At 41.8% G+C, this 72,089-nt stretch overlaps 1 long non-coding RNA gene across 1 annotated transcript; it reads right to left on the reverse strand.

Annotated features, from left to right (window-relative positions):
- Positions 1–2,027: 2,027 nt before the first annotated feature.
- Positions 2,028–36,949, reverse strand: LOC118956029. Its single transcript, XR_005045714.1, has 3 exons — positions 36,734–36,949; positions 4,084–4,164; positions 2,028–3,523 (listed from the first exon to the last, which is right to left on the reverse strand). It is a non-coding gene; the product is annotated as an uncharacterized LOC118956029 (long non-coding RNA).
- Between the last annotated feature and the right edge of the window lie 35,140 nt (positions 36,950–72,089).

Genomic DNA, 72,089 nt, shown 5'->3' on the forward strand with positions numbered 1-72,089 from the left:
AATGAACAGACTTTTAAAAAATATTTCATGTAGCTAAAATGATGTCAGTTCCACTTTAAATGCAACAATGTTTCACACACATACGTTATTTGCAAAGAGATGACGAACAACGACAAGTGTGCTGCAATAAAAAACACAGTTCCACTCACCAGATAATTTGAAACATAACTTCTTCTTGAAAGGTATTCTTGAAAAGGGAGAAGCTAACAAATGATCAACAACATCCTCTTTGATAACACCTGCTGCAGCCGCTGAAAACTAGCCGACAACAAAAGCTAACTAGCTAGACCGTGGGAAAACTACTGCTCGCTTTTGCGCAGTGACCTGTTGGCCTTCAAGAAGGCAGAGGTTTCCATACGTTTTTTTTGTATAAAAACAGTCCCACCTATTAAGTCAAAATGTGATTGGTTGATTCCACTGTCACTCTTGCCCTAATACAGTTGAATGCCAGATGTCTTTATCTACTGTAGCTTCTGATGGCCTAGCCAATAGCTGACTTAGCTAGCTAGATTTACCTCCTTAGAGACCAGCAAAGAACAATCCTGATTGAATATTTTTTTATCTTCAGTGTTAACCCTTTCCAACACAAACTGAAGAGATTAAATCAGAACATCATTGAAAATAATAATATAATTATATTATTATAATAATTATTTTATAAATCCTTAGCCCTTCTCTGAAGGCGTAGAAGGTCCATTGTTCCCCACTGTGTTTGAGTTAGTAATAATTTGTAGAGTGGCTCTATTTTCCCTCTTTTCACTACTCTGAATGTCTAAAGAATCCATGTGTAGTTTTGAAATATGAACACAAAAATACTGGGTTTTGTTTTATTATGGAGATGATTTCACAAAATGTTCTGGTCTCGGTCTCGGACCACTTGTACCCCTCCCAGTCCCGGTCTTGACTCAGTCTTGCCACCCCTCCGGTCTTGGTCTTGACTCAGACTCATTTTGCTTCGGTCTTGTCTTGAATCGGTCTCGCTTTAGGTGGTCTCGAACACAACACTGATAAGTAGCCTACTATTTCTGTGGTAGCTTGAGGTCTTGCCAACAGAAGCGGATATCCCATGACCTGTGTCTGGCCAGACACTAAGGCCAGGGTTGCGTACTGAAAGACCAGTTGAAAAAATGTATAATGGTGACCTAGAGGGCACTTACTATATGGTGTGCTGCACAAGGTTTGCAATTTCAGAGGGTCACACGAACTGGAATTGATCAATCCACACTTTGCCACAACCACCAAACCTGAGCAAACGGTGTGCACCATTTGGGGAAATGTGCCATTCAGTACAAACCGTCACACATCGTAGCAAACGTTAAAGTGAAGTGAATGCACGCCTAATGCTAAACAGGGCTATTTAAAGGTTAGGCTACGCACTGGAACTCAACTTAAGCAAAAAAGGAACTACATTCACATGATTTATACAGTAGATCAGCATTGTGATGCATTGTGATGGAGCACCGCAGCTCATTCAGAGTTGTGCTAGACAGTGAAGAGAGCACAGTGCCTTCTTCAATGATTAATAGTCTGAGTCCCATGCTTTATCTGTCAGTTGATTCTCATTCCCATAGTACTGGGTGGTCGAGTCCCTCTGGCTGATTTGTGTGTCTAATTACGACGTCAGTGTTTGATTGATCATCTAATCGGGGACCTTTTAAGAGAGCTATCAGTCACATACCTTAACGGAGAAGTCATGTGACTGCAGTGGAATATTGGCCAATACAGCTGGCCATGAGAAATAAACGCTGAGAAATCTGGGTATCACTTGTTAAGGTCTATAGTGTGGTACAGGACCAAAGAAAATCACTTACAAAGATTGTCAAGATGATTGCTGTAGATATATCAAAGGGGCTGTCCCACTGTGCACAATCTGGTTAAATCTACGTTGTTTCAACGTATTGTGATGTGGAATCTACGTGGAAAATACATTGGATTGGAAAAAAGTCATCAACTGTTGTTTTGAGGGTGAAATGTATGTCATCATGGTAACCAATTTTCAACATAGACAAACCTTGTATAAAACATGTTTATTTGTAACGTCAAAAAACGTCATATCTTCAATGTAATATCCACTATAACAAAAAAAACAATAGGTTGGGTAGCACCTCCTACTGGAAAGTTGATCTACCTACAGCTGTGCCTTTGGTCTCTCATCCATGGTTTTCACAAAGACCAAGCTTGCTTAGCTGTGATATTTCTCACTGACCGTTACCAATGTGCAACCGTGACAATTATTGTTGAGAAATCTCCACTTAGATTCACTGTTGCTATTGAAGTCATTCCAAAGGATAAGTTTAACAGAGCAAATGAAATGTAACCACATTTTATCACTCATATATCATAAATTATGCTATTCAGGCCAATGTTGCATTTGGGAAGTCATCAAAAGCAATTTTTTTAATTGAACACAGGATTCAACAAAAATAGACAATACATATCTTCACTCTTAGAAAAAAGGTGCTTACTAGAACCTTAAAAGGGTTATTCTGCTATCCCCATAGGAGAACCCTTTTTGGTTGCAAGTAGAAACCTTTTGGTTCCAGGTAGAACCCTTTAGGGTTCCATGTAGAACCCTTTCTACAGAGGGTTCTACATGGAACCCAAAAGGGTTCTCCTATGGGGAGCCGAATAACCCTTTTGGAAACCTTTTTTCTTAGAGTGTAGGGTTTCAAGCTTTAATTTGATTTTAAATGGAATTAACATTTGTTAATAAAAACTTAGATTTTTGGTTTAAATGGAGATGTGATTCCAACATATCAGATATAAATGTGTAGACAAACTATAATTAAAGCCAGACTCAGTGGCACAGATGGAACTATCCAAGCAGAAAATACATATCCTTCAAATGTTAATACAGTATGCAGCGTTTACCGTGAATGCAGTCTCCACGACCGCATGAACATTGCCTTTAATTATCAACCGCACTATAAAGCGGATCTTCAACACTGCGGATTGAATAGAGCCCTAAGCTATCAGCGTATTCAAATAAAAAATCTACGCAAGGCAACTCTAAGTGATGCAAGCCCAAAATAGTCCCTCACATGTAAGCCAACCAGCCATTGCTCATTTAGAATCGACACAGTTGGAGAGGTGAATGAGTTTCACAATGGGTGCCACAGATGTCACTGAAATGTGGTCTAAGTTCTCCATATTTAGAGCAACTGCTAAAGTAGCTCCCTCTGGCCAAATACTGTTTAAAATGCAAGGCTGGTTGAATGGAAGGGTAAAAAAATAAAAATTGCATGCACACTTTTACACACTCACACACACATCCCTATGGCTTTGTTCCCTCGAGCATGCTCTGCTCTTCAAAGCTGTTTCAGAGACTGCGTGTGAATCCTTCAGAGAGCGTCTTTGGAGTGTGGGAGATTATTGTAATGAGGCAGATGGCTGTGCAACACAAAATGGATGGTTACTACAGCTTCTCCCCCTGCTGGATCTCACAGCTCAGATCTTGTCTTTGACTTCGGGGTAGGACGACTTCCAGTGCCTCCATGGCCCTCCCCATTGGTGGTCCAGTTGTCTTGGAAGATGAGAAGAAGCAAAAGGACAAGAACAAGACGAGCAGCATAAGGATTGAGATTGTCTGTACACTGTTGGGCTCTGTATAACATCTGCAACCAAGAAATGAGAGGGACTAGATCAAGATTGTCAGTAGAAGGGTGTGATGAAGGACCCCAGAGTGTTAATCCATAGAGGAGGTTTAGGGAATTGTTTGTATGTGAGGCGGAGACAGAGCTGTTCATGTTGTTAAATAAACTGGATCAATATTGTTTGCTAGAAGGTGAAACCAAGTGTGTGCGAAGAAGAGTGAAATAAACAGATGAGTATGGGCCAGCCCTGGCCTGTAAGAACCAGCCTGCAGTGAGTAAGCTGCGCGAGTGCCACACCGGAACAAACCTCTTCAGATCAGATTCCCAAGCAGTGGACTCAAACACCTGTCCATCGGTTTTCCCAGCAAAACATAGTGATGAACCTTCCTCTCCCCACCATGATACAAGTCTCACTTTTCAGTACAAGTGCCCAAAATATAGACAAAACCAAGGAAAATGCTTTTTTTCCCCCTTCTCTCAGCTCCCTCACCTCTTTTTAGAAGCCCCTCCGATTATGAGTTTCTATGGAAGCTAGCGGCCCCGTTCCACAATCGCACAAAGGGCCAGGATTCTGGGAAAGCATCAATGTCAGCACAATCACTATTTACAGGTGTTCAGAAAGCACCATCTGTGCTGCTTGAAGGCTTATTCTAATGTATCCATCACTGAACAAAATAGAATAATACAAAAGGAAGGAGTTGTCTTCGGAAATGACAAATGGCTCCTTTCTAGTCTGTATCCTGCCAGTGCATGTGATGTGATTTTGAGAGAGGGAGGGTTCACACTACACAATATCTGTGCCAACCCTGGATGGTTACGCAGTATGAAGATTGGATGCAAGAGAGGTATGCTACAGTAGAGGACACGGGAGATGTTTTAATATTTAGTTACGAGCTGCATGCCTTTAGATGTAGGGCATGAATGGGTTACTGAGAGACTTTGTTGTTAGCAGAAACTGCATCAACAGAGAATGATTTTTGACATTTGACCTTTGATTCTGCATCACGAACACTAAATATTTCACAAACGGGAAATGCAAAGCTAAGCCGTTCAATAGCACATAGCAAAAACCAAAGGGGTTTGAATTAAATTCTCTGTCTGTTAGCTGGCTTAAGTCCCATCTGCTTCTCCTAATGCATTGATCCTCACTTAATTTACTTAAATAGAGCTGCTGAATGGTTTATCTATGTTCTACCATTTGTGGCATGACCGAATATTAACTTCAAAAATGTGTGGATGATTACACAGAACAATTACAATTTAGGTCCTCTGGGATATAAACTCAGCAAAAAAGAAAAGTTCTCTCACTGTCAACTGCATTTATTTTCAGCAAACTTAGCACGTGTAAATATTTGTATGAACATAACAAGATTCAACAACTGAGAGACAACCTGAACAAGTTCCACTAACATAAATAGAATAATGTGTCCATGAACAAAGGGGGGTCACAATCAAAAGTAACAGTCAGTATCTGGTGTGGCCACCAGCTGCATTAAGTACTGCAGTGCATCTCCTCCTCATGGACTGCACCAGATTTGCCAGTTCTTCCTGCGGTTTTGTCTCACCAGGGGTGATGGTTGGATTCACGTTAATCCAGAGGTGCTCAATGGGATTGGTCCCAGACGTGCACAATGGGCTGAGATCTCGGCTCTTCGCTGGCCATGGCAGAACACTGACATTCCTGTCTTGCAGGAAATCACGCACAGAACGAGCAGTATGGCTGGTGGCATTGTCATGCTGGAGGGTCATGTCAGGATGAGCCTGCAGGAAGGGTACCACATGAGGGAGGAGGATGTCTTTCCTGTAACGCACAGCGTTGAGATTGCCTGCAATGACAACAAGCCCAGTCCGATGATGCTGTGACACACCGCCCCAGAGCATGACGGACCCTCCACCTCCAAATCGATCCCACTCTAGAGTACAGGCCTCGGTGTAACGCTCATTCCTTCGACGATTAACACGAATCCGACCATCACCCCTGGTGAGACAAAACTGTAACTCGTCTGTGAAGAGCACAGTCCTGTCTGGTCCAGCAATGGTGGGTTTGTGCCCATAGGCGATGTTGTTGCCGGTGATTTATGACGAGGACCTGCCTTACAACAGGCTTACAAGCCTCTCTCAGTCTATTGCGGACAGTCTGAGCACTGATGGAGGGATTGTGCATTCCTGGTGTAACTCGGGCAGTTGTTGTTGCCATCCTGTATCTGTCCCGCATGTGTAATGTTTGGATGTACCGATCCTGTGCAGGTGTTGTTACACATGGTCTGCCACTGCGAGGGCGATCAGCTGTCCATCCTGTCTCCCTGTAACGCTGTCTTAGGCATCTCACAGTACGGACATTTCAATTTATTGCCCTGGCCACATCTGCAGTCCTCATGCCTCCTTGCAGCATGCCTAAGGCACATTCATGCAGATGAGCATGGACCCTGGGCATCTTTCTTTTGGTGTTTTTCAGAGTCAGTAAGTAGAAAGGCCTCTTTTATGTCCTACATTTTCATAACTGTGACCTTAATTGCCTACTGTCTCTAAGCTGTTAGTGTCTTAATGACCTTTCCACGGTTGCATGCTCATTAATTGTTTATGGTTCATTGAATAAGTATGGGAAACTGTGTTTAAACCCTTTACAATGAAGATCTGTGAAGTTATTTGGATTGAGTTTAGGTTAAACACCTCACAGAAGAAATGTATGTTTTGTAAAAAACAAAACGGTCATTTTCATGAATTTAAATAATGCCTACCAATTTGAAAAATACATAGCAAAGTGTGCTTGATGCCCATGGTACTATCCAGTACAGCACTGACACATTTAAAAATGTAATGTAAATGGTTAAATGACAAAGTCTTTATTCTGATTGCCATTTCATTTCCATGTTGTGATAGCATGAATTGTGACAAAAACAAACATCTCTTTGGCTGTCAAAATTCAAATGATCAATAAAATTTGATAAATCAATCGCAATGCTTCGTTTTGCTATAGAGTGGTGAGGAGGAGGGACTCTACAGTGTCCGGAAACGACTTCAATCATTTTCTGTATTCAGGGTTCACTCAAACATAGTTTTAAGCTTTGTTTTATTGACAGTTACAGCTGATTTCTATTGACAGTTATATTGATCCCCTTTCCTTAAGTGTAAGTCATCTGATTTATTCGTTTCAGTCTCTGAATTGCTTAATCAAACATTTCACTCTTGATATCAGGGCATAAAAACGACAATCTGTTTCCTGAATTAGCCTAGTGCGCATGTGCGCCCATGCACACTAGGCCCAAGCTCGTTTCCCCCGGTTTTCTCTTGCTAATCTAGCTTGCTAGTTTATACTATGCTAGTTTTCATCCTCATTGCCAAACTTAATAACTTCACTACACTCTCAACTTCAAAATGTATTTGCCAGTTATACAGATATGTAACTAAGAAATTCACTGGAAAGAAACATAAAAATGATTTATAGTTTTATTGAATAGTCATGACTGGTTCGATATACTGTATCTGTTGTAATACGACGGTGGCAAAGGATATCATTGCTACCTAAAACAGATCCAAGTTCAGTTTTGAGATCCACCGGCGTCATTGGTGTATGGTTAGCTGGACGTTTCAGGCTGGTCTTGGAATTGTGAAAAAGGGTAGCCTCTCCTCGCTTGGCTCGATGGGATATGTAGGGATTTTGCCAACCCAGCCAGATATGTACACAGTCTTGTACCATTAACCTTTTTTAAACTGACTATAGTATTTTTTTATTAAATCAAACTTTCTTCATATAATGAGTAATCCAGGAATGTCATGAGTTAATTGACACGAGAAAACAGCAACTCTACAATGATTATAGTGAATGGCTAAATTACTTCTGGGACACAAAGATTCTAAGAAGTTCTTCCTCCTCACCACTCCATTTAGTTTCCTCATTGCTCCTTTACATTATAATTTTTTAAGTGTGTTAGACATGTCCATCAATTTAAAATGAATTAAATTGAGATTTTGTGTAACTGGCCTTGCTGAGTTGCGTCGTGATTCTCCTCCCTTCTCCCGAAGTGTACACTTGCATACTTGCATACGTAAAATGATGAGGAGATTGCCAGTGCACACCATAAGAGAAGGGTGGAGAATTGGGACGAATGACCTCATGTGCTCTCTCCACCAACTATACGCCTATTCCTGTAGCTGAGGGCTACAGTGATATTACAATGAGTGGATTCGATTAAGCTGGCCTGAGTGGACAGAGATTGTACCAGGTGAAAAGTGATTGTATTCGTTTTGAAACCGGGCTGCCTCCTGGGCGTGAGCTGAGTGCCCTGTTCAAAGCCCACGGCGAAGTCGTCTCAAAGGTAGTTTCATGTCATTTCAGAAAGCCATGACACCCACCATCTCAGATTGTTCTGAAACCATTTCTGTAGTTAGAAACAGATGAGATTAGCATTCCTGTAACATTATTTTGTTTAATTTTTTTTTTTTTTTTTAATCAAACAATGAGTAAGACATGAGGAATCAAAATAAATTGTAAAAAGCCCCCCCATGGACCCCCCACACCCCACACCAATCCTACCCCAATAACCAGTGCAGTATCAGTTCTCTATGTCTGACAAGTAGTATGGAGCTGCAGCTCGGAGTATTGTGTAATGTAATGTATGAATTTGGTCATGTTTTTTTCCCCAAGAGACAATAAAAATACTATTTACACACTTCATATGTATTAATATTCTGGTATACAATTATAGTTAAATGTTTAGAAAGATGTTTAAAGCTAAACTTGCTTTTTGCCTGAGTAACCTCTGATGGCAGAGCATTCCACGATGACATGGCTCCATACATAACTGAACGACTGACTGAATCTGTTTTTGGTTGGTGTACAGTGAAGAAACCCATAGTGGCATGTCTGGTGGGGTATGTCTGTTTGAAGTGTATGAAAACAGATTATACAAGTAGTTAGGCATTTTCAACACACAAATGTTTCTTAAAAAAGACTAGAAGAGAAGTAGTCAATTTCTCCTCAACCCTCAACCATGAAAGACTATCATTCATGTTCTTGGTGTTAGTTCTGTGTGTGCAGTGAAGACAAGGCGTGCTGCTTTGTTTTGAGCCAGTCACAGCTTTGCTAGGTCTTTCTTTGCTGGCCTTGGCCATATTACCGGACAGCAATCAAGATGGGACACGATCAGAGCCTGAACAACTTGTACTGTTGATCTTTGTGTCAAAAATGCAGAACATCTCATTACAACAGACATACCTCTCCCCATCTTCACTTCAACAATATGTGACCAGAATGATAAAAATCTTTTTTTGGCAGAAATGCCTTCTGGAACATGTTAACTTTCATGTGCCTTAATAACAAACGTGCATGCCATCTGTAAATATGAGTACAATTGTTCAATTACGAGCCTAGTTAGTTAAGCCACGGAAAAAAACAGGAATCTTCCCGTTAGCCATGATTGGCTGAGATAATGGATTCGCTGGACTTGCCAAGAGATGAATTTGGATTGGTCTGCCATGTAGCATTCTTCTGTCTATACTTCTGTCTACATGTTTGACGAGCAGGTGTCCACATAATTTTGATCAAGTAGTGTATGTCATAACCTGTCATAATATGGTCATAACACTGTGATGATAGATAGACCTTTTGTGACATATACTGCATTATTTTATGGCAGGTTATGACACCTCCATAAGAGTGTAAAACCCTACAGAACCTACCACAGTAGTCATTTTATGGCTGGTTATGACACCTACATAAGAGTGTCAAAACCCACAAAACCTACCACACAAGGTAACACAAGAAAATTCATTACACCATAGGCTATGTGTCAACCAGTGGCGGTTCTACCTTGTATGGCTCCCAGGGCGAACTGTACAAAGTTAGAGGTGCGCTATTTGATAGATTCCTCCGCTCCCCCTACCTCGGGCTTCCAATGGGGAGACCTAAGGTCAACCTATTCCCGCCCCATCTCATACTTCTGAGTGGGAGACCTTCCCAGGCAGTGGCCTGCCTAGCTCACAAACTAGAATTAGGGCGCCCACTCCGACATGGTTAATTGACCCACAGTCCTACACGGTGACATGATATCATTGACGTGACGTGAAAATGAGCAAAAGAAAACCGATCGCGCAAATGTCACCATTCGAAATATTATTATGTTTTATTTATTATAATTTTTTGTTTTTTTGTGTGGGCGCCCCATGCCATCCCTGGCAAGATGCCGCCCTGGGCGGCTGCCCATGTCGCCTATGCCTAAACCACTTTCCTGTCCTACTATGCATTCAAAATGTAACAAGTACTTTTGAGTGTCAGGGAAAATGTAAAAAGTAAAAAGTACATTTTATTTAGTAATGTAGTGACGTAAAAGTAAAAGTTGTCAAAAATAGAAATAGTAAAGTACAGATACCCCCCAAAACTACTTAAGTACTACTTTAAAGTATTTTAACTTATATGGTCAATTACTGGAAATTGACCATACTAAATTATCATTGTAATTATGCACACATTGACATCCGACATGCACCTCCCCCTATGCTCTGTTGGTGATAACTGGGATGAATGCAGAAGCAGATTTCAGGAGCAGGACAAGACTCCCTCTTTTTAACTGATGACTGATATAAGGGCAAGTATGTGATAGGCCTATATGGTTTATATGATTATGATGGTCATAATGCTTCTTGACAGTGTCATAAAGTGTACTTTCATAGTCCAAGTAAAGTTACACAGGTTGAGCATAATGCTTCATGACAGTTTCAAAGTGTATTTTCTAAAAGTTATTTAAAATATGATGAAGAAAACATGACTGTAAAGAATTCATTACAACAACAAAGGCTTTAAGAAACACATTTTCAAATGAAAGGAAACTTCTTGGCAGAGAAAAAACAGAAAATAAATTGGAGATTTGACATTCTTCTGTAGATGTCATAACCGGCCATAACAGGTGTAAATATGTGTAATGATGGTGTTATGAACATATTATGACAGGTTATGGCAAGTTATGTCAGCTGTTATGACATATTATGACATAGTTATGACCGTGTCATAACGTGTTATGACAGTTGGTGTCAAGTAAAGTGTTACCCAATATGGTAATACCTATGGCTTTAATAACAAACTCAGTGCCCTCAAGGTTAGTGTCCTCCCTGAAATTTGAAGGTTACACAGTTCGATCACTGGCCGAGTCATACCAAAGACTGTAAAAATGGGACCAGATGCGTCTCCACTTGGCACCCAGCATTAAGGAGATTGGGCCCAGGTAAGGCCCTGTACTTGCTGGGGGTAGGGATGTATTTATACGTCAAGCTGCCTCACACAACAGAAACTGTCTCACACTAGAGAAACAGGATCCTGCTCCTATGAGCCGTTCCGGCTCGCACAAGCCAAGGCTCGTGCAAAGCTACCCTTTCACTTACTTTGGCTTGCAGCTTTAAAATCAGCAGATGAAACAATAACAAAGCATTTTCCCTGCCCCTGTTTCGGTAAAAAGCTACGGGATGGGGCTGGAGAAAATTCATAGACAAAGCTATGGATGAAAGGACTACGCTATTTTAATAATAGTTTTACCCATGTTTTGAGGGTATAGAGAATTTATTTACATTTACTTTGTTTGCAAACAAGCTTATATTTTGGGTTCTGATGGGGTAAAAAAAAGTTGAATTAAGTTCATTAAGCATTTATAAACTATATTCTTCAAGATCAAAGGGTGCATATGAATTTATGAATCCAAAAATGGATGTACCAACTGCAGATTTCCCCTTTAACAGTATTGAGTCAAGGAACAGCTTTACTGCTCAAGAAAATGGTGTCACAGTACTTAAAGGGGCAGCAAAGGCTGGTGGGGTTCCAATCTCTTGTGAGGATACCGTGATGGTGCCATGACAGATATGACAACCAGCAGTTTTTGTAAATACTGTCCCTGTCACGCAGGGACACCTGTTCACCTGTTTTTGTGATTGTCTCCACCCACCTCCAGGTGTCACCTGTTTTCCTCATTAGCTCCTTGGTACTTATTCTTGTGTTCCCTGCTTGTCTGTTGCCAGTTCGTCTTGTCAAGTCAAGTCAACCAGCGTGTTTTTCCGTGCTCCTGTTTTTTCCCCCTTTTCTCTGTTTTTGCTAGTCCTCCCGGTTCTGACCCTTGCCTGCCTCTACTGACCATACTGCCTGTCTTGACCTCGAGCCTGCCTGCCACCCTGCACCTCCGGGACTCTGACCTTGTTATGATCTTTTGCCCGTCCACGACCATTCTCATGCCTGCCCTTTGGATTATAATAAATATCAGAGACTCGAACCACCCGTGTCTGCATCTGGGTCTTGCCCTGTGCCCTTATAGACCCACCAAGGGCTAACTCACAGACTAATGGCCAAAGCCAAAGGGGTCCTTCCCCCTCTCACACACACAGTCACTATGTCAATATACTGTATACAGTGCATTCCGAAAGTATTCAGACTCCTTGACTTTTTCCACACTTTGTTACGTTATAGCCATATTCTAAAATGTATTATTTTTTTTGTTTTTTTCTCATCAATTGACTCAAAATACCCCATAATGACAAAGAAAAAAATGGTTTTTAGATTTTTGGCAAAATTTATAAATAAAATAAAAAAATAAAAAATGTATTCAGACCCTTTACTCAGTACTTTGTTGAAGCACCTTTGGCAGCGATTACATCCTTAAGTCTTCTTGGGTATGATGCTACAAGCTTGGCACACCTGTATTTAGGGAGTTTCTCCCATTCTTCTCTGCAGATCCCCTCAAACACTGTCAGGTTGGATCGGGAGCGTCGCTGCACAGCTATTTTCATGTCTCTCCAGAGATGTTAGATCGGGTTCAAGTCTGGGCTCTGGGCCTCCCGAGGGCGCAGAGGTCTAAGGCACTGTATCGCAGTACTTGAAGGGTCACTACAGACCCGGGTACGATCCCAGGCTGTGTCACAGTCGGCCGTGACCAGGAGACAAATGAGGCGGCGCACAATTAGCCCAATGTTGTCTGGGTTAGGGAGGGTTTTACCGGCCGGGATTTCCTTGTACCATTTTGTCATGCCCTGACCTTAGTTATCTATGTTTTATGTATTATTTTGGTCAGGTCAGGGTGTGACGAGGGTGGGTATGTGTGTTTTTGTCCTGTCTAGGGTTTTTGTATATCTATGGGGTTTTTGTATGTCTAGGTAATGTAGGTCTATGGTGGCCTGAATTGGTTCCCAATCAGAGGCAGCTGTTTATCGTTGTCTCTGATTGGGGATCCTATTTAGGTTGCCATTTTCCATTTTGGTTTTGTGGGTTATTGTCTATGTGTAGTTGCATGTCAGCATTCGTTCCATATAGCGTCACGGTCGTTTTGTTGTTAGTTTGTTTAGTGTTCTTTCTTTATTAAAATAAGAATGTATTCATATCACGCTGTGCCTTGGTCTCCTCTATACGATGAACGTAACACATTTCATGTTTCACAACATGCTGCTAGTGGTTTCATTGTACTACCATGGTTAATTTTTGTCCCATGGTAACTACTACAATGAATAAAATATCATGTTTTTTTTTGTCACTACCATGGCAGGAAAATACCATGGTATTTTCATCAGTACCATGGTATTTTCCTGCCATGGTAGTGACCAAAAAAACATGATAATACCATGTTTTTTTTATTGTACTACCATGGTATATTTTTGTAAAGGCTTTGAGTGGTGGATCATACTTGATACACACGGGAAACTGTTGAGCGTGAAAAGAAACCTGCAGCGTTGCAGTTCTTGACACAAACCGGTGTGCCTGGCACCTACTAACATACCCCGTTCAAAGGCACTTAAATGTTTTGTCTTGACAAATCACACAATAAATGGCACACTTAAACAATCCATGTCTCAATAGTCTCAACACTTAAAAATACCCTCCCTTTCATCTACACTGATTTTAAGTGGATTTAACAAGTGACATCAATAAGGGATCATAGCTTGCACCTGGATTCACCTGGTCAGTCTATGTCATGGAAAGAGCAGGTGTTCTTAATGTTTTGAATACTCAGTTTATACTAGCCATCATATTAGCTGTAAGTAGCTTGCAGCAAGCACCATGCCTGATCTGTCTCCCCGTCTCTCCTCCCGTGAACTCCTTGCTCACCGGCTGTTGTTGCCAGCTTGCCAGCATAGCAAAGATTATCTATATAGTTTACAGAGTTATTCAGAATATAGTGCAGCTTCGCTTCTTCCTGTCTGGGCATGGCTAGCAAGCCCATGGAACCACTTCTGCCTCACGTTACTGAAACCACGCCCATATTGTTTGATTTTCAGGTGTGTCAAAAGTTTCAAAAAAGAGAGTTATAGCAGCTTAGCCAGCCCCGCACACAGGTTTGGAGTATGATTACTGCCTCACTGACAGAGCTTTGTTCCATTTTAATGCAGTCACTGCAAAGCGCTCCATTTCTCAACTTGACAAGCCCACTTTTTAGACTTTTTTAATGCCATCCCTCATTTTAAAAGAGTCCAATATCCTGTTAGTTTTTGCTACCTTTTAAGTGATGATAATGATCTCCACTCTCCTGCTTTCTGAGCTCTTCAACTATCTATAGCTGGCAGATTTGTGAAGAGGATGAGGGGAAGAGGAACACAGAAGAAGAATAAAGAGATGAATACTAAAATAACTAGAAAGTCAGTGACATATGCACATAGTTTCAAAAGAGCTTAGATTTCCAAATGAAAGCCACCGTATCTTCAGTCGTATTACGCTGATCTCAACTTCCGACTTGTGCTTGAAAGTCTTGTCAAGCCTTCAGAATTGACAAGCCTCGATCCCATGCAAGCAAAATGACCACTGTTGAAGTGTGACCATCCCCAAGTAGTCCAATTTTTTTCCCCATTCTTAATCTGGTGATTCAACTTGTTGTTTTTGACTCAACTGGGGGTGAGTTTGCAGAAGTCCTCACCTAGTGTTATTTCTCTCAACAACCCAGCCACAGAGCCACAATAGAGTAACGCGAAACATCTGTTTGACGGTCAATCTTCCATGCGTGAGTGATTTGAAATGTGTAAATGAAGCACTTTGCTTTTCGACAGGAGGTGTGATTCTAGGTTGGCAAGAGAAACATGCTACTTTAACAACGAAGGCTTTGGGAACCCCACCCTGACGGTTCCACGTAGTCTAAGTAACAGATACCGAGTTTGATCAAATCAAACTAGCACATAAAGCACTCTTGCTTCCCATTATGGGACAAAATTGGTATGACATGCAATTGTGCATCTTTACCGGGGCCTTTGGTGGAAGCTGAAAGTTTCACCCATTCCTAGCAAATAAGACAACCCCATCTTGCACTAAAGAGTCCATGTATTCCACATCTGAGATGAAAGAAATATGAGGACATTACTGAATGCAGCTGCGAGTTCATATTGAATCCCAATGAACATTCTGAGAAAGGAGATAATACTCTGCAGTTTCTTTCTGGTGATGATGTACACAGTGTACAAAACATTAGGAACACTTGCTCTTTCCATGAAATACACTCAAAAGGTTCTCCAGCAGCAACATCGAGAGCATTGGTTGCATCAATGCCTGGTACAGCCACCCCAGTCATAGACTGTTCTCTCTACTACCGCATGGCAAGCGGTACCGGAGTGCCAAGGCTAGGACAAAAAGGCTTTTCAACAGGTTTTACCCCCAAGCCATAAGACTCCTGAACAGGTAATCAAATGGATACCCGGACTATTTGCATTGTGTGCCCCCCCAACCCCTCTTTTTACGCTGCTGCTACTCTCTGTTTATCATATATGCATAGTCACTTTAACTATACATTCATGTACATACTACTTCAATTGGGCTGACCAACCAGTGCTCCCGCACATTGGCTAACCGGGCTATTGGCATTGTGTCCAGCCACTCACCACCCGCCAACCCCTCTTTTACACTACTACTACTCTCTGTTCATCATATATGCATATGCAAATGCCCCAGATTTTGAAGGCGCTGTGTTCCAATGTCTCCTTATATATTATATATTTAACCAGGTAGGCTAGTTGAGAACAAGTTCTCATTTACAATTGCGACCTGGCCAAGATAAAGCAAAGCAGTTTGACACATACAACAACACAGAGTGTTGGAGTAAAACAAACATACAGTCAATAATACAGTATGAACAAGTCTATATACGATGTGAGCAAATGAGGTGAGATAAGGGAGGTAAAGGCAAAAAAGGCCATGGTGGCAAAGTAAATACAACATAGCAAGTAAAACACTGGAATGGTAGATTTGCAATGGGAGAATGTACAAAGTAGAAATTAAAATAATGGGGTGCAAAGGAGAAAAATAAATAAATACATTAACCTCTTAGAGCTCTAGGGGCGCTATTTCATTTTTGGATAAAAAACGTTCCCGTTTTAAGCGCGATATTTTGTCACGAAAAGATGCTCGACTATGCATATTCTTGACAGTTTTGGAAAGAAAACACTCTGAAGTTTCAGAATCTGCAAAGATTTTGTCTGTAAGTGCCCCAGAACTCATTCTACAGGCGAAACCAAGATGATGCATCACCCAGGAATTAGCAGAATTTCTGAAGCTCTGTTTTCCATTCTCTCCTTATATGGCTGTGATTGCGCAACGAATGAGCCTACACTTTCTGTCGTTCGCCCAAGGTCTTAGCAGCATTGTGACGTATTTGTAGGCATATCATTGGAAGATTGACCATAAGAGACTACATTTCCCAAGTGTCCGCCTGGTGTCCTGCGTCGAATTCGGTGCGCAATTGCCAGCTGCTTCCACTTTACCATTTGATTCAGGGGAGAAAGCATGTGTCCAAGAACGATGTATCAATGAAGAGATATGTGAAAAACACCTTGATGATTGATTCTAAACAACGTTTGCCATGTTTTCAGTCGATATTATGGAGTTAATTTGGAAAAAAGTTTGCGTTTTGAGGACTGAATTTATGGATTTTTTTTGGTGGCCAAATGTGATGTATAAAACGGAGCTATTTCTAATACACAAGGAATCTTTTTGGAAAAACTGAGCATCTGCTATCTAACTGAGAGTATCCTCATTGAAAACATCAGAAGTTCTTCAAAGGTAAATGATTTTATTTGAAGGCTTTTATGTTTTTGTTAATGTTGCGTGCTGGATGCTAACGCTAATGCTAACGCTAAATGCTAACGCGAAATGCTAACTCTAGCTAGCTACTTTTACACAAATTATTGTTTTCCTATGGTTGAGAAGCATATTTTGAAAATCTGAGATGACAGTGTTGTTTACAAAAGGCTAAGCTTGAGAGATGGCATATTTATTTCATTTCATTTGCGATTTTCATAAATAGTTAACGTTGTGTTATGCTAATGAGCTTGCTGATAGATTTACACAATCCTGGATACAGGGTTTTTTTCATAGCTAAACGTGACGCAGAAAACGGAGCGATTTGTCCTAAACAAATAATCTTTCAGGAAAAACTGAACATTTGCTATCTGAGAGTCTCCTCATTGAAAACATCTGAAGTTCTTCAAAGGTAAATGATTTTTTTGAATGCTTTTCTGTTTTTTTGTGTAAATGTTGCCAGCTGAATGTTAATGCTAAATGCTACGTTAGCCATCAATACTGTTACACAAATGCTTGTTTTGCAATGGTTGAGAAGCATATTTTGAAAATCTGAGATGACAGTGTTGTTAACAAAAGGCTAAGCTTGAGAGCTAGCATATTTATTTCATTTCATTTGCGATTTTCATGAATAGTTAACGTTGCGTTATGGTAATGAGCTTGAGTCTGTATTCACGAACCCGGATCCGGGATGGGGAGATCAGAAAGGTTAAATACAGTAGGGAAAGAGGTAGTTGTTTGGGCTAAATTATAGGTGGGCTATGTACAGGTGCAGTAATCTGTGAGCTGCTCTGACAGTTGGTGCTTAAAGCTAGTGAGGGAGATAAGTGTTTCCAGTTTCAGAGATTTTTGTAGTTCGTTCCAGTCATTGGCAGCAGAGAACTGGAAGGAGAGGCGGCCAAAGAAAGAATTGGTTTTGGGGGTGACTAGAGAGATATACCTGCTGGAGCGTGTGCTACAGGTGGGAGATGCAATGGTGACCAGCGAGCTGAGGTAAGGGGGGACTTTACCTAGCAGGGTCTTGTAGATGACATGGAGCCAGTGGGTTTGGCGACGAGTATGAAGCGAGGGCCAGCCAACGAGAGCGTACAGGTCGCAATGGTGGGTAGTATATGGGGCTTTGGTGACAAAACGGATTGCACTGTGATAGACTGCATCCAATTTGTTGAGTAGGGTATTGGAGGCTATTTTGGAAATGACATCGCCGAGGATTGGTAGGATGGTCAGTTTTACAAGGGTATGTTAGGCAGCATGAGTGAAGGATGCTTTGTTGCGAAATAGGAAGCCAATTCTAGATTTAACTTTGGATTGGAGATGTTTGATATGGGTCTGGAAGGAGAGTTTACAATCTAACCAGACACCTAAGTATTTGTAGTTGTCCACGTATTCTAAGTCAGAGCCGTCCAGAGTAGTAATGTTGGACAGGCGGGTAGGTACAGGTAGCGATCGGTTGAAGAGCATGCATTTAGTTTTACTTGTATTTAAGAGCAATTGGAGGCCACGGAAGGAGAGTTGTATGGCATTGAAGCTTGCCTGGAGGGTTGTCAACACAGTGTCCAAAGAAGGGCCAGAAGTATACAGAATGGTGTCGTCTGCGTAGAGGTGGATCAGAGACTCACCAGCAGCAAGAGCGACCTCATTGATGTATACAGAGAAGAGAGTCGGTCCAAGAATTGAACCCTGTGGCACCCCCATAGAGACTGCCAGAGGTCCGGACAGCAGACCCTCCGATTTGACACACTGAACTCTATCAGAGAAGTAGTTGGTGAACCAGGCGAGGCAATCAGTTGAGAAACCAAGGCTGTCGAGTCTGCCGATGAGGATGTGGTGATTGACAGAGTCGAAAGCCTTGGCCAGATCAATGAATACGGCTGCACAGTAATGTTTCTTATCGATGGCGGTTAAGATATCATTTAGGACCTTGAGCGTGGCTGAGGTGCACCCATGACCAGCTCTGAAACCAGATTGCATAGCAGAGAAGGTATGGTGAGATTCGAAATGGTCGGTAATCTGTTTGTTGACTTGGCTTTCGAAGACCTTAGAAAGGCATGGTAGGATAGATATAGGTCTGTAGCAGTTTGGGTCAAGAGTGTCACCCCCTTTGAAGAGGGGGATGACTGCAGCTGCTTTCCAATCTTTGGGAATCTCAGACGACACGAAAGAGAGGTTGAACAGGCTAGTAATAGGGGTGGCAACAATTTCGGCAGATAATTTTAGAAAGAAAGGGTCCAGATTGTCTAGCCCGGCTGATTTGTAGGGGTCCAGATTTTGCAGCTCATTCAGAACATCAGCTGAGCAGATTTGGGAGAAGGAGAAATGGGGAAGGCTTGGGCGAGTTGTTTTGGGGGGTGCAGTGCTGTTGACCGGGGTAGGAGTAGCCAGGTGGAAAGCATGGCCAGCCGTAGAAAAATGCTTATTGAAATTCTCAATTATGGTGGATTTATCAGTGGTGACAGTGTTTCCTCTCTTCAGTGCAGTGGGCAGCTGGGAGGAGGTGTTCTTATTCTCCATGGACTTTACAGTGTCCCAGAACTTTTTTGAGTTAGTGTTGCAGGAAGCAAATTTCTGCTTGAAAAAGCTAGCCTTGGCTTTTCTAACTGCCTGTGTATAATGGTTTCTAGCTTCCCTGAACAGCTGCATATCACGGGGGCTGTTCGATGCTAATGCAGAACGCCATAGGATGTTTTTGTGTTGGTTAAGGGCAGTCAGGTCTGGGGAAAACCAAGGGCTATATCTGTTCCTGGTTCTAAATTTCTTGAATGGGGCATGTTTATTTAAGATGGTTAGGAAGGCATTTTTTAAAAATATCCAGGCATCCTCTACGGACGGGATGAGATCAATATCCTTCCAGGATACCCCGGCCAGGTCGATTAGAAAGGCCTGCTCGCTGAAGTGTTTCAGGGAGCGTTTTACAGTGATGAGTGGAGGTCGTTTGACCGCTGACCCATTACGGATGCAGGCAATGAGGCAGTGATCGCTGAGATCTTGGTTGAAAACAGCAGAGGTGTATTTAGAGGGCAAGTTGGTTAGGATGATATCTATGAGGGTGCCCGTGTTTAAGGCTTTGGGGAGGTATCTGGTAGGTTCATTGAAAATTTGTGTGAGGTTGAGGGCATTAAGTTTAGATTGTAGGATGGCTGGGGTGTTAAGCATGTTCCAGTTTAGGTCGCCTAGCAGCACGAGCTCTGAAGATAGATGGGGGGCAATCAGTTCACATATGGTGTCCAGAGCACAGCTGGGGGCAGAGGGTGGTCTATAGCAGGCGGCAACGGTGAGAGACTTGTTTTTAGAGAGGTGGATTTTTAAAAGTAGAAGTTCAAATTGTTTGGGTACAGACCTGGATAGTAGGACAGAACTCTGCAGGCTATCTTTGCAGTAGATTGCAACACCGCCCCCTTTGGCAGTTCTATCTTGTCTGAAAATGTTGTAGTTTGGAATTAAAATGTCTGAATTTTTGGTGGTCTTCCTAAGCCAGGATTCAGACACAGCTAGAACATCCGGGTTGGCAGAGTGTGCTAAAGCAGTGAATAAAACAAACTTAGGGAGGAGGCTTCTAATGTTAACATGCATGAAACCAAGGCTATTACGGTTACAGAAGTCGTCAAAAGAGATGGATTCACCTCTACATCGCCAGAGGAACAGAGTAGAAGTAGAATAAAGCCTACACTTTCTGTCGTTTCCCCAAGGTGTCTGCAGCATTGTGATGTATTTGTAGGCATATCATTGGAAGATTGACCATAAGAGACTACATTTACCAGGTGCTCGCTTGGTGTCCTCCGTTGCAATTATTGCGTAATCTCCAGCTGTGTGCATTTTTCCATTTGCTTCAGAGGAGAAACCCAACTGCCACGAATAACTTATCATCGAATAGATATGTGAAAAACACCATGAGGATTGATTCTAAACAACGTTTGCCATGTTTCTGTCGATATTATGGAGTTAATTTGGAAAAAAGTTTGACGTTGTAATGACTGAATTTTCGTTTTTTTTCTTAGCCAAACGTGATGAACAAAACGGAGCGATTTCTCCTACACAAATAATATTTTTGGAAAAACTGAACATTTGCTATCTAACTGAGAGTCTCCTCATTGAAAACATCCAAAGTTCTTCAAAGGTCAATTATTTTATTTGAATGCTTTTCTTGTTTTTGTGAAAATGTTGCCTGCTGAATGCTAGGCTTAATGCTATGCTAGCTATCAATACTCTTACACAAATGCTTGTGTAGCTATGGTTGAAAAACATATTTTGAAAATCTGAGATGACAGTGTTGTTAACAAAAGGCTAAGCTTGTGAGCCAATATATTTATTTCATTTCATTTGCGATTTTCATGAATAGTTAACGTTGCATTACGCTAATGAGCTTGAGGCTATGATTACGCTCCCGGATACGGGATTGCTCGACGCAAGAAGTTAACCCACTGTTCCTAGGCCGTCATTGAAAATAAGAATTTATTTTTAACTGACTTATATTATAAGTTCAACATTTGCAACTCTGAATATTCTTATAATGTTTGTCCAAAAGGAAAAGGCATGCTGTAGCAAAAGGTTAGCACTTACATTTTGCAACAGACACAGGGTTTCCGGATACTCCCGTAAAGACCAGCTCATTGGCTATCTAGATAGCTATGTTTGACCCTGATTGGTGCTTATTTGACAAAAATACAGTCAATCAAATGAAGACCGGCCGCGTTATCAGCATGCCATGAAGGCGTCGCTCTCTGACCAAATACAGTGCCTTGCGAAAGTATTCGGCCCCCTTGAACTTTGCGACCTTTTGCCACATTTCAGGCTTCAAACATAAAGATATAAAACTGTATTTTTTTGTGAAGAATCAACAACAAGTGGGACACAATTATGAAGTGGAACGACATTTATTGGATATTTCAAACTTTTTTAACAAATCAAAAACTGAAAAATTGGGCGTGCAAAATTATTCAGCCCCCTTAAGTTAATACTTTGTAGCGCCACCTTTTGCTGCGATTACAGCTGTAAGTTGCTTGGGGTATGTCTCTATCAGTTTTGCACATCGAGAGACTGACATTTTTTCCCATTCCTCCTTGCAAAACAGCTCGAGCTCAGTGAGGTTGGATGGAGAGCATTTGTGAACAGCAGTTTTCAGTTCTTTCCACAGATTCTCGATTGGATTCAGGTCTGGACTTTGACTTGGCCATTCTAACACCTGGATATGTTTATTTTTGAACCATTCCATTGTAGATTTTGCTTTATGTTTTGGATCATTGTCTTGTTGGAAGACAAATCTCCGTCCCAGTCTCAGGTCTTTTGCAGACTCCATCAGGTTTTCTTCCAGAATGGTCCTGTATTTGGCTCCATCCATCTTCCCATCAATTTTAACCATCTTCCCTGTCCCTGCTGAAGAAAAGCAGGCCCAAACCATGATGCTGCCACCACCATGTTTGACAGTGGGGATGGTGTGTTCAGTGTGATGAGCTGTGTTGCTTTTACGCCAAACATAACGTTTTGCATTGTTGCCAAAAAGTTCAATTTTGGTTTCATCTGACCAGAGCACCTTCTTCCACATGTTTGGTGTGTCTCCCAGGTGGCTTGTGGCAAACTTTAAACGACACTTTTTATGGATATCTTTAAGAAATGGCTTTCTTCTTGCCACTCTTCCAGAAAGGCCAGATTTGTGCAATATACAACTGATTGTTGTCCTATGGACAGAGTCTCCCACCTCAGCTGTAGATCTCTGCAGTTCATCCAGAGTGATCATGGGCCTCTTGGCTGCATCTCTGATCAGTCTTCTCCTTGTATGAGCTGAAAGTTTAGAGGGACGGCCAGGTCTTGGTAGATTTGCAGTGGTCTGATACTCCTTCCATTTCAATATTATCGCTTGCACAGTGCTCCTTGGGATGTTTAAAGCTTGGGAAATCTTTTTGTATCCAAATCCGGCTTTAAACTTCTTCACAACAGTATCTCGGCCCTGCCTGGTGTGTTTCTTGTTCTTCATGATGCTCTCTGCGCTTTTAACGGACCTCTGAGACTATCACAGTGCAGGTGCATTTATACGGAGACTTGATTACACACAGGTGGATTGTATTTATCATCATTAGTCATTTAGGTCAACATTGGATCATTCAGAGATCCTCACTGAACTTCTGGAGAGAGTTTGCTGCACTGAAAGTAAAGGGGCTGAATAATTTTGCACGCCCAATTTTTCAGTTTTTGATTTGTTAAAAAAGTTTGAAATATCCAATAAATGTCGTTCCACTTCATGATTGTGTCCATCTTGTTGTTGATTCTTCACAAAAAAATACAGTTTTATATCTTTATGTTTGATGCCTGAAATGTGGCAAAAGGTCGCAAAGTTCAAGGGGGCCGAATACTTTCGCAAGGCACTGTATGGTGTCCTATAGGATATACTACACCCCTAATGATATAGTGAAGTCTGGTTATGTTCTAGGATCTCTGATGAATACATACAAATGTGATTTGACCGGTTAAAACAACGTTTAGGGTTAGATTTTCACAGATTCCTTTCTTTGCAAATTGAACGAGTGGAAATACAATGCTATATGGACCTTTTTTAGGATATGAAAAAGGATTTTATCTAACAAAGCGACACTTCATGTTATCTCTGGGACGCTTTGGATGATAAATCAGAGCAAGATTTCAGAATGTGAATTTATCAAACCTGTCGCTGTGAAAAAAGTTAGGAGCCCTATTGCTGTTAGGAGCTCTCATCAAACAATAGCATGGCATTTCTTTCGCAGTAATAGTTACTGTAAATTGGACAGTGCAGTTATATTAACAATAATTTAAGCTTTCAGCCGATATAAGACACTTATATGTACTAACATTTGTTGTTTCTCTAAAATCTGCGATCTTGACACAAGGCGCTGCATGATTTACAACTGTTCCATTGACGGGAAGCCGATCCCTAAAAAGTTTTTCTCAGCCATTTTTTTCTGTTACTGCAAGTTATTGCTAGTTTGACCACCAGAGGGCATCTTTGAGAAGCATTTGATAGTATTCCACATTGGCATTACCAGAGAATTTAAAAACTTTTTTTGTAATAACATTGTATATGGGATTGATTTGAAGAAATTTGGCTTAATTCATTTGATTAATATTAGGGTGTTTCTATTCAGATAAAAGCAAAAACAAAACCCTCAAGGTTTCCATTAGGATGGAATGGAAAATATGGCGATGTACAACTTGACCGTCAGGAGTATTTTTCACCCTGCCAGCTTCTATTAGTTCTATTGAGCACTGCGGCACCAACTCGCCTTCTGAACGTTCTATTCCCAGCTTATTGTTCAACGTCATAATGCCTGCTTCGCTATTGTTGGCAATGAGACCTGCTCACGTTGTTTTATAGTTCAAATGTAAACAACAACAAAAATAAAATTGGAACTCTGCGGTCTACCCATTGTTTCCTATGGGGGAAATATAGGCATGTCTGTTTATTTCGCCAAATATCTCACTGTGTACATTTTGTTTTCTTCAATTAATTATGTAAGTCTGGGCAGCGAGTTCGTTTGTCATCGATCGCTAGACCATAAATAGTCAGAAGATTTTTTTCCCCCTACTTTCTCATTACGCAGACATAACAGTTGACACCATCGAGGTGTGGATGCTTACTTTCTACACAAGTAGTTTTTTCCAATTTCGTCTGACGAACAGATTGTAGTGGTAAAATAAAAAGGATACATTTTTTGGTGCCATTTAGGCGAAATGTAATTCTAAGCATCACTCCAGTCAAAACAGGCTCTGCGAATGTTTGATTCCATTAATTTGCTATGGGCTCGCACTAGGGTTCCAGCTTAGCCAACATTCTTAAGCCGTTTTTCAGCCTTGGGTGAATTTTGACTCATTCTATTGTCCAGCCTATAGATAGCCAAAGCGAATTTACGAAAGACCCCGAATGTCCATTGAGAACGCACAACGACTATACCATTTAGCTAAGCTAAGAATGACTGGAATAATCAAGTCAATAAACGTTGGGTAGTTAGATAGCCTACAGTTAATATACTGGAAAGGTAGCTAGGTAGCTAGCTAACATACCAATACATACTGCTGTAATGATATGCTATGTGGTTCGTAAGGACAGCGTAACTAACAAATTGCAGCCAACATAATGTGTAAGGTAACTTATTTGAAAAGTCATTACTTTATTACATTGAGTAGCAAGCTACCCCTTAGTCGTTAGGGCAGATCTGGTCTGTGATAGGTTTTTTTTCACATCTAGCTCAGCTTTTGGACAATTATTTAGTAAAGGTTGAATAGTCTATTGTTCAGCTATTAGCCCCCCTTCCCAACTTGCAACAAATTGTTGTTGTTCCCATCTCACGCCTTTCCCTCTATCCATCGGTCTCTCATCTGCAGGTATGTTTTAATGTGAGAGAGGATGCCAGTCCCATCATCGCCACCTCACCCACTCTTAAGATAACCTTCGGGCCAACTGGGGACCCATTGCTGGTTAGGAGACCGCAATTGTGATGAACTGAGAGAATATTAAGGTAGCACTGTAATTCATTAATCATATGCTGTCTGACGCTGTTCTTACCTCTTTCCCTTTCTGTCTCCTACACCTCTCTCCCCACCTCATCTTTCTTCCTTGTTTTATAATTCACACCATATGTGCATTGAAGTACAGATTGAACTTGTATTTAAAATATAATATTGCAATTATTATAATTATAATGCATGTATTGTGTATTTATAACACCTGGATAATGAACTTCTTTCAATAAAGCGTTTCACATTCTCCACTGGTTGAAAGTAAGTATCTCATTGAAATATTATCCTATGTCCTCAGATTAATGCAGATGAAGGGAGTTAAATATGCATAGGTTTTTTCTGTATATATGAATTACAAATCAATCATGTTTTTAGTCTATTGCATAGTTACAATGTGTAATCATTGATGTCCCAGGAGCAGGAGTGGTAAACACTGTTGAAGTGTATAATTGTAATACATACATGCAGACACAGCATCATTCAAATAATGGAGTTTGATATGACTGAAAAAGAATGTCTCAGAGATTTATACCTGAAACGCACCTTTATTTGCCAAGGAAGAGTACATGATCAGTGAATATATACAATGTACAGGCTACAATGTGGGAATCTCATTGGTAGTAATAACTACAGTACATGTATATAGAACATGGCACAATAAAGTTATTATATTCTACTCTATCCATAGGCTTGATTAATGCCATTCAAACTTGAAGTTGATACAACAACTATGATAGCTGAGGTTCATAGAAAGGTTCTGAACTAATATTCATACCAAACGTTTTAGGGTCCAGCCACAGATCGGCTACATACTGTAGCTAGCTACGCATCCATAGGCATAGTTATTTTTATCCTCCACTACACAATAAGCAAGTAAATACACTGCTCAAAAAAATAAAGGGAACACTAAATTAATAACACATCCTAGATCTGAATGAATGAAATATTCTTATGAAATACTTTTTTCTTTACATATTTGAATGTGCTGACAACAAAATCACACAAAAACTATCAATGGAAATCAAATTTATCAACCCATGGAGGTCTGGATTTGGAGTCAAACTCAAAATTAAAGTGGAAAAACACACTACAGGTTGATCCAACTTTGATGTAATGTCCTTAAAACAAGTCAAAATGAGGCTCAGTAGTGTGTGTGGCCCCCACGTGCCTGTATGACCTCCCTACAATGCCTGGGCCTGTTCCTGATGTGGTTGGCGGATTCTCCTGAGGGATCTCCTCCCAGACCTGGACTAAAGCATCCGCCAACTCCTGGACAGTCTGTGGTGCAACGTGGCGTTGGTGGATGGAGCGAGACATGATGTCCCAGATGTGCTCAGTTGGATTCAGGTCTGGGGAACAGGCGGGCCAGTCCATAGCATCAGAAAATCTTGCGTAAAGTACAGAGGTAGCCATTATTCCAATCACTTTTACTGAGAAACCAATTGTCCCGGTGGATATATTATCGAATAGATATTTGAAAAACACCTTGAGGATTGATTCTAAACAACGTATGCCATGTTTCTGTCGATATTATGGAGCTAACTTGGAATATTTTTCGGCGTTGTCGTGACTGCAATTTCCGGTCGATTTTTCAGCCAAACGTGAAGAACAAATGGAGCTATTTCGCCTACAAAAATAATATTTTGGGAAAAAATGAACTTTGGCTATCTACCTGGGGTCTCGTGAGTGAAAACATCCGAAGTTCATCAAAGGTAAACGATTTAATTTGATTGCTTTTCTGATTTTCGTGACAAGGTTGCCTGCTGCTAGCAAGGCATAATGCTATGCTAGGCTATCGATAAACTTACACAAATGCTTGTCTAGCTTGGGCTGTAAAGCATATTTTGAAAATCTGAGATGACAGGGTGATTAACAAAAGGTCTGTTCCAATATATTTCACTTGTGATTTTCATGAATAGGAATATTTTCTAGGAAGATTTATGTCCGTTGCGTTATGCTAATTAGTGTCAGATGATGACAACGGTCCCGTTCACGGGATGGGGTGTCACTAGAGGTTAAACAACACAAATTACAAATTCATTCTCCTAACACTAGCTAGCTAATGTTAGCTAGTCAGAGAACTTGCTAAATAGCAATTTTTGTAAATTAATTTATAACAAAAAAATATGCACAAAAGTGTATCTCTCCATTAACTAACATATTCCTCTCAATTGTACATTTTATGCTTGACACGTTATGACGTTATAACTACTTACATTTGGTTCCACCGTAATGTCTTGTCAGACATCTTTGTTGAAGAACGTCACCAGGGACGGGTGGCTTGCAACCAAATTGGTCATTGGAACCACTTGATATGATTGGTCATATAAAAACATTGGGACCCAAATGCATAATGAGTGCTCTAACTCCCCCTTGTGGTGGTCTGGAGATATGAAGCTGTGACGCTGGGTACCTCTAAGTTCTGCGGTGCTAGCTCGCAACTTTTAACCTGTTGAGTGTAGGGGGCAGTATTTTGATGTCTGGATGAAAAATGTACCCAAATGAAACTGCCTATTTCTCAGTCCCAGAATCTAGAATATGCATATAATTGTCAGATTAGGAGAGAAAACACTCTAAATTTTCCAAAACTGTCAAAATATTGTCAGGCAAAAACCTGAGGAAAATCCAACCAGGAAGTGCTGTTTTTCTGAAAGCTCTCTGTTCCATTGCCTGCCTTCGCTCCATTTAAATGGATATCAACCAGATTCCTTTTCCTATGGCTTCCCCATGGTGTGAACAGTCTGAAAAATGAGCAAGAAGATCACATCGCGTCATTGTATGGCTGGGTGCCAGCAGCGTTTTGCATGTGCAAAAGCTTGGAGCAGACATTTTCTCTCTCTCTCCTATTGAAGAAGCTACAGTCCCGGTTGAAATATTATCAATTATATATTGTAAAAACAACCTGAGGATTGATTATAAAAAACGTTTGACATGTTTCTACGAACTTTATGGATACTATTTGGAATTTTCGTCTGCCTGGTCGTGACCGCTCGAGCCTGTGGATTTCTGAACATAAGGCGCCAACCAAATGGAGGTATTTTGGATATAAAAATTATCTTTATGGAACAAAATTAACATTTATTGTGTAACTGGGAGTCTCGTGAGTGCAAACATCAGAAGATCATCAAAGGTAAACAATTCATTTGATTGCTTTTCTGACTTTCGTGAGCAATCTACTTGGCTGCTAGCTATTTGTAATGTTTTGTCTACTGAGAGATATGTCCTTACATAAACGCGTGGTATGCTTTCGCCGAAAAGCATTTTTTAAATCTGACATGCCAGGTGGATTAACTACAAGCTAAGCTGAGTTTTGCTATATTGCACTTGTGATTTCATGAAAATTAAATATTTTTAGTAATTTAATTTGAATTTGGCGTTCTGCAATTCAGCGGATGTTGACGAAAATCCCGGTAACGGGATGGGTGCATCAATAAGTTTTAAAGGAGGAACCACTGTATGTGTGCCATTCAAAAGGTGAATGGGCAAGATAAAATATTTAAATGCCTTTGATCAAGTTATGGTAGTAGGTGCCAGGCGCCCTGGTTTGAGTGTGTCAAGAACTGCACCGCTGCTGGGTTTTCACTCTCAACCATTTCCCATGTGAATTGTCCACCACCCAAAGGACATCCAGCCAACTTGACACAACATGGGAAGCATTGGAGTCAACATGGGCCAGCATTCCTGTGGAACGCTTTCTACACCTTGTAGTCCATGCCCCGACGAATTAAGCCTGTTATGAGGGCAAAAGAGGGTGCAACTCAATATTAGGGTGGAATTCCTAATATTTTGTACACTCAGTGTAGTCCAACTGTGAAACTGTGAAAGGACTTGATGCAAATTCTTAAGACACTTGATATATACAATGGGGCAAAAAAGTATTTAGTCAGCCACCAATTGTGCAAGTTCTCCCACTTAAAAAGATGAGAGAGGCCTGTACTTTTCACCATAGCTACACTTCAACTATGACAGACAAAATGAGAAAAAAAATCGAGAAAATCACATTGTAGGATTTTAATTTATTTATTTGCAAATTATGGTGGAAAATAAGTATTTGGTCACCTACAAACAAGCAAGATTTCTGGCTCTCACAGACCTGTAACTTCTTCTTTAAGAGGCTCCTCTGTCCTCCACTCGTTACCTGTATTAATGGCACCTGTTTGAACTTGTTATCAGTATAAAAGACACCTGTCCACAACCTCAAACAGTCACACTCCAAACTCCACTATGGCCAAGACCAAAGAGCTGTCAAAGGAAACCAGAAACAAAATTGTAGACCTGCACCAGGCTGGGAAGACTGAATCTGCCATAGGTAAGCAGCTTGGTTTGAAGAAATCAACTGTGGGAGCAATTATTAGGAAATGGAAGACATTCAAGACCACTGATAATCTCCCTCGATCTGGGGCTCCACGCAAGATCTCACCCCGTGGGGTCAAAATGATGACAAGAACGGTGAGCAAAAATCCCAGAACCACACGGGGGGACCTAGTGAATGACCTGCAGAGAGCTGGGACCAAAGTAACAAAGCCTACCATCAGTAACACACTACGCTGCCAGGGACTCAAATCCTGCAGTGCCAGACGTGTCCCCCTGCTTAAGCCAGTACATGTCCAGGCCCGTCTGAAGTTTGTTAGAGAGCATTTGGATGATCCAGAAGAAGATTGGGAGAATGTCATATGGTCAGATCAAACCAAAATATAACTTTTTGGTAAAAACTAATCTCGTCATGTTTGGAGGACAAATAATGCTGAGTTGCATCCAAAGAACACCATACCTACTGTGAAGTATGGGGGTGGAAACATCATGCTTTGGGGCTGTTTTTCTGCAAAGGGACCAGGACGACTTATCTGTGTAAAGGAAAGAATGAATGGGGCCATGTATCATGAGATTTTGAGTGAAAACCTCCTTCCATCAGTAAGGGCATTGAAGATGAAACGTGGCTGGGTCTTTCAGCATGACAATAATCCCAAACACACCGCCCGGGTAACGAAGGAGTGGCTTTGTAAGAAGCATTTCAAGGTCCTGAAGTGGCCTAGCCAGTCTCCAGATCTCAACCCCATAGAACATTTTTGGAGGGAGTTGAAAGTCTGTGTTGCCCAGCAACAACCCCAAAACATCACTGCTCTAGAGGAGATCTGCATGGAGGAATGGGCCAAAATACCAGCAACAGTGTGTGAAAACCTTGTGAAGACTTACAGAAAACGTTTGACCTCTGTCATTGCCAACAAAGGGTATATAACAAAGTATTGAGATAAACTTTTGATATTGACCAAATACTTATTTTCCACCATCATTTGCAAATAAATTCATTAAAAATCCTACAATGTGATTTTCTGGATTTCTTTTTCTCATTTTGGCTGTCATAGTTGAAGTGTACCTATGATGAAAATTACAGGCCTCTCTCATCTTTTTATGTGGGAGAACTTGCACAATTGGTGGCTGACTAAATACTTTTTTGCCCCACTGTATATGGACACAATTGCGTGATCCAGAACACGAAAGGCTCCCAGAGACCACATTTTTACAAGTCTGTTAGTTTCCATGTTTTTGCCCACACCCACCCATGAAGAAAACATTTTAGACACTTATGCTCTGATAAATCACACAACATATCTGAATGGCATGAATGTTCTCTCTTCTCTCCCTATCTGAATCATGGCCTCCACACGGCCATTTAGACAAACAGAGAAATGCTGCTGGGAAACTGAAATCGTAAACATCTGCTTCAGCGTAGAGATTGGGTCTCTCCAGCTGATCCCCTGCTTATGCCGCCCTTGTGTAGCATTGACACTGAAAGGGCACAGCAAAAAAAATATTGGGTAGCAAATAGAGAAAATGACAGTTTAAAAATGGGCGCAGTGAAAGGCGTGACACTGCACTTCAAACACACCTGCCTGTTTTGACAGTGGGGACAGCGGTGTAAAGTAACTAAGAAATACTTTGAAGTACTACTTAAGTCATTTTGGGGGGTATCTGTACTTCACTATTTATATTTTGTACAACTTTGACTTTTACTGCACTACATTCCTAAAGAAAATATGTACTTTTCACTCCCATACAGTTTCCCTGACACCCAAAAGTACTCATTACATTTTGAATGCAGGACAACAATATGGTCTAATTCATGAACCTATCAATATAACGTGTTGTCATCCCAACTGCCTCTGATCTGGTGCACTCACTAAACACAAATACTGCATTTGTAAATTATGTCTGAGTGTTGGAGTCTGCCCCTGCCTGTCTGTAAATAAATAAAAATACAAGAGTGACAGAGTGAAAAGAAGGAATACAAGAAAATCATGCCACCTATAATTTGATGTATAGCATTTACTTTAACTTTTAACTTTCAGTTAAAGTGTATTTTGTCCACCACTGTACTTAAGTACATTTAGTGGGGCGTGTTTTTTTCTCCTCAAAGACAACTGAAAGTGAAACAATTGGTTTGAGTTTGGTGTCGCTAAAGAGCAATTGTGGTGATGCACCAAGATGTGTGTTGCATGTTTTCTCTTGATCTCTACCAACATGGTGTCAGTAGATCATGATGGTGAGTCAGAGATTAGGAGATACTGCAGGAACTAAAAGTCTACTGAGAGCTAAATGCCTAAGACCTCCCTTATGAAAAATAGTTTGTAAATCTCATTCTACAGTAGGTATTGTTTCCATTTAGTTTTTGTTCAGTTGTCATGTTCGCTTGGTCATACATCTGGCACAGGTTACGTAACATAATGTCGACCCAATCTCAAGGATTTACAAATGTGTCTAGTGGCTGAACTCATGTGATTACACCTCAACTCTAAATTGTGTATATCATAATTAAAGAATGCCTATGTAATCCCAAAACACTGTAGATACACTGAGTGTACAAAACCTTTAGGAACACCTTCCTAATATTGAGTTGCACCCCCTCTTGCACTCAGAACAGCCTCAATTATTTGCGGCATGGACTACAAGATGTCGAAAGCGTTCCACAGGGATGCTGGACCATGTTGACTTCAATGCTTACCACAGTTTTGTCAAATTGGCTGGATGTACATTGGGTGGTGGACCATTCTTGATATACATGGGAAAAAGTTGAGTGTGAAAAACTCAGCAGCTTTGCAGTTCTTGACACACCCATACCGGTGCGCCTGGCACCAACTACCATACCTTGTTCAAAGGCACTTAAATCTTTTGTCTTGCCCATTCACCCTCTGAACGGCACACATACACAATCCATGTCTCAATTGTCTCAAGGCTTAAGATTTTTATTTAACCTGTCTCCCCCCTTCATCTACACTGACTGAAGTGGCTTTAACAAGTGACATCAATACAATATCATAGCTTTCCCCTGGATTCACCTGGTCAGTCTATGTCATGGAAAAAGCAGGTGTTCCTAATGTTTTGTACACTCAGTGTATATCATTATGAATCCATAGTGTCGGTAGTTTTTAGATGTCTATCTGGATTCGCTATGCACATTTAGGTCAACCACTTGGCAAACAAATTATTGGCAAACGTTATTGGCCAAAGCAGGGTTGTTTTGAGGAGGGTTTACTTTGAACAACATTTCTGTTATCCTCACTCTCGTGTCAACAACAAACATCAACAACACACAAACTGTTGACCTAGTAGCTCCTTGTCTATCAGGGCAGAGTGAATCATCATGGGAGTTAAGAGTTTAGTTTGAATGATTTTTCATATCTCTTTCCAACAACAACCCATGCAGTCCCTCTCTATCCAAAATAGAAAGCATTTTTCACCACATTTACTTTACATAACAAATTGCCCACCGGGGCATACAAACACATTGATACAATGGCCATCTACAACTCCTTAGGCTGAATGCATCTTCATGGTGCCAGACTCAAAGAGCATTGCACTGCACACCAAACATTAGCTACTGTATCTTAAGAGTTTTCTCTGTTTGAGATCTTGGTATTTACTGCCATTTGTCCCAAGATGAACACTGATGGCCAATGTTAACATGAGATAAGCAACTCATACTCAGAAAACTAAGTCAATCATCAGTGCAGTGGGAACAGGGAGAGCGCCTACAGAAACAAAAGGTGCTGTCTAAAACCTAAAAGGTTTCTTTGGCTGTCCCCATAGGAGAACCCTTTTTGGTACCAGATAGAACCATTTTTGGTTCCAGGTAAAAACCCTTTTGGTTCCAGGTAGAACGCTTTTGGATTCCACAGAGGGTTCTACATGGAACCCAAAAGGATTCTACTTGGAACCAAAAAGGGTTCCATCTGGAACCAAATAGGGTTCTCCAATGGGGACAGCTGAAGAACCCTTTTTTTCTAAGAGTGTAGAGAGCCATGGGATGTGGCTCTGTAGTGTGGCTCTGAATTACACTTACTGTATGTATATGTACATTGTTAATAGCACACTGGCCTGAGGCAAGTAAAAGCGTGTTGGGATAGGTAAGGGTGTGGGATTTGGGAGGTCATCCAACTTACCGTCTGGAAAACCCTTGGGTATAGACTGGTGGTCTTGTCAGGGTTGTGTTTTTTTGCCCAGTCAATATAGTTAGCACCTGCCATACTGCATGTTCATTACGTAAGTGTAAGGGTAGAATCGTTTTGGGGGGGTTTAAACTATTGTGTCAGCATCCATGATATTGTTCCAAGTGTGTCACTGCAGTAGATGCTTTGAAACTTGCAACGCTCAAGTCCACAGCAAAATATTGTCGCTAATAAGACAGCAAGCAAATGCAAAATTCAATAGCCCTGGGTGAGATGTGCACTTTGATTTATCTGTTTAAACTCCAGGGAGTCCATGCCCTAATTGTTTTTTGTGTTCCCAGGCTCGTTTTTTTTTTAGAACACTTACACACACATCATTTATCTCTCTTACATTTCGAACAGGAATGCACCACAAACACAAAGAAGTGAATGCATTAATGCATAGGTAGGCTAAACTATTATCCATTATATTGGCCAGATACTCGAGTGGCTGGTCTAACAATGAAAATACATTTCTTCAAAAATGGAAGACAGTCTGGCGGAGGCAAGATCAGGTGGGACCATTCGCGTCAATGGAATGTCATGTACGATTGTGACCAACAGGCACAACGGTTTCCACTAGTTACCCCAGCCACAAAGTCGAAATGGGCTATTATCGTAAAACTTCACAAAAACAGAAATTGTATTTTTGATCATATTTTAAGTTTAGGGTTAGACATACGATTGGCAGTGTTATTAAGGTTAATGTTAGGTTTAAAAGCACATTTAAGACGATCATTTGTAGGAATAGGTAGGGTTTATGACTTTGTGACTGTGGTAACTCGTGACGACTTGGCACAACTCCGATATCGTGTTTTTTCTCAAAGTTGCCGGGATGTCACATGCCCTACTTATTATGTCAGTAGACCCGTAACAATGTAATCATTACGAAACGTCTATTCGATCAAATAAGCCACACATAGAAAATAAGTAATTCATGTTTTAACCAAATTCTGCACGCTCATTGACCTCCATACAAAAACTCATCGCATGGTGAGCGAAGAAATATGAAAAAACGCCCTGTTATCCCTCTCGCTTCACCTCTTCCTCTCTGCCTTCCCCCATACCCACACGTACAAACTCTCTCTCTCTCTCTCTCTCTCTCTCTCTCTCTCTCACCTCCTCATTCAATAATGAGAGGTTTATTGACATGTGAAATAGATAATAATCACTCTCTCGCGCGCTCTTATACATACATATACGCACGTACAAACACGCACAAACCGATATTTCTGCGGTAGCCTAATTGAAAGAGATGCAGAACTTCAGAACCAAACTGCAAATTGTGTTACAGCGTCAATTTAAAATTTATTACATTTAGATTTTGTGTCACTGATCTATCTACACATGCCACAATGTCAAAGTGGAATTTTGTTTGTAGAAAAGTTTCTACATTTATTTAAAAAAATGTAAAGCTGAAATGTCTTGAGTCAATAGGTATCCAAAGCCTTTGTTATGGCAAGCCTATAATAACTCCAGGAGTAAACTTGTCCTAAACAAATCACATAATACACTTAATTGACTAATTTTGTGTTCAATAATAGTGGTTAACATTATTTTTTAAATGACTACCCCATCTCTGTACCCCACACATACCATTAGCTGTAAGATCCCTCAATCAAGTAGTGAATTTAAAGCACAGATTTAACCACAAAGACCAGGGAGGGTTTTCAATGCCTCACAAAGAAGTGCACCAATTGGTAGATGTGTAAAAAATAAAATTAAAAGCACACACTGACTGTATCCCTTTGAGCATGGTGAAGTTACTAATTAGGCTTTGGATGGTGTATCAATACACCCAGTCACTACAAAGAGACAGGTGTCATTCCTAATTCAGTTGCCGGAGAGGAAGAAAACTGCTCAGGGATTTCAACATGAGGCCAATTGTGATTTTAAAACAGTTAGAGTTTAATGGTTGTGATATGAGAAAACTGAGGATGGACCAACAACATTGTAGTTAATCCACAATACTAACCTAAATGAAAAGAAGGAAGCCTGTACATAATTCAAATATTCCAAAACATGCATCCTGTTTGCAACAAGGCACTTAAGTAATACTGCAACAACAACAAAAAAATAATAACATTTACAAGTCATTATGTTTGGGGCAAATCGAACACAACACATCACTGAGTACCACTATTTTCAAGCATGGTGGTGGCTGCATCCTGTTATGGGTATGCTTGTCATTGGCAAGAACTAGGGAGTTTTGGGGATAAAAATAAACGGAATACAGCTAAGCACAGGCAAAATCCTAGAGGAAAACATGTTTCAGTCTTCTTTCCAACAGACACTGGGAGATGAATTTACCTTTCAGCAGGTCATTAACCTAAAACACAAGGCCAAATCTATACTGGAGTTGCTTACCAAGATGACATTGAATGTTCGTAAGCGTCTTAGCTAGAGCTTAGAGTTTTTATATCAAATTGGCTTGAAAATCAAGAAAAAATGGCTTTCTAGCGATGATCAACAACCAACTTGACCAAGCTTGAATATTTAAAAAAAATTATAATGGGAAAATCCAGGTGTGCAAAGCTCTTAGAGATTTAACCAAATAGACTCACAGCTGTAAACAGTAAGGTATTTTTTAACATGTATTGTCTCAGGGATTAAATACTCAAGATATATTAGTCTTTTATTTTTCATATTTTTTTTTATAAATGTAACACTTTTTCTTCCACTTTGACATTACAGAGCATTCTGTGTAGAGCATTGACCAAAAATGAAAATTAAGTCCATTTTAATCCCATTTTGTAACCCAACAAAATGTGATAATTTTTTTTTTCAAGAGATGTGAATACTTTCTTAAAGCACTGTAAGTAATACAACCACCATACTCTTTGTGAGAAATTGGCAGATTTGAGCGCAATTTCGCACAATGATTGATAACAGTGTCATCTCTATCAGGTGTTCGTTAACTGTGCCTGCTAGGAGTCCCACAAACTCACGTTTATAGCCTAACCTAGTTGATCAAAGATAACAAAAACAGAAGGCTTCTCCCTACCTTGGAAACGTGTTTACTCAGTAGGCTACTGCTTGGGGATGGGGTCCCGAGTCAAAATGTAACCAATTCACAAACTTGCAAAGATAACACATCCGTGCATGCTAAATATCCGTCCATATGAAATAACAGCTCACTTTACATCGCTGCTTACCTTATCATCAGAAGAGTAACGACGAACATTTTGGGCTACTCCCGCACTTTGATTCATGTTTCAGCACCTTGGACCGCTCCAATGGTGGTAGAAATAAATACAAATCACCGTGCGCCTTTATGAATCCGCGTTCTCTTTGTATTGAGCAAGCAATGTTGTGTTGTTGATATATAGAGGGCAATTGACCGACAGGGGACTCGTTGGAACTAGTGATGGGTCGTTCGCGAACGAACGGCTCTTTTTGAATGGCTCTTTTTGGTGAACGGAATCGCATCTGTGAAAGAACCGTTCGTTTGGCTCCCTGGTTGGCATACTGTTACTTTTATTTAACCTTTATTTAACTAGTTAAATCCGTTAAGAACAAATTCTTATTTACAATGACGGCCTACCCCGGCCAAACCCTAACCAGGACGATGCTGGGCCAATTGTGCAACCTATGGGACTCCCAATCACGGCCGGTTGTAATACAGCCAGGAATCGAACCAGGGTCTGTAGTAACGCCTCTAGCACTGAGAAGCAATGCCTTAGACCCTTGCGCCACTCTATTAGTGCTTTTTGAGCTCCAGACAACTATTATCTGCATATAAGTTAGAAAAAAAGTATCTGAAGGTTGTAATTCCTTACAACAGGAACAATTGATAGTGAGGAGATATACTTTTTTCTGGTCCACACACATTTGTACAGTGCTTTTAAAAAACATACTTTTTTTCTGCAGGCCATTTAATAATTTGGTCAGGTAAAAATGAGAGAGACTCATTGAGATGGAGTCTAGAGGAGACCCAGAAGTTCTGACTGAATGGATGCACATTTGAGCACCCTAGGGCGGTCCATTTACTTTGTGCTGTTATAATTTATGCAATGAAATCATTCGATTTCATTGGGACAGTTCCCCCTCATAGATGGGTTAGATGACAACGTCACAAAAACAATGTGCACGCTTCAATGGGCAGAAGTCGGTGAGTTGTTGTGATTCTGGATGCCCAGATAAATACCAAACAATGACAAGAAACTGCCATGTGGGGAATCGTAAATGACTCGTTTCAGCAAGTTTCGTCTTGTTCTTGATACCATGTTTTGTTTGAAGTGTTTTGACGGATTTCATGTCATTGCTAATATGGCAAAGAATTTGCTAGCTAGCTAGCTAACCAACAACTGTAACAATGTATTTGAGAGACAATATTGTGCAAATATATTTATCCATGAATTATATAAATATATACTTTAAAATACAAATATTTGAACTTTGTTTTTTACCAATCACAAGTATTGTACTTTTTTTCAACAAGTGGGGTGCCGCCCTTAATCCCCAAATGGACAGGCCACCGCTGCCTAACCCTTGCCCTAATCTTAAGCATAACCCTTACCTAACCCCAGGGGTGCCACTTTGGTTTTAAAAGTGGGTGGGACAGTCGGATAAACACTCCAAACAGCCTACCCGACCTCTTGGAGGCGTCCACGAGGTCCTAAAGCACACCGTTGCCTTGTTTTGTATCACATTCCAATAATAAAACTGAGTGGGACAAAATTGCATTTTCAGAATGTGGTCTTGATGGGAAAGACAGACAGGACCATATTTGAAAATGCACCCCTCTGGAATTTCACACAAACCACAATGATGTTGTAGGCTACTCTCTCCTCTTTTTGAGGGCTTCTCCCTTAGACCCTCTGCTCACACCTCCACCGCCATAGAGCCATGGGCTACATTTAAGTTCTCAACCCTTCTCCCGAAGTGTGCACTAGTACACTTCCTGTCATGGATTTAAAAGGAATAGACTGGTTTGGGGAATATGTTGGTGGAAACTCCCTCCAGCCATACTTAACACCAATCCAACTGAGTGAACAAGCTCATCTTTCTGTAGCACGGTAGACAATCGGAACCCAGCCACCTGATGGCCCCCAAGGGACTTTGTAGAATCCACCTCTGAGCTTATTCTAAGCTGGTCCCCACATCAACCTCCTGCTCCAGGGCCCAGAGAGATTACATGACCCAGATTCTCATCCAGGGAGTGGGCATCTTCATAGACCTGTTGGGAGCTTGACTATCTCACTGTGTCATGCCCTGATCTGTTTCACGTGTCTTTGTGATTGTCTCCACCCACCTCCAAATGTCACCTGTTTTCCCCATTAGTTCCCGGTGTATATATCCCTGTGTTTCCTGTCTCTCTGTGCAAGTTCGTCTGGTTTTTGCCAAGTCAACCAGTGTTTCTCCTAGCTCCTATTTTTCCCAGTCTCTGTTTTTTCCTAGCCCTCCTGGTTGTGATCCTTGCCTGTCCTGACACCAAGTCCACCTGCCTGAACACTCTGCCTGTCCTGACCTCGAGCCTGCCTATCGCCTAGTACTGTTTGGACTCTGACCAGGTTTATGAACTCTCGCCTGTCCCCAACCTGCCCCTTTTGCCTGCCCCTTTTTGTATAATAAATATCGGAGCTCAGCCATCTGCCTCCTGTGTCTGCATTTGGGTGTCGCCTTGTGCCTTTATACACTGTCTGAATCAGTCAACCTGAATGAAGGAGCATGAGGTTGCCAGATTGGCCCCTAAGACCTGCTGGTTGCACTCAATGAGTATGAAGGGGTTTCCCCTGATAATCTGAAAACATGGATAGCTGATAAACTACAGCAGACTGGAGGCATTGTGATAGCTTGCCTACATGTCTCTCTCAACCGGTGTAATAGATTTGCGTAAAAGACAACATGAATATTACTTGCAAAAAAAATATCTTGCAAAAGACTGATCAATAACATATTATTGAACTACATAACAAATCACATTACAGAAAAATAATATACTGTTTCTCACTTTCATCTTATTTTTGTTCAACCAGTCACTACTGAAAGTAGTTCAGGTACTCTGACAACTGTGTTTGTGCCTGACAACTGTGTGACCAGATCTGGAAAAGAAAGTGTTTGTGCACATACAGTATATGGGATGACACGCGTTAACCTTCATGGCTCTATCATCTCTCCTAGAATGGACCCTGGGAATGAGTTTCCAACACACTGTAGTGATATGTCATTTGAATGTCATATGTTGAACAATGTTGAACATTATGTAGAATTGACCTTAACCAACTTTAGGTTTTCTCCACAAAAAATGCTTTCTCTACCTCCAAGACAATCTGACATAAAAATGGCTCTCGAAACCTAGGTGTGATACCATGTGACCTAGCAGGACCAGAAAAGTACTGTTCCCCTCTCTCTCACTCTCTTAACTCTGGACACAAAGGAGTGAGAAAGACGTCCATCTCCAGCAGGCCGAACACAGGTCCTGGACCTTTGCCTTTAATGGACAGAACTGGTAACTGATAAGTTAGGGAAAAAGTACATTTTAGGAAATAGTACCTGTAACCCAGTAGAAATTGGGACAAAAGTGCCCATGCACTAAACAGGCTCAGAAGAAGACATAAGACTTAATGTCTTTATTGCGCACACCTGTCACCATCATTACGCGCTTCAGCGCATTATGACACTCACCTGGACTCCATCACCTCCTTGATTACCTGCCCTATATATTGTATGTCACTCCCTTTGGTTCCTTTCCCAGGCGTCATTGTTTCTGTTTCATGTCTGTGCGTTGTTTGTGTTTCTTGTTTTGTATTATGTTTCATTTATTGATTAAATCACTCCCTCCCTGAACTTCCTTCCCGACTATCAGCGCGCTTGTTACAGAATGACGCCTCACCAAAGGGAAGCATCAGGGAGTGTTTTTTTAGTTTTGGAGGTGATGTCGGGTCAGGGTGTCAGAACCGGAGCTACCTGGGAGGCCTCAGCCGGTTTGTCGGATTCCCATGCCTTGACGGGTTCCCCTGCCTCAGCTGGCTTGACAGGCTGCCATGCCTCAGCGGGTTCGATTGGCTCTCATACCTCAGCTGGGTTAACAGGTTCCCGTGCCTCGACCGAGGCAACCAGGGAGGTCTCAGCCGGCTCATCAGGCTCTCACGCATCAGCCAGTTCGTCAGGTTTCTGCGCCTCAGCGGAGGCGACCGGTCCGCTCCTGATCCCGGGATCGTCCCTGTGGTTAGCGTCCTGCGGCTGGATCCGAACGCACCGGGGAGGGGGTACTGTCACGTATGCTCTCTCTCCGGTGCTCTAGGTCGTCATGCTCCCGCACCTCAGCTGGATCGAATGGTTCCCGTGCCTTAGCAGAGGTGACCGATCCGCTCCTGATCCCCGGGATTGTCATCTTGGTCGGCATCCTGCGGCTAGATCCGCCAGCCTCTGGGAGGGGGTACTGTCACTTGTGCTCCCTCTCCGGCCTCTAGGTCACCAGGCTGCTCGTTATGGTGCACACCTGTCACCATCGTTACGTGCATCAGCGCATTATGACACCTGGACTCCATCACCTCCTTGATTACCTGCCCTGTATATGTCAATCCTTTTGGTTCCTTCCCTAGGCATCATTGTTTCTGTTTCTTGTCTCTGCGTCGTTCAGGGTTACTTGTTTCGTTTATTGATTAAATCATTCACTCCCTGAACTTGCTTCCCGACTCTCAGCGCACTCGTTACACTTAAAATAACTAGTGTAGCCTGAATGAAACACTTGAACTAACCTTCTTCAAGGAAAGAAGAAGACAATTAGAGCACAGCCTCTGCAACCTAAGCAAGGAATTGACAGATAAGGACACCAACAGACCTTGATCACAGACGGAGTATAACATAATTTAATGATCAGGATCTCCAGGTCTTTACTTATCCTTCATTATATTTCCTATTTTGTGATCATTCTGGCAAATGTCACGCTCATCGTTGTAAATCATTTTATGAGTGTTTATTAAATGTCGATTGTGTAAATCAATTGTGTTTGTCTTGTTATTCTGGTAAAAAAAAAAGATTCTTAAAGAATTGATACCTTAAGATGAATCAATGTATCACTATTCTTCTAATTGTAGTTTTATAGAGTTATTACTTTAACTCATAGATCTGGTCTTCTTAGAATATTATATTGTCCAATAACTGGACTGGTGCCCTGCTAAATCATTTCATAGTAATAGGTGTACACACTACCTTACCACACTTTTAAGACTCACTCGTTTGGTCATCGCAGAGACAAGTGCCCCATTAATATTAACGCTACCTGCAGACTGTCCTCCCAAGCCTGTGACAGCAATTGACTTCACCCAGGGTTTGCTCACCGTGACATTTGAGGATTATTAGAGTGCTTCTTCACGAGGAACCTCATCCTCACAGCATTGGATGAAGGGGAAATGGCCAGCTATACGCACTTCAATGTCACTGTTCTGTTCCAACCTGGGCCACACAGAATAGTTGTTGTTTTTTCAAACTACTGACCCCAAATGAGCCTAGCCAAACCCGAGCTGTGCTGATTATAGTTGCTGGAAGCACACTGAGCGGACAATGTGAAAAGAAAAGTACAGCTTGGTTTGGGTTGGCAAGATATTGTGAAAGTTGTATGACAGCTACACCATGTACCGATCTGAAGACAAATACAAGAAACACAGCTTTGAGTAGGGGTGTCGCTGTAAAAGCTATCTACTCTACCTGTGTTTTCATTGTTAGTGTGCTAGAGTTTTCCCACCGCTCCACCCCCTCGGCTCACTCTCGAACCCCAGCATCAATAAGTAAAGTGTCTCATCTGTTTGGTTCTCACAGAGCTCTTTGAAGAGGATTGCTTCCCACAACTTGAAAGACATTTTCCACCGAGAGATACGCTGCCTTTTGAGCTGGTAAAGGTTGAGGTGGGAGAGTGAGGGGTCACTGTCTATCGATCAGCGTCCAAAATGTCACTGGTAACTATAAAGTCGGATGGAGATGGGCTCTGAAATGAAGCCCGTTGCAGGAGTCTTTAGACCGGTCTTCTCATCCCAAAGACTGTCCCTGCATATCTGTCACTAAGTGTCACATCGGTGGCTCGTTCGTGTGTGTGTGTGTGTTCACTGTGTGACCTCTGAGTATCTTCCGTTAGGAAAATGGAAAACAGATACTTTATCTGATTTTACATGGCTTTGTGATGCATTGGTCCACTAATTTCTGTGCAGTTTCCAATGTTGTATCTTTTTGGGCCGTTCTGCCTCACTGTGCATGTAACATAAATCTCATCCTCTCCTCCCCGTTTATCCTGACAATAACCTTTGCATTTAATCCTGTCCGATTTCCCACCAGTCTCTGGTGCCAAATACATGTCTGTAATCTCAGACTATTTTAATCTATCAAATCAACATGCATATGCCCTAACTACCAGCGAGCATAGATATTTTTTTCTATTTATAACTTGGCCATGATTTAATTCTCTATTGTATTCTGTAAACAACTCCCGGTGACAGGTATGAGCTCTAACGTGGGAATAAGGGTGAAGCTCTAGTGAGGCAGCCAATCATGATCAAGATGTTTCAGCCTGATCATGACAGCACAGTACAACCCAGATTTTATCCACTCAAACATTCTCTTTAATTTGTTTTATCTATAGCCCTAGCTCTAGTCTCTTCTCATTTGCAGGATTGATTCCTACGTACTCTTGGGGGGGGGGGGGGGGGGGGGGGGGGTGCTATCTAAAACCAAAAATGGTTCTTTGGCTGTCCCCATAGGAAAATCCTTTGAAGAACCCTTTTGAGTTCCATGTGTAACGCTTTACACAGAGGGTTATTTTTTTTCTAAGAGTGTGTCAATCACTCTCATCAAGCTTCTTTGATCTTTATGCAATAATTCATAACTCCTGAAACGTCAAAATGAGGAAGATTGTGAGTGTATAAGAGAGACGGACAGAGGAAGACAAAAAATAGAAGGGTGAGAAAGCCAGTGTCATCCCTTTTCTCCTTGGTTCTTGAGTTGATTGAGTCTTGAGTCTTGTCTTAGCTCAAGATTGATCATTTGGGACCTTAAACAACAGTCTATGATGCTTTTCTCTTCCCCTAATGTAAGGATTCATCAATCAAGCAATCAATCAATCAGTAATCAATCAACAAATCAGCTTGATGTCCCAGTGACCACTCTACAGTAACGAGAGTGTCGTCTCCTGTGCCTACCTTCAGCTAAGTCAGCTACACAACTTGCACTCCTAGCCTGTCAATCACTTTCCCTCCCTCTTTCCCCCCTCTCTCCCCAGAGAGAAAGATTTGAGTGTTTGTTTGATATAATGGTCCCCCTCCTGTTTAGTGCTCCGTTTCACTTTTAACATTTCAATCCCTGGTTGGAAGATTGCTATTTCCATGCTCTTCTGATGTTTTTCCTCTGTGCTAGACAGTGTTGTCTTCAATCCTCTCATAAAAAAGAACCACTGCTAGTGTGCTTTCTCTCTCCTATACCTATGCAACAGGGATTTTTTTAGATGGATGAGAAGGAGAAGTAATTTTCTTGCTTTGATGGATCCCAGACTTCCCAGGTGTTCACAAAGTTCCGTTATCGGAAGTTAATCTGCTGGTTTAAATGTATTTCCCTTAATGGAAAAATATTATATTCCCATAATGTAAAAATATTACCACAATTATTGTCCTCATACAAAAAGGAAAATGTTGTCCAAGCCCACTTTGTAGCCAAACCCCAACCTTTTAAGTAATGTGCATTCTCCAATGATTAGAGTATGCATTAATAACAAGAACAGTAATATGGAAATAGTAATCTCAGAGATTAAGAATGTGTTCTCTTCACGGTGCTTTATTTAATTAAACTCTTAGCTGACTTCATGTCATTTTTATTGTTTTAATGAAACTATAACTTGCTTTGACACAAAAATGTTGGCAAATGTCATGCTCATCATTGTATTCAAATTAGGTCTGCTGGATATTTCTGTTCCAAACAGCAAAGAAAACCTTCTTGGCATCGCAAATGAAACCTACAAAAGTCATCAAACAGAATTTAGATAAAATGTAATCCGGAAGCTGTATCCCCCATTGTTATAATCCAAGAAAGCCCAATCATTCAAAGGAATGGTTTAATAGGATTTCCATTTGCCATGTCACAACCAGAGAGAGCCAGAGAGGTCATGCTTCTGAGTGGACTCATCCACTTGTGTTTTTTTATCTTGGAAAATGAGGGAAAGTAGGCTAGCATCCACCCTCTCAATCCACACATATCTGATGAAAGGTGAAGTAGGCAGGTTGACCTTCTAGCCGCTAGCTGTGATTACCACTCAGGTTTCTATTAAGGCCAGCCAGGGCACACCCAATCAGCACCCACCAAGCATGTAGCAATGCATCGCTACACAGCTACGCTAGCACTTTCTCTCTCTCCCTTTCGTTTGCTTTCTTTTTTCCTATTTCATTTCATCACGCATATCGCTGAGTGTGTTCTCAACTGTGTTCTCCAGGGCCACTTTTTTCCTTGTCATATGTTGTCCATTAATTATAAATGAAAGACTGTGTCTCTGAAACATGTTGTTGGGGACATGGGTTGATGGTATGGGGCCAAGGTGAGAGGAGACCCTAGGGACTTCCTTCTACTTCATGAAAGAGAAAACCACACTCAGAAAGAGAGAGAGATAGATAGAGGGAAGGAAGAACAGAGGGAGGAGAGAAGCTTTACTGTACAGGACCCTGCAGGGTATGAAGAAGTGTATACAGTACCTAGGATGATGTGAACACCACCCAAACATACATGAAATGAAAGCATGGTGAGTTCCAAATATGTTGTTGTGGCTTTCATGAAAGAGTATTGTTTAGACTCTAGAGAGAGAGAGAGAGAGAGAGAAAGGGAGAGAAGCTTTACTGTACGGGACCCTGCAGGGTATGAAAAAATATATACAGTACCTGGGATGATGTAAGAACCACCCAAACATACATGACACTATAGCATCGTGAATAATGTCCAGAAAGCTGTTGAAATCGGTCAGTGCGGCCGATCCAAGATATGGGAACATAATTTTACCCGTTTCTCACAGCAAGAAAATACATTTGTTGGGGTTGATACATCGTTAGTTAGGGCAAATCAAGTCAAATATTTTGAAGTGGAATTTACAAACTTCAGAATACTTTTTTAATCTTGAATACACAGTAAGTTTACATTTCCTGCTGTGCAGGGCATTTCCAGCAACAACAGGGTAATCAAATTAAGATGCTACATCTGTTAATCTATCTACAAAGTATGGTTGTGTTGAAATGCCATGCAGAATTTATAACCCAAAGCCATAGATATACAGGTAGTGCAGTGGCGATTTCTGCATGTTTAATCTTGGTGCGGCCAAATTCCCACAACTGGGAACTCTGAAAGAAAAAATGAAGTCGATTCATGACGTCTGTCACGATTTCCACCGAAGGTGCCTCCTCTCCCTGTTCGGGCGGTGCCCGGGGGACGTCGTCGCCGGCCTACTAGCTGCCACTGATCCATTTTTCCTTTTCGTTTGTGTCTGTCTGTATTGTTTACACCTGTCTTGTTAGTTGATTTCGGTGGGTATATTTACCTCCGCTGCCTGCGAGTCTTTGTGCGGGAGTGTTTTCTGTGGTGACGTTATTTAGGGGTGCGTGTTCTTTTCTCTCGGCAGTTGTGCCGTTTTGGATTTGAGTTTAGTAGTAGAGGTTTCTCCTCCGTGTGTTTTAAGCTTTATTCCCTGTGTGTGTGGCAATCTCGTTTTGGCCGTGTTTTAGTCGCATGTTGTAGTTGTGTTGGGACTGCTCATTAAACTTTTGCCACTGGGATTTCTTTGCTCTCTTGCTCCTGATTCCTCTTGCTCCTGATACCTTCCTCTGTTAGGAGGCACCGTAACAATGTCAGTGATCTTCAGGCCAGAGGCCTGAGTTCCTGACTTGAAATTCCAAGTTGGATGAGTTTCCAGTTGTCTTGAACTCACTGAAGTCTGAAATTTCCCAGTTCCAAGTTTTCAGTTGTTTTGAACGTGGCAGAAGTCAGGCTGGATTGATGTATTCAACCTTTTCTGTCCCATAGCATGTGAATGTTTGTTCTTTTAAGCTTGGAAAAGAGACCCTTAAACCCAGACTTTGACCACACACCCACTCCACTGAATAGCAGGATAGTGATTTCATTGCCACGCTTACAGTTAGCCACTGATCCCTTCCAAACCACTCATTGTTGAATTTTCAATTCCCAACTTGTTGTGTAATGTTTATGTCCCATGGCCAATGAGCACTGATACGTTTTATCTGTAAATTCTCTTCATATGACAAGGATTGAAAAGGATTTGCCAGTAGAATGTTGGCATGATTCAGGATGATGACTGCTTGTCTAGCTTGCTAGCTAAGATTTTTAAAGTATGATGTTGGCATGATCAGGTCAATCAAAGCTACGGTAGATATAATGTGATTTTACGTCATTTTATCTGTGGCCAATGACCTTGAACCTTCTTGGATGGGCACTTCTATTCAACTCTATGGCACTTGAATTTTCGAGTGCTCCCCGTAGATTTTGCGGTGACGTAGTGTCCCCATGAGTGACAGAAGGCTGAGCCAATCACGGTGCAACTAAAGAACATTACTAACCCCTACTCTCCGTATTTACCACTGGCTGCCCAACCACCACAGAAAGCACTGAGCTAGGCTGAAGCACCTGCATTTTGGAGCTGCCTTACTCAAGAAAGCAAAAAAGAGACCATGTTTGTATGCAGCTTTATTAACTCAATTATATATTTTTTGACATTGTTTGCAAACTGCTTTGTGACACGTACTAATGCCATAATAACATGCAAAACAGTCAAAATTTTTTTTTTTTTTTTTTTTTTTTTTTTTACTAAACAGGGAAGGGCACTGAATGATGGTTTGCCACTGAGTAAGTGTATACTGTATATGTACAGTGGCGTGTCCAGCACATTTTGAAAGGGGTTGGCCAAGGTGGGGCACAGACCTAGTTTAGAGGGCCATAACATTTCAAACCTTAATCGATGCAAGGCGGATGTTTTTTGATGGTTCAACGCATTAAATACTTCAGCTTAGGTTTGGTACAATTCCCTGTTCAAATAAATCATAAAATAATTACAAAATAATTATGTGTTCGCATTCAAGGTCAGTAATTGAATATGAAGGTATGCTAATTACACCGTGACATTTGGGTGGGTCTGTATTTATTTTTTGGGGACCTCTTATGTCTGCACTCGCTTTATGGGCTTTATAGTAAAGACTTGTCATAGAACTGTAAAAATACCTTTTTAATGTGTCATGAACACAAGCAGTCATGACGTTTGGTTAAGTAGGTTAGCTGTGCACATTCATCTACTCCAAAATAAGTCCAGCATCCGAACAGTGCACTGCGCACCCGCCATTGGAATGGAAAGGGACATCTATTACAAACACCATACGTGTGATGACATTAAATCTACAAGGGGGCGTGTATTAATGGATGCCAAAATTGTAACAATAAAAAAGAAATGTAGAAAATTATTTCTCATTTGTGTCTATCCATGTTTCATAATTTTCCTTCAATTCGCAAGAGGCCGAATCTAAAATAAATGCAACATGCAACAATGCAACAGTTCATGTAAGAAAATCAGTCAATTGAAATAAATAAATTAGGTATAAGGGCACACCCAAATGCAGACACAGGAGGCAGATGGTTGAGCGCCAATATTTATTATAACAAAAGGTGTAGGTAAAAGGCAGGTCGGGGACAGGCGAGAGTTCATAAACCAGGTCAGTCCAAACAGTACCAGGCGATAGGCAGGCTCGAGGTCAGAACAAGCAGAGTGGTCAGGCAGGTGGATTCGGCGTCAGGACAGGCAAGGGTCAAAAACCAGGAGGGCTAGGAAAAAAAATAAAAGAGAGACCGGGAAAAATAGGAGCTAGGAAAACCGCTGGTTGACTTGGCAAAACAAGACGAACTGGCACAGAGAGACAGGAAACACAGGGATAAATACACCGGGGACTAATGGGGAAAACGGATGACACCTGGAGGTGGGTGGAAACAATCACAAAGACAGGTGAAACAGATCAGGGCGTGACATTAGGCCCTAATCTATGGATTTCACATGACAAGGAATACAGATATGCATCTGTTGATCACAGATACCTAAACAAAAGGTAGGGGCGTGGATATTGGCGGGAACTGGAAAACTCTGTTGTACACATCAGTCAAGAGCATCCCAAACATGCTCAATGGGTGACATGTCTGGTGAGTATGCAGGCCATGGAAGAACTTGGACATTTTCAGCTTCCAGAATTTGCGTACAGACTCTTGCGACATGAGGCAATGCATTATCATGCTGAAACATGAGGTGGTCTCAAACGATCCCGCATGTGAAGAAGCCGGATGTGGAGGTCCTAGACTGGCGTGGTTACACGTGGTCTGCGGTTGTAAGGCCAGTTAGACATTCTGCTAAATTCTCTAAAACAATGTTGGTGGCGGCTTATGGTAGAGAAATTAACATGAAATTATCTGGCAACAGCTCTAATGGACATTCCTGCAGTCAGCATGCCAATTGCATGCTCTCTCAAAACTTGAGACATCTGTGGTATTGTGTTGTGTGACAAAACTGTAAATTTCAGAGTGTTCTTTTTAATGTTCCCAGAACAAGGTGCACCTGTGCAATGATCATGCTGTTTAATCATCATCTTGATATGCCACACCTGTCAAGTGGATGGATTATCTTGGTAAATCTGAGAGAAATAAGCTGGGGTATACATACTAAGACAGAGAGGTGCTGTTTCACTCGCTCGGATGCTTTCTCCAGTGAGATTGATGAGTCTTGCTGTCTGTGCACATCTTGGTCGAAATTATCTATATATTCAGAGATGACCTATCAGATCTCAGAATTGGGTTGGCCAATTAAATTTCAGCAGGGGCCGTGGCCAACCCTGGGCCACCCCATGAACAAGCCACTGCAAATGTAGGTCCCTGGCATGGGTACAGCAGATCCAAAATAAGTGTAGAACATAAAAAGAAGATAGCTCAGGGAGTATGAGCTGGTTTGAAATAAGGGCACCTTTCCTTCAGGTAAATGCCTTATGTTGTGTGTGTGCATAACAGATGTTCAGAAATAGCCAGAAGAGAGGAAATTGAAAGACTAGCCTACTCTATGGCAGCAAAGCCATCGACATATGTGATCAATAAATTATGCTGGAATAATGATGATAACTAAGAACTGTGTCAAAGAATATAGGCTACATGTCACGATCGCCGTTGTAATCACACTCAGACCAAAGCGCAGCGTGGAATCGGTTCGACATCTTTTTATTTTAAGGAGACCAGAACAACAAAACAATAAAGAATAAACGATACGTGATGTTCTTTAGAGCTCACAGGCATCAACACAAAAACAAGATCCCACAAAAACCCAGTGGGAAAAGTCTGCCTAAATATGCTCCCCAATCAGAGACAATGGTAGACAGCTGCCTCTGATTGGGAACCATACCAGGCCAACATAGAAATACAAAAACAAGAGTACCCACCCTAGTCACACCCCGACGTAACCAAATTAGAGAATAAAAGGCATTCTAAGGTCAGGGCGTGACACTACACTGTAACGTGAGCCATTGGTATTTCAACATACTTGACTGTCTGGATTCAAGCTGTGTGTATTCTGCCTTTCTTTCTTCCTTGAAACAATTAGAAACTTAATCACTATGTAGATACACATGGCTTACGTAGCCGCACATGGCTTGGTAAGTGTGGATTCACCTTGAACCCCAATTACTCTAACAAGTAGAGATTCACACGGCTAACTGTGTGCTTTGTAGAGCGTCAAGTGGAGATTATCCCAGGCATTTGGGACCTCCACTGGCACACCTCACAGTATGGGTGTAAGCCTGACGGAATAATAATTAATGCGTTGGAGCTATTTAAGACTTTTTGCAATTAAGAAGAGAAAGAGTGAGAATAGCTGAACAGAGAGAATAACCTGAGAGTGGGAACGTTTCTGTTGAACAGAGACATAGTGACACAAAGTGCAGCATAAATCATATTTGAAATGGTTTCAGTGTTATGGTGCCAACAGTAGCGGGCCAGATTTGCATTTAAGAGGGAATAAAACAAGAAAGATGGAACAAAAGGTAGAAAGATGATTAGGCAAGGGACAAAGTATAAATAAAGACTGTTTGTGGTGTAAGCTTTGTTTTTGTCTTTAATTCCAAAAATAATAGATGCAAACCTTTACTGGTACAAATGCTTCCTAAATCACTTCCAAACAGCTCATTCACAAAGTTGTTACAGCGACGTTCGAGAAAAATCACGAAAGACAATAGCGAGTAGGCCATTTTACATCGGTTTTCAATCCCCTATCTCTTTGGTAGACCACAACCGGAGAGCCATGTAATGCTCAGTGGTTATTGACATCTACACTCTTAGAAAAAAAGGTGCTACCTACTACCTAAAAGGGTTATCCAGCTGTCCCCATAGGATAACCCTTTTAAGAACCCTTTTTCGTTCCAGGTAGAACCCTTTTGGGTTCCATGTAGGACCCTTTCTACAGAGGGTTGTACGTGGAACCAAAAAGGGATCTCTTATGGGGAAAGCCAAAGAACCCTTTTGGAAACTTTTTTTTTTTTAAGTGTGTACCCATCAGCAACCCATCCAACATATGGTTTGGGAGTAGCAAAATCCCACGAGAATGCATGGACACAAGCGGATAACAGCAGGAAGCATTATCAAATGGTCTCTCCCCATGAACACTGGGAGCCCAAGAAGCTAGGAAACACCTACGTTCAACAGAGCTAGCTTGTATGTCCTACTATGAGCACCGTACACCACATCTGTGACATACCCAGAGAACATACTAGTGGGAGTGTTGCACACCAAGGGAGACGGCTGTGTGAAAACTATCCTACTGGAAACACCACATAATTTCAACATGGATAAATTGTTTAATATTTGGTTGAGACGTTGATTAATGAGATTAAAACCTATATTCACCAACTCAAAAATAGTAACGTTAGTTGAATTTCCAATGTGTTATCACTGCGCTTCCAACAGCAAAGTTAAAATGGGAATACAATGTCAGATATTTTGTTTATTTATACAACAGATTAATGTGTTATGACTGTGCTTCATCTAATAGCAGAACGAAATGACCTGGATTGCAGTTGAGATTAAATTAAGAGCACATGGTGCAATTGATCAATGCCCGTTCGAGATTATTCACAGGTTATTACAGCAATTGTGAAGATCTCCACAGACATGCAAGGAACTATGCATGTTATCTTGGAAATGCACACTTAATATGATTATATAAGAATAAATGTATAGTCACAGTAACATCAATGTGACATTTTTTCTTATGTAATCATAAAAAGTGTGCATGTTCAAGATAACATGCATAATTCGTTGCAGGTCGGTGGAGATCTTCACAATAGCTGTAATAATCAGTGGATAATCTCGAACGACATTGATCACTAAATATCATTACATATGAAATCAACCTGAGCTTGAAACCCTAAGCCTATTGTATTGAAACATTAGCTGTTGATGACTGCAAATTCTATATAGGCCTAAATAGCAGCACTGATGATATATGAGTGATAAAGAATGGTCACATTTCATTTACTGTGTTAAACCTTTCTTGTGGAATGACTTTGATAGCAACGGTGACTCTATTTCGTTTTTAAAGGTGCACTCTCAAACTTTTGCACAATAACCTGCAGGTCCTCACACAACTTTTTTCATTGAACTTTTTCCCCCCGGACGCTTTATCTGGACATAGATCTGCAGGACCTCCTCCAGCCGAAAAAGCTAAGTAACATTATGCCTTCTCATTGCAGTCGCTGTACTCAGAATATACAGAAGAACTATCGCCTTATGGTGAGGATAGCCGAGTTGCAAGCCAGGCTTCAGTCAAAATCGTTAGGTAAGGGAAATGTAAATGTAGGAAAGGATGATACAGCGATTCCACCATTAAATACAGGTAGTAGTGTTTATATATGTGTATATATATATATATGCTCTATAAACTCTATTTATTTATTTATTTTTGTTGTGTTTTTATTTTTTCATTGGCACATCCATCACCTCCCTCTTTGTTTCTACAGCTTTTTTGCTACATACTGTATACATTGCACACATGAGGAACACCTTCCTAATATTGAAAGACACAGTCATTTCTTGATGTACAGTACCAGTCAAAAGTTTGGGCACACCTTTTTCTTTATTTTTTTACTATTTTCTACATTGTAGAATAATAGTGAAGACATCAAAACTATGAAATAACACACATGGGATCATGTAGTAAGCAAAAAAAGTGTTAAACAAAGTAGCCACACTTCAAAGTCGCCACCCTTTACCTTGTTGACAGCTTTGCACACTCTTGGCATTCTCTCAACCAGCTTCATGAGGTAGTCACCTGGAATGCAATTCAATTAACAGGTGTGCCTTGTTAAAAGTACATTTGTGGATTTTCTTTCCTTCTTAATGCATTTGAGCCAATCAGTTGTGTTGTGACAAGGTAGGGTGGGTATACAGAAAGCCCTATTTGGAAAAAGACCAAGTCCATATTATGGCAAGAACACCTCAAATAAGCTAAGCGAAATGACAGTCCGCCATTACATTAAGACATGAAGTTCAGTCAATGCGGAAAATGTAAAGAACTTTGAAAGTTTCTTCAAGTGCATTCGTAAAAACCATCAAGCGTTATGATGAAACTGGCTCTCATGAGGACTGCCACAGGAAAGGAAGACGCAGAGTTACCTCTGCTGCAGAGGATAAGTTCATCAGAGTTACCAGCCTCAGAAATTGCAGCCCAAATAAAAGCTTCACAGAGTTCAAGTAACAGACACATTTCAACATCAACTGTTCAGAGGAGACTGCATGAATCAGGCCTTCATGGTCGATTGCTAAAAAGAAACCACAACTAAAGCACACCAATAAGAAAAACAAACTTGCTTGGGTGAAGAAACAAGAGCAATGGACATTAGACCGGTAGAAATATGTCCTTTCGTCTGATGAGTCCAAATTTGAGATGTTTTGTTCCAACTGCGGTGTCTTTGTGAGACGCAGAGTTGGTGAACAGATGATCTCTGCATGTGTAGTTCCCACCGTGAAGCATGGAGGAGGAGGTGTGAAGGTGTGGGTGTGCTTTGCTGGTGAAACTGTCAGTGATTTATTTAGATTTCAAGGCACACTTAACCAGCATGGCTACCACAGCATTCTGCAGAGATACGGCATCACATCTGGTTAGAGCTTAGTGGGACTATGATTTGTTTTTCAACAGGACAATGACCCAACACACCTCCAGGCTGTGTAAGACACACCTTGACTCTCCGACCAACACGGAGAGTGATGGAGTGCTGCATCAGATGACCTGGCCTCCACAATCACCCGACCTCAACCCAAATGAGATAGTTGGAGATGAGTTGGACCACAGAGTGAAGGAAAAGCAGCCAACAAGAGCTCAGCATACATGGGAACTCCTTCAAGACTGTTGGAAAAGCATTCCAGGTGAAGCTGGTTGAGAGAATGCCAAGAGTGTGCAAAGCTGTCATCAAGGCAAACTGTGTCTACTTTGAAGAATCTAAAATATAAAGTATATTTTGATTTGTTTTACACTTTTTTGGTTACTAAATTATTCTATATGTTATTTCAGAGTTTTGATGTCTTCACTATTATGCTACAATGTTGAAAATAATACAAATAAAGCAAAACCCTTGAATTAGTAGGTGTGTCCAAACCTTTGACTGGTACTGTATATATACAGTTGAAGTCGGAAGTTTACATACACTTGGGTTGGAGTTATTAAAACTCGTTTTTCAACCACTCCACAAAATTCTTGTTAACAATCTATAGTTTTGGCAAGTCGGTTAGAACATCTACTTTGTGCAGGCCATTTTTCGAACAATTCTTTACAGACAGATTATTTCACTTATCATTCACTGTATCACAATTCCAGTGGGTTAAAAGTTTACATACACGAAGTTGACTGTGCCTTTAAACAGATTGGAACATTTCAGAAAATGATGTTATGGCATTAGAAGCTTCTGATAGGCTAATTGACATAATTTGAGTCAATTGGAGGAGTACATGTGGATGTATTTCAAGGCCTACCTTCAAACTCAGTGCCTCTTTGCTCACATCAAAAGAAAAGAAATCAGCCAAGACCTCAGAAAAACATTGTAGACCTCCACAAGTCTGGTTCATCCTTGGGAGCAATTTCCAAATGGCTGAAGGTACCACGTTCATCTGTACTAACAATAGTATGCAAGTATAAACACCATGGGACCACGCATCCATCATACCGCTCAGGAAGGAGACGCGTTCTGTCTCTTAGAGAGGAACGAACAGTGGGGAAAAAAAGTATTTAGTCAGCCACCAATTGTGCAAGTTCTCCCACTTAAAAAGATGAGAGAGGCCTGTAATTTTCATCATAGGTACACTTCAACTATGACAGACAAAATGAGAAAAAAAATCCAGAAAATCACAATGTAGGATTTTGAATGAATTTATTTGCAAATTATGGTGGAAATAAGTATTGGTCTGATGAAACCAAAATTGAACTCTTCGACCATAATGGAAAAAGGGTGCCCTTGCAAGCCGAAGAACACCATCCTAACCGTGAAGCATGTTGGTGGCAGCATCATGTTGTGGGGGTGCTTGCTGCAGGAGAGACTGGTGCATTTTACAAAATGATGGCATCATGAGGAAGGGAAATTATGTGAATATATTAAAGCAACATCTCAAGACATCAGTTAAAGTTAAAGCTTGATCGGAAATGTGTCTTCTAAATGGACAAGCAAACTTACAAAGTTTTGTCAAATTGGCTTAAGGACAACAAAATCAATGTATTGCAGTTGCCATCACAAGCCCTGACCTCAATCCTATAGAAAATGTGTGGGCAGAACAGAAAAAGCGTGTGTGAGCAAGGAGGCCAACAAACCTGACTCAGGTACACCAGCTCTGTCAGGAGGAGTGGGCCAAAATTCACCCAACTTTTGGTGGGAAGCTTGTGGAAGGCTACCCGAAACGTTTGACCCAAGTTAAACAATTTAAAGACAATGCTACCAAATACTAATTGAGTGTATGTAAACTTCTGACCCACTGGGAATGTGATGAAATAATAAAAGCTGAAATAAATAATTCTCTCTACTATTATTCTGACATTTTGTCATGTACTGTCATGTTGTCTTGTCTCTGTCCTTTCCCTTCACCCTGTCTCCCTCTGCTGGTCGTGTTAGGTTACCTTTTCTCCCCCGCTTTCCCCCAGCTGTCCCTTGTCTCCTCTAACTACCCATTCACCCCGTTCCCCACCTGTTCCCTTTTTCCCTCTGATTAGGTCCCTATATCTCTCTCTGTTTCTGCTCCTGTCCTTGTCGGATTCTTGTTTGTTTGTGTCATTCATGCCTGAACCAGACTGCCGTCATGTTTGCTGTAACCTTGTCCTGTCCTGTCGGAATCTGCCGGTCCATCTGAGCCTACCTATGTTTGGTAATTAAAGAAGCTCTGTTTAAGTTGATTCGCTTTTGGGTCCTCATTCACGCACCGTAACAGAAGAATCCGACCAAGAATGGACCCAGCGACTTCGGATCCTCTCCACTCAGCCGTCGAGATCCAGGGAGCGATGCTAGGCAGACACGAGCAGGAATTGTCTGCTGCTCGACATGCCGTTGAGACCCTGGCCACCCAAGTCTCCAACCTCACAGAACAGGTTCACCATCTCCGCCTCGATCCACCGGCCACTTCCAGGGCTTTCGAATCTCCGGAGCCCAGAATCAATAACCCGCCGTGTTACTCTGGGGAGCCCACTGAATGCCGCTCGTTCCTCACCCAGTGTGATATTGTGTTTTCTCTCCAGCCCAACACTTACTCCAGGAGCACTGCTCGTGTCGCCTACGTCATATCTCTCCTTATTGGACGGGCTCGTGAGTGGGGCACGGCAATCTGGGAGGCAAGGGCTGAGTGTACTAACCAGTATCAAGACTTTAAGGAGGAGATGATACGGGTTTTTGATCGATCTGTTTTTGGGGAGGAGGCTTCCAGGGCCCTGTCTTCCCTATGTCAAGGCAATCGATCCATAACAGACTACTCTATTGAGTTTCGCACTCTTGCTGTCTCCAGTGGCTGGAACGAGCCGGCCTTGCTCGCTCGTCTTCTGGAGGGTTTCCGCGCAGAGGTAAAGGATGAGATTCTCTCCCGGGAGGTTCCCTCCAGCGTGGATTCCTTGATTGAACTCGCTATTCGCATTGAGCGACGGGTTGATCTTCGTCACCGAGCTCGTGGAAAGGAGCTCGCGCTCTCCGTCGCCTCCCTCTCCGCATCACTACCATCTTCCTCTGCCGGCTCGGGTGCTGAGCCCATGCAGCTGGGAGGTATCCGCATCTCGACTAAGGAGAGGGAACGGAGAATCACCAACCGCCTCTGTCTCTATTGCGGTTCCGCCGGTCATTTTGTCACTTCATGTCCAGTAAAAGGCCAGAGCTCGTCAGTAAGCGGAGGGCTACTGGTGAGCGCTACTACTCCTGTCTCTCCTTCAAGATCCTGCACTACCTTGTCGGTCCATCTACGCTGGACCGGTTCGTCAGCTTCCTGCAGTGCCTTAATAGACTCTGGGGCGGAGGGCTGTTTTATGGACGAGACCTGGGCTCGGGAACATGACATTCCTCTCAGACAGTTAAAGGAGCCCACGGCCTTGTTCGCCCTGGATGGTAGTCCTCTCCCCAGGATTCAGCGTGAGACGCTACCTTTAACCCTCACTGTTTCTGGTAATCATAGTGAAACCATTTCTTTTTTAATTTTTCGTTCACCTTTTACACCTGTTGTTTTGGGCCATCCCTGGCTAGTTTGTCATAATCCTTCCATTAATTGGTCTAGTAATTCTATCCTCTCCTGGAACGTCTCTTGTCATGTGAAATGTTTAATGTCTGCTATCCCTCCTGTTTCCTCTGTCTCTTCTTCACAGGAGGAGCCTGGTGATTTGACAGGGGTGCCGGAGGAATATCACGATCTGCGCACGGTGTTCAGTCGGTCCAGGGCCACCTCTCTTCCTCCACACCGGTCGTATGATTGTAGTATTGATCTCCTTCCGGGAACCACCCCCCCCCGGGGTAGACTATACTCTCTGTCGGCTCCCGAACGTAAGGCTCTCGAAGATTATTTGTCTGTAGCTCTTGACGCCGGTACCATAGTCCCCTCCTCCTCTCCCGCCGGAGCGGGGTTTTTTTTTGTCAAGAAGAAGGACGGGTCTCTGCGCCCCTGCATAGATTATCGAGGGCTGAATGACATAACAGTGAAGAATCGTTATCCGCTTCCTCTTATGTCTTCAGCCTTCGAGATCCTGCAGGGAGCCAGGTTTTTCACTAAGTTGGACCTTCGTAACGCTTACCATCTCGTGCGCATCAGGGAGGGGGACGAGTGGAAGACGGCGTTTAACACTCCGTTAGGGCACTTTGAATACCGGGTTCTTCCTTTCGGCCTCGCTAACGCTCCAGCTGTCTTTCAGGCATTAGTCAATGATGTCCTGAGAGACATGCTGAACATCTTTGTTTTCGTTTACCTTGACGATATCCTGATTTTTTCACCGTCACTCCAGATTCATGTTCAGCACGTTCGACGTGTCCTCCAGCGCCTTTTAGAGAATTGTCTTTTTGTGAAGGCTGAGAAGTGCACTTTTCATGCCTCCTCCGTCACATTTCTCGGTTCTGTTATTTCCGCTGAAGGCATTAAGATGGATCCCGCTAAGGTCCAAGCTGTCATTGATTGGCCCGTCCCTAAGTCACGCGTCGAGCTGCAGCGCTTTCTCGGCTTCGCGAACTTCTATCGTTGTTTCATCCGTAATTTCGGTCAGGTGGCAGCTCCTCTCACAGCCCTTACTTCTGTCAAGACGTGCTTTAAGTGGTCCGTTTCCGCCCAGGGAGCTTTTGATCTCCTCAAGAATCGTTTTACATCCGCTCCTATCCTTGTTACACCTGACGTCTCTAGACAGTTCGTTGTCGAGGTTGACGCGTCAGAGGTGGGAGTGGGAGCCATCCTTTCTCAGCGCTCCCTCTCTGACGACAAGGTCCACCCATGCGCGTATTTTTCTCATCGCCTGTCGCCGTCGGAACGTAACTATGATGTGGGTAACCGCGAACTGCTCGCCATCCGGTTAGCCCTAGGCGAATGGCGACAGTGGTTGGAGGGGGCGACCGTTCCTTTTGTCGTTTGGACTGACCATAGGAACCTTGAGTACATCCGTTCTGCCAAACGACTTAATGCGCGTCAGGCGCGTTGGGCGCTGTTTTTCGCTCGTTTCGAGTTCGTGATTTCTTATCGTCCGGGCTCTAAGAACACCAAGCCTGATGCTTTGTCTCGTCTCTTCAGTTCTTCAGTAGCCTCCACTGACCCCGAGGGGATTCTCCCTGAGGGGCGTGTTGTCGGGTTGACTGTCTGGGGAATTGAGAGGCAGGTAAAGCAAGCACTCACTCAAACTCCGTCGCCGCGCGCTTGTCCTAGGAACCTTCTTTTCGTTCCCGTTCCTACTCGTCTGGCCGTTCTTCAGTGGGCTCACTCTGCCAAGTTAGCCGGCCACCCTGGCGTTCGGGGTACGCTTGCTTCCATTCGCCAGCGTTTCTGGTGGCCCACCCGGGAGCATGACACGCGTCGTTTCGTGGCTGCTTGTTCGGTCTGCGCGCAGACTAAGTCCGGTAACTCTCCTCCTGCCGGCCGTCTCAGGCCGCTTCCTATTCCCTCTCGACCGTGGTCTCACATCGCCTTAGATTTTGTCACCGGACTGCCTTCGTCAGCGGGGAAGACTGTTATTCTTACGGTTGTCGATAGGTTCTCTAAGGCGGCTCATTTCATTCCCCTTGCTAAGCTTCCTTCTGCTAAAGAGACGGCACAAATCATCATCAAGAATGTTTTCAGAATTCATGGCCTTCCGTCAGACGTCGTTTCGGACAGAGGTCCGCAATTCACGTCTCAATTTTGGAGGGAGTTTTGCCGTTTGATTGGGGCTTCCGTCAGTCTCTCTTCCGGCTTTCACCCCCAGTCTAACGGTCAAGCAGAACGGGCCAATCAGACTATTGGTCGCATCTTACGCAGTCTTTCTTTTCGCAACCCTGCGTCTTGGTCAGAACAGCTCCCCTGGGCAGAATACGCCCACAACTCGCTTCCTTCGTCTGCGACCGGGCTATCTCCTTTTCAGAGTAGCCTCGGGTACCAGCCTCCGTTGTTCTCATCTCAGTTCGCCGAGTCCAGCGTCCCCTCCGCTCAGGCTTTTGTCCAACGTTGCGAGCGCACCTGGAAGAGGGTCAGGTCTGCACTTTGCCGTTATAGGGCGCAGACTGTGAGAGCTGCCAATAAGCGTAGAACGAAGAGCCCTAGATATTGTCGCGGTCAGAGAGTTTGGCTCTCCACTCAGAACCTTCCCCTTAAGACGGCTTCTCGCAAGTTGACCCCGCGGTTCATTGGTCCATTCCGTATCTCTCAGGTCATTAATCCTGTCGCAGTGCGACTTCTTCTTCCGCGATATCTTCGTCGCGTCCACCCGGTCTTCCATGTCTCCTGTGTTAAGCCCGTTCTTCGCGCCCCCGCTCGTCTTCCCCCCCCCCCCCCCCCCATCCTTGTCGAGGGCGCACCTATCTACAGGGTCCGTAAAATCTTGGACATGCGTCCTCGGGGCCGTGGTCATCAGTACCTAGTTGACTGGGAGGGGTACGGTCCTGAGGAGAGGAGTTGGGTTCCCTCTCGGGACGTGCTGGACCGTGCGCTGATTGATGATTTCCTCCGTTGCCGCCAGGTTTCCTCCTCGAGTGCGCCAGGAGGCGCTCGGTGAGTGGGGGGGTACTGTCATGTACTGTCATGTTGTCTTGTCTCTGTCCTTTCCCTTCACCCTGTCTCCCTCTGCTGGTCGTGTTAGGTTACCTTTTCTCCCCCGCTTTCCCCCAGCTGTCCCTTGTCTCCTCTAACTACCCATTCACCCCGTTCCCCACCTGTTCCCTTTTTCCCTCTGATTAGGTCCCTATATCTCTCTCTGTTTCTGCTCCTGTCCTTGTCGGATTCTTGTTTGTTTGTGTCATTCATGCCTGAACCAGACTGCCGTCATGTTTGCTGTAACCTTGTCCTGTCCTGTCGGAATCTGCCGGTCCATCTGAGCCTACCTATGTTTGGTAATTAAAGAAGCTCTGTTTAAGTTGATTCGCTTTTGGGTCCTCATTCACGCACCGTAACACATTTCACATTCTTAAAATAAAGTGGTGATCCTACCTGACCTAAAACAGGGAATTTTTGCTAGGATTAAATGTCAGGAATTGTGAAAAACTGAGTTTAAATCTATTTGGCTAAGGTGTATTTAAACTTCCAACTTCAACTGTAGTAGACACATAACATGTAAATAATTAGTACTCAGACTCATCCGGTATACATTATATATAGTGTTTTGAGTTATATTTATTAGCTTTTTAATCCTACCGCTCAGCTACACTTCGTAGACCACCCTCTTCCATATGTGGGGCGGCAGGTAGCCTCGTGATTAGAACAGTAACAGAAAGGTTGCTAGATCGAATCCCCGAACTGACAATGTAAACATCTATCATTCTTCCCCTGAACAAGGCAGTTAACCTACTGTTCCTAGGCCATCATTGTAAATAAGAATTTGTTCTTAACTGACTTGCCTAGTTAAATAAAGGTTAAATAAATAAAATAACATTTTGATTTCCATGTGCCATATATCTTTCTACTGTGCTGTGATGTCTGACATACATTTTGTACCTTTCTAATTGCAAAGTATCCATAGATTATGAGTTAAAGATTTAAAAAATAATACTTTGAGTATTGTTATATTATTGACAGATTGACTATGTCCTTCCAAATTGCCTAATACTGCTGTTTGCGGGATTCATGTTAAATTAATTTAGTGATTTTTTTCGGCCATTTCTGAACCTGTGACCAGAAATAAGACATTGTACATGAAGGCAATACCAAAATAAATGATCTAATGATTATGTCTCTTCGCAACTAAATCTGCAGAGCTGAGAATGTTGAATGTCCCATATATTGTATATAAAATTCTGTTGGTGGCAAGAATTGTGTATAATAATTTAAATAACAAAACTTGAATTGTTGAATCCAGTTCATACACCATGTACATTGAAAATCTCTTCCCAGCTATTTTGCAACCTGTATGGCGCAGCGTCAACATTTCTGTCCCCAAATGAAATTGGTATATTTTTCAATCCATGCCAATTTTTTTCAGCCAATTTTGGTCTTTAATATATGGCAGACAGACAAATCCCCTACCTTCTCCCCCTCCCACTTGCCTCGTCCATTTTTGCAATATGGCTGAAATGTTGGTTTTATCTTTGGATTGAGCAAACATTCCCATATATTTCCGATAGCTGCATGTATGACATAATTCCACCAATTCTATTCATAATATCATTAATAAATATAATACCATAAAAATGACTATTATCAATCGGTATGTTGTAATATTTGTTCTGTCTTTTCTGGAGCATGACATTTAAATTGTAACCAGCGTTGTATGGCTTGTTTAAGAAAGGGTCTTACTCTACTTTGAACAAAGTTTCATTTTCAATTAACCAAAAATTTACATTTGTAATCAAATTGAATTGGTCACATACACATGGTTAGCAGATGTTAATGTGAGTCTAGCGAAATGCTTGTGCTTCTAGATCTGACATTGTTTTAATATCTAACAAGTGCATTGCGGAAGTTACAGTAGAGTAGTAGTGATCGAGTGTAATGCCTGTGTGAGTGCTGCAATCAATATGCTGATAGAATTTAGGTAGCCTTGTTCTCACATTTGCTTTCTTAAAATCCCCAGATACAATAAATGCAGCCTCTGGATATATGGTTTCCAGTTTACATAGAGTCCAGTGAAGTTCCTTGAGGGCCATCATGGGGTCTGCTTGAGGGGGTATATACACAGCTGTGATGAAAACTGACAATAATTATTTTGGAAGATAATATGGCCGGCATTTGATTGTAAGGAAATATAGGTTGGGTGAGCAGAAGGACTTGAGTTCCTGTATGTTGTTATGATTACACCATGAGTCGTTAATCATGAAGCATACACCCCAGCCTTTCTTCTTCCCAGCGAGGTTTTCATCTCTGTCAGCGCGATGCATGAAGAAGCCCGGTGGCTAAACTGACTCTGACAACGTATCTGAGAGAGCCATGTTTCCATGAAACAGAGAATGTTAAAATCTCTGAAATCTCTCTGGAAGGCAACCCTTGCACTAATTTTGTCTACCTTGTTGTCAAGAGACTGGCCATTGGCGAGTAGTATACTCGGAAGCGGTGGGCGGTGTGCACGCCTACGGAGCCTGACCAGGAGGCCGCTCCATCTGCCTCTTCTGCGGCGATGTTGTTTTGGGTTGACTTCTGGGATTAGATCCACTGTGTTCTCTGGGGGTGGTGGCCCGAACAAAGGATCTGCTTTGGGAAAGTCGTATTCCTGGTTGTAATGTTGTTAAGTTGACATCGCTCTTATATCCAATAGTTCTTCCCGGCTGTATGCAATAACACTTAAGATTTTCTGTGCTAACAATGTAAGAAATAATACATTTCAAAAACGAAATGTTGCATAGTCTCCTAAGGACTCGAAACGAGGCGACCATCTCTGTCGGCGGCATCTTGCTCAGTATAAAAGCAAAAGTTACATTTTTTATTGACAAAGGATGAGCTTTCTTAGTAATCTACTGGAGAACCCATTTGGGTTTAAGTATAACTTGTATATGAGTGAGGCTTTTAGTCAGAGGTTCAATGCTTTAATATTTAATCATTTAATTCATGAAACTTACATTCATTATACTGTATAAACAGGCACGTTTAATTTTGTCTGACTTAGCATTCCAAATAAAGCAAAATATTTCTTGCTGATATGATTTTAAAAATGATTTGTTTGGAGTAGGAAGCGCCGTAAGTAAACTGTGATAGGATGAAAGAGTGATTTTTCCATAAATAGATCTCCATGTTTGCAGGAGTTAGTGTATTTTTGCTAACTTTCAATTTAAATTTGTTTTGGTAAGTTAATTTATGATTAATTTATGATTTAATCTATTCAGTGTTTGTTAGGAAGGTAAAGGTTCAATATTTTCTTTGGTGTTCACTGGGGAGATAAATCTAGATAGCTAAGTCAGCCATTTGCTAGGCTATCAGAAGCTTGATATAAGACATCTGCCATTCAACTGTATTAGATGAGTGGAACTCTGTTTTTTTATAGCAGCTCGCATACTGTTGTTAGCCATCTCTTTGAAAATAACTTGTGTTTGAAACATTGTTGCATTTAAACTTACGATCACTGGTTATTTGTGTGCTAAATGTGACTCACCACCTGGATCTTATGTAGCAAGATTTGAAATTGTGTTTTTTTACATTGGATAAAGGTAGAGACTCAGAGCTACAAAATGCTATGTCATACACTGCATTTGAGGAACAATGGGAAAGTAATTCTGCATTGAAAGTTGATCAACTTGTAAACTCAATTTTGAGAAAATGGCCTTTGACTGTTATCTTGCTATGAGTTCTTCTTTGTCTACACCCATTCAGCGTCGTTCACACCCTGTTTCGCTCTCGGAGAGCACACTTGACGCTCTGGCAGATGATTTGTTTACCTATGGATAACACGAACACAGCCTAACCAGCTCTGCTGGCAACAATTTCATTATGCTTTTTTTGCAGACATTTACTGACAGCCATATTCAACGTGGTGTTGTACACACGAATAATAACGTCAGCTTGGGAGTCAGCCAGCTAACGTTAGCTAGCTAACAGTACACTTTAGCTTAAGACATGTAGCTGGCTAGCTAGCTAAACAATGAACCTTGCTAGGTAAACAAAGTGTAAGATCACAAATGTCACAGCTAACTTTAGCTAGCTAACTAACAGTACACTTTAGCTTGAAATGAAACCACTTTCTGTCAAAATTAGAAACGTAATATCCTCTTGAAACTAGGGGGCACTATTTTTATTTTTGGAAAAATAACGTTCCCAAAGTTAACCATCTATTTCTCAGGACCAGATGCTAGAATATGCATATAACTGACAGCTTAGGATAGAAAACACTCTAAAGTTTCCAAAACTGTCAAAATATTGTCTGTGAGTATAACAGAACTGATATTGCAGGCGAAACCCTGAGGAAAATAGAATCAGGAAGTGCCTCTTATTTTGAAACTGTTGTGTTCCTCTGCACCCCTATTGGCCATTGACAGGGATATCAACCAGATTCCATTTTCTACGTATTCCCTAGGGTGTCTACAGCATTTTGACGTAGTTTCACGCCTTTATGTTGAAGAATGAGCGTAAACGACTACATTGCGTAAGTGACCAGCTGAGGGCTCTCAGAGTGATTATTGCGTAAAAGACAGAGGTAGTCATTTTTCCTCTCGCTTCTACTGAAAAGCCAATTGTCCCGGTTTATATATTATCGAATAGATATTTGAAAAACACCTTGAGGATTGATTATAAAAAACTTTGCCATGTTTCTGTTGAGATTATGGATATAATTTGGATTTTTTTTCGGCGTTGTCGTGACCGCTATAACCGGTGGATTTCTGAACATAACGTGACCAACAAACGGAGGTATTTTGGGTATAAAAATAATCTTAATGGAACAAAAGGAACATTTGCTGTCTAACTGGGAGTCTCGTGAGTGAAAACATCCGAAGCTCATCAAAGGTAAACGGTTACTTTGATTGCTTTTCTGATTTTCGTGACCATGCTGCCTGCTGCTAGCTGGACATAATGCTATGCTAGGCTATCGATAAACTTACACAAACACTTGTCTTGCTTAGGCTGTAAAGCATAATTTCAAAATCTGAGATGACAGGGTGATTAACAAAAGGCTAACCTGTGTTTCACTATATTTCACTTGTGATTTCATGAATATGAATATTCTCTAGTAATATTTTTTGACCGTTGCGCTATGCTAATTAGTGTAGTTGATGACAATTCTCCCGGATCCGGGATGGGTAGTTCCAAAAGGATATCTGAAGATGTAGATAGCTATCTTATATACATCATCATGCATGATGGACGAATCTCCCTGTCAGGAATGCCATACCACCTTTACCCTTAGTTTGAAGATGTAATCTGGAGACAGGTGTTTTCTTTAGCTAACATGCTCTAGTTCCACTGATTTCAAAACTTGATCCTCCAGAAAGTGGAAAGCAACACTTATGCACCTCCACTACACAATACATTTGTTTTTAAAGAAGCCTTCTATATGGCAGACCAATCCGAACTCCTCTCTCGGCTTGTCCAGCCTATTCATTATCTCAGCCAATCATGGCTGGTGGGAAGGTTTCAGACTTTTTCTGTGGCTTAATTAACCAACAAGGCTCCTAATTTAACAATTGTATTCGAATTTACAGATGGCATACACGTTTGTTATTAAGGCACATGAAAGTTCACATGTCCGAGAAGGCATTTCTGCCAAAAAAAACGCATTTTCAAGTTCAAACGGCTCTCCTGTGAAGTCCTGACTTGTGACATACACCTAGTTTCCTGAATCGGGTCACAAATCTGAAATGTTTTTTTGCTATAGGAAGTAATAGTTGTACATTGCTTATCCTAATGGATGTATATTTGTACTGGCTTATTACGTCCGAGGGAATGGACTGCTGTCTGTCCATCGGCTCTATGTAGTGGTGTAGTGGTGCCTGGGGAAGTGGGTCCAGTGTGAAGGAAAGGCATCCTGTGTGAAAAAAATTATATGTTTTCCAATAGCTTTTTAAGATTTTCACTTTCAAAATCACACTTAAAAATAAAATTAAAAATATGAAGAAAAAAAGTCCACAACAATGCTTTAACCATATCAGGAGACCATTATTAATGGTCCACTGGGTGTTAGTTAATATTACTGTTTCTTATTGGTCCACTGGGTGTTAGTTAATATTACTGTTTCTTATTGGTCCACTGGGTGTTAGTTAATATTACTGTTTCTTATTGGTCCACTGGGTGTTAGTTAATATTACTGTTTCTTAATGGTCCACTGGGTGTTAGTTAATATTACTGTTTCTTAATGGTCCACTGGGTGTTAGTATTACTGTTTCTTATTGGTCCACTGGGTGTTAGTTAATATTACTGTTTCTTAATGGTCCACTGGGTGTTAGTATTACTGTTTCTTATTGGTCCACTGGGTGTTAATATTACTGTTTCTTAATGGTCCAATGGGTGTTAGTTAATATTACTGTTTCTTATTGGTCCACTGGGTGTTAGTTAAGGTCTGGGAAAAATCCAGGGTGTAGTTGCTCTTTAATTCAATTGAGTCAAACAAATTCCCTCCCCACTGACACAAATCAGCATTATATCATTCTGACAGGTTGGCCTACATTGAAGTCAACATTTAGTTGGGATGTTTATTTGGGAAAACCTTCATGCAAACAGTGCATGATGATCGCAAATAGCCTGCTAACCAATACTAAGGACAATACATTTTTAATACCTGATTTGCATACCCATTGTTGCCTTAGTTAGCATTTACTGGTAAATATCATAAGTTGAAACATCCTTCCTATCTACTGGCTACCGATGTCATTCCTCCGTGAGCTGTTCCATGCGACAACCAGTTTAGAGCTGCCTGCTCTTGCTCTCTGTAAATTATATTCAGCTGAAACTAGGCTATGCATGCTGCGAGCATGTGAATTTATTTCACGTGCTTTGCGATTGTGTAGGCTACTTTGTGCATGATTTCTCTATTGTACTACATAATTAATTAGTTGTATACCTCCACTACAATACTTTGATATGCAACAGAAGGGATTATTAAGAAGTACAGCGCATTCAGAAAATATTCAGACCAATCAGGCCTTTATGGTAGAGTGGCCAGACAGAAGCCACTCCTCAGTAAAAGGCACTCCTCAGTAAAAGGGCACATGACAGCCGCTTGGAGTTGACCAAAAGGCACCTAAAGGACTCTCAGACCATGAGAAACAAGATTCTGTGGTCTGATGAAACTAAAATGAACTTTTGAAGGCCAAGCGTTGCGTCTGGAGGAAACATGGCACCATCTCTACGGTGAAGGACGGTGGTGGCAGCATTATGCTGTGGGGAGGTTTTTCAGCGGCAGGGACTGGGAGACTAGTCAGGATCGAAGGAAAGATCAAGCAAAGTACAGAGATATCCTTGATGAAAACCTGCTCCAGAGTGCTCAGGTCCTTCAGACTGGGGCGAAGGTTCACCTTCCAACAGAACAACGACCCTATGCACACAGCCAAGACAACGCAGGCGTGGGGCAGCAGGGTAGCCTAGTGGTTAGAGTGTTGGACTAGTAACCGGAAGGTTGCAAGTTCAAACCCCCGAGCTGACAAGGTACAAATCTGTCGTTCTGCCCCTGAACAGGCAGTTAACCCACTGTTCCTAGGCCATCATTGAAAATAAGAATTTGTTCTTAACTGACTTGCCTAGTTAAATAAAGGTAAAAAAAAACTTCAGGACAATGTCCTTGAGTGGCTCAGCCAGAGCCTGGACTTGAGCCGATCTAACATCTCTGGAGAGACCTGAAAATAGCTGTGCAAAGACGCTCCCCATTCAACCTGACAGAGCTTAAAAGGATCTGCAGAGAAGAATGGGAGAAACTCCCCAAATACAGGTGTGCCAAGCTTGGAGCGTAATACCCAATAAGACTTGAGGCTGTAATTGCTGCCAAAGTAATACAACAAAGTAATGAGTAAAGGATCTGAATACTTATGTAAATGTGATATTTCAGTTTGAACTTTTAACCTTTTTGGGGCAGCATTTTCACTTTTGGATGAATAGCGTGCCCAGACTGAACTACCTCCTACTCTGTCCCAGATGCTAATATATGCATATTATTATTAGTTTTGGAAGAAAAACACTCTGAAGTTTCTAAAACTGTTTGAATGATGTCTGTGAGTATAACAGAACTCATATGGCAGGCAAAAACCTGAGAAAGAATCCAATCAGGAAGTGAGAAATCTATTTTCAAAACAGTGCCTATTGAAATTCCAGTGAGATATGAATGAGGATGCACTTCCTAGAGCTTCCACTAGATATCACCGTCTTTAGAAACTGGTTTGAGGATTCTACTATAATGGAGGGGCTCATAATAGCTCTTTGAGTGAGTGGTCTGGCAGAGAGCCTCAGTCTCATGACGCGTGCTCCCGACAGAGTTTGCTCTCGTTCCAATGCTTTTCTTCAGACAATGAAATTCTCCGGTTGGAACCTTATTGATGATTTATGTTAAAAACATTCTAAAGATTGATTGCATACATCATTTGACTTGTTTCTACGAACTGTAATGGAACTTTTCGAGTTTTTGTCTGGAGGAAGTGCTCGCGCCTCATGAAGATGGATTACTGGGCTGAACACGCTAACAACAAGTGGCTAAATGATGGGCTTTATGGAACTTTATGGAACAAATCAGTCATTTATTGTCGAACTGGGTTTCCTGGGAGTGCCTTCTGATTAAGATCATCAAAGGTAAGTGAATATTTATAGTGATTTTCTAGCTTCTGTTGATGCCAAAATGGCGGATATTCCTCTGGCTGTTTTGTGTTCTGAGCGCCCTTCTCAGATTCTGCATTTTTTATTTTTTTATTTAAATCTGACACAGAGGTTGAATAGGGGATAAGTCTATCTCTAATTCTGTGAATAAAACTTGCATATTTTATGAATGTTTATTATGAGTATTTCTGCAAAATCACCGTATGTTTTGGAATCAAAACATTACTGCACGTAACGAGCCAATGTAAACTGAGATTTTTGGATATAAATATGCACATTATCGAACAAAACATACATCTATTGTGTAACAAGATGTCCTATGAGTGTCATCTGATGAAGATCATCAAAGGTTAGTGATTCATTTTATCTATATTTCTGCTTTTTGTGACTCCTATCTTTGGCTGGAAAATGGCTGTGTGTGTTTTTGTGACTTGACTCTGACCTAACATAATCATATGTTGTGCTTTAGCTGTAAAGCATTTTTTGAAATCGGACACGATGGGTAGATTAACAAGATGTTTATCTTTCATTTGCTGTATTGGACCTGTTAATGTGTGAAAGTTACATATTTCTAAAAAATATTTTTGAATTTCGCGCACTGCATACAGTTGCATAGGCCTGCATGATGCGAACATGCATGAAGCAAGCTCAGCCTTGTGAGTTCTATTGTATATAATTTGTGTCTCTGTGTCTGGATAGAGGAAATCTCCCTCTTAATCTAGTCTAAATACAATTAACATGAACAAGTATAAGGTTGCTGTAGTTTGACAGGGTTTTCATCCCCCCTACCTCCAGGGCCAGGAGTTTTTTTCCTGTTTTTTAAAACCGTGTGACCTGATTAGGAAAAACAGGTCCCATCATAGCCCTTATAAAACCTTTTTACAACTGATTAATCACTGTCATACCTTATAGGGTCCAGAGTCTCCTTAACAGATAAAGAACAACTCTGGGCCCCAAGGGGTAAAAATTGCCTGATTTAAGAAGTGTTGACCACTCCACTCCACTACCATTGTCAACTCTCTCCTGACATGAACTGAAGCCACGTCTCATGTGCCCGTTCATCCCCTGGCACATTGAATGTTTCCTCTCTCATTATTGTATGTGGACTCAATCACGTACGCAAACAATCCCATTATTACACATCAATGATTTTACTCCTTTCTTGTACTAATTCATTCTTAGCTCTTTTGTCTAACTGTGTAGTGTGTTGTGTTATTGTTTTTTGTCTTCTCTGTCAAATCCTGTCACGCACTGAACACTTCAACTCATGCTTCATTCAATCACAAAGTAGCCCTCTCATTCCCATTCCCCATAATATTCTACTATAAATCTTTATTAAATGCTGTTGGTTAAGATAATAAAACATTTTGAAACACACTTTGACGTCTCTGGGCGTTCCGCACCTATACTGTGGGTCTCCCATCCTCCTCAACTTTTCAAGTCACCAGCCTCCACTGGCACCAACAATGTTAGGATGAAACAGTCAGAGGTTACCAAGAGCAACATAACTTTCGCATGTAACTTAGCTAGAAAGATGTGTTGGCATCGAGTAACTCACTCTGGGAGTGTTTGAGCTCTGCAGCAGACTCGCACAACTCAATCACTGGTTGAAAACTGTTTCCTGCCCCTCCCAAAAGATAGAATTTGTAGACAACTAGCCCTCTTTCTGGGACTCCCCCACAAAAAGGACTAAGACTGGCCTGCTGAGGAGTGACGGACTCCTCAGCATAGACTATCAACATAGACAGGGCTCTAACTCCTCTAGCTCCACAATGAGATATGGTACAGGCCAGGCAGCAGGCTGTTAGGGCAGCCTGCCAGCTTAGTGGAGTCTGCCCCTAGCACAGTCAGTGTAGTCAGCTCAGTTTTTCCCATTGGAACTGTGTCTATGCCTCGATCTAGGTCGGGCAAAACTAAACATGGCAGTGTTCGCCTTAGAAATCTCACTGGAATAAAGACTGTCATTATTCCTGTCACGTACGCTATAGTCACAAGATGCAGGCCTCCTAATTGTCCCTAGAATTTCTAAGCAAACAGCTGGAGGCAGGGCTTTCTCCTATAGAGCTCCATTTTTATGGAATGGTCTGCTTACCCATGTGAGAGAAGCAGACTCGGTCTCAACCTTTAAGTCTTTAGTGGGTCATATGATTGAGTGTAGTCTGGCCCAGGTGTGTGAAGGTGAACGGAAAGGCTCTGAGGCAACAAACCGCCCTTGCTGTCTCTGCCTGCCCGGTTCCCCTCTCTCGACTGGGATTCTCTGCACCTAACCCTGAGTCACTGGCTTACTGGTCCTCTTCCATGCCGTCCCTAGGAGGGGTGCGTCACTTGAGTGGGTTGAGTCACCGATGTGATCTTCCTGTCTGGGTTGGTACTCCCCCTTTGGGTTTTGCTTTGGCGGAGATCTTTGTGGCCTATACTCGGCCTTGTCTCAGGGTAGTACGTTGGTGGTTGAAGATATCCCTCTAGTGGTGTGGGGTCTGTGCTTTGGCAAAGTGGGTGAGGTTATATCCTGCCTGGTTGGCCCTGTCCGGGTGTATCGTCGGACGGGGCCACAGTGTCTCCTGACCCCTCCTGTCTCAGCCTCCAGTATTTATGCTGCAATAGTTTATGTGTCGGGGGGGCTAGGGTCAGTCTGTTATGTCTGGAGTAATTCTCCTGTCTTATCTGGTGTCATGTGTGAATCTAAGTAATTATCTCTCTCTCCCTCTCCCTCCCCTCCCAGAGGACCTGAGCCCTGGGACCATGCCTCAGGACTACCTGGCCTGATGTGTCCTTGCTGTCCACAGTCTACCTGGTCGTGCTGCTGCTCCAGTTTCAACTGTTCTGCCTGCGGCTATGGAACCCTGACCTGTTCACCGGATGTGCTATATTGTCCCGGACCTGCTGTTTTCAACTCTCTCTCTACCGTACCTGATGTCTCTAACTCTGAGTGCTCGGCTATGAAAATCCAACGGACATTTACTCCTGAGGTGCTGACCTGTTTCACCCTCTACAACCACGTTGATTATTAATATTTTTTGAGCCTGCTGGTCATCTATGAACATTTGAACATCTTGGCCATGTACTGTTATAATCTCCACCTGGCGCAGCCAGAAGATGACTGGCAAACCCTCAGAGCCTGGTTCCTCTCTTGGTTTCTTTCTA

The sequence above is a fragment of the Oncorhynchus mykiss genome, chromosome 3, assembly GCF_013265735.2.
Source record: "Oncorhynchus mykiss isolate Arlee chromosome 3, USDA_OmykA_1.1, whole genome shotgun sequence".
NCBI lineage: Eukaryota > Metazoa > Chordata > Actinopteri > Salmoniformes > Salmonidae > Oncorhynchus > Oncorhynchus mykiss.